This window comes from Acipenser ruthenus, chromosome 17, assembly GCF_902713425.1.
Source record: "Acipenser ruthenus chromosome 17, fAciRut3.2 maternal haplotype, whole genome shotgun sequence".
NCBI lineage: Eukaryota > Metazoa > Chordata > Actinopteri > Acipenseriformes > Acipenseridae > Acipenser > Acipenser ruthenus.
In genome coordinates, this window is record NC_081205.1 from 12317352 (window position 1) to 12378299 (window position 60948).

The 60948-nt window shown below is 41.1% G+C and overlaps 4 protein-coding genes, 1 long non-coding RNA gene and 1 other non-coding gene across 8 annotated transcripts in view; 3 read left to right on the forward strand and 3 right to left on the reverse strand.

Annotated features, from left to right (window-relative positions):
* The window catches only part of LOC117423779 (large ribosomal subunit protein mL62-like), a 4485-nt gene extending 1084 nt beyond the window's left edge, over positions 1-3401 (reverse strand). The window contains exons 1-4 of the mRNA XM_034039972.3: positions 3135-3401; positions 1672-1708; positions 1176-1235; positions 915-997 (exon numbers count right to left, since the gene is read on the reverse strand). Of these exons, the coding sequence (XP_033895863.3) occupies positions 915-997; positions 1176-1235; positions 1672-1708; positions 3135-3308 (354 nt within the window). The 5' untranslated portion in view covers positions 3309-3401. The remainder of the gene's footprint in view (positions 1-914; positions 998-1175; positions 1236-1671; positions 1709-3134) is intronic.
* A 713-nt stretch (positions 3402-4114) lies between these two features.
* On the reverse strand, positions 4115-4187 carry trnar-ccu (transfer RNA arginine (anticodon CCU)). The gene has a single exon. It is a non-coding gene; the product is annotated as a tRNA-Arg (tRNA).
* A 459-nt stretch (positions 4188-4646) lies between these two features.
* On the forward strand, positions 4647-18758 carry LOC117423791 (uncharacterized). Of its 2 annotated transcripts, none has more exons than XM_058989982.1 (5): positions 4647-4796; positions 14075-14244; positions 14729-14824; positions 15629-15765; positions 17698-18758. In XM_058989982.1, the coding sequence occupies exons 1-5, from the start codon at positions 4657-4659 to the stop codon at positions 17827-17829; spliced, it is 675 nt and encodes a 224-aa protein (XP_058845965.1). In that variant the 5' UTR covers positions 4647-4656; the 3' UTR covers positions 17830-18758. The 2 variants fall into 2 exon arrangements, with proteins under 2 accessions (XP_058845965.1, XP_058845964.1); XM_058989981.1 differs by lacking the exon at positions 4647-4796 and adding an exon at positions 11569-12027.
* Positions 18759-32912: 14154 nt separating this feature from the next.
* On the forward strand, positions 32913-51866 carry LOC117423279 (endonuclease domain-containing 1 protein-like). Of its 2 annotated transcripts, XM_034038812.3 has the most exons (4): positions 32913-34985; positions 41803-41974; positions 50020-50176; positions 51201-51866. In XM_034038812.3, exons 2-4 carry the CDS (start codon positions 41933-41935, stop codon positions 51575-51577), a joined length of 576 nt encoding a protein of 191 aa, XP_033894703.1. In that variant the 5' UTR covers positions 32913-34985; positions 41803-41932; the 3' UTR covers positions 51578-51866. The 2 variants fall into 2 exon arrangements, with proteins under 2 accessions (XP_033894703.1, XP_058845966.1); XM_058989983.1 differs by lacking the exons at positions 32913-34985; positions 41803-41974 and adding an exon at positions 46895-47323.
* Positions 40746-43697, reverse strand: LOC117423280 (uncharacterized). Its single transcript, XR_004547762.3, has 3 exons — positions 43498-43697; positions 42434-42464; positions 40746-42300 (listed from the first exon to the last, which is right to left on the reverse strand). It is a non-coding gene; the product is annotated as an uncharacterized LOC117423280 (long non-coding RNA).
* A 3726-nt stretch (positions 51867-55592) lies between the features above and the next one.
* Positions 55593-60566, forward strand: LOC117423630 (endonuclease domain-containing 1 protein). Its single transcript, XM_034039690.2, has 3 exons — positions 55593-56021; positions 58715-58871; positions 59896-60566. The coding sequence occupies exons 1-3, from the start codon at positions 55722-55724 to the stop codon at positions 60270-60272; spliced, it is 834 nt and encodes a 277-aa protein (XP_033895581.1). The 5' UTR covers positions 55593-55721; the 3' UTR covers positions 60273-60566.
* Positions 60567-60948: the final 382 nt, after the last annotated feature.

The window sequence follows — 60948 nt, forward strand, 5'->3', positions numbered from 1 at the left end:
GAGCAAGTATGTAAATGGGTGACAGCTAAAAGAAAAACAATTGTGAGAGCTGTTTTCTGTAAAGAAAGAACAACAATGCATCGGAGAACAGAAGTTTTCCAACTTAGAGGCTCTTTTTACAACATTCTATTTCCGAATCGCGGAAAACGCGAAATCCTGGTTCACTTTTCTATCGCAGATGAATCAATTACAAGCTGTGCAGCTTCACTATTTGCTGTACGGGACGCGTCGTGTCGCAGCACTTTTGACTGCGCAAAGTGGTCACAGCTGTTGTTCACACTTTAAATACAGATTGCATTCGCAAAATTGGATACATTTACATTTAAAGTAAATGTGCTGAGTTTGTACCTCTTATCAAGAGGTTTTAAAAGCGACATCGTTGGTACATCCGTCCTCTCAACCAACAGGGAAACCCGAAAGGGAGAATTTCAAACATTTGTCACACTGAGACCCTCGACTCTGACCAGAAATAATGTCGGAGTCTGAAGTCTGTACGGTAAAGTTTTGTACTCTAAAGTAACATTTAAACTTGCCAGCAGTCAAAAGCAAGTCTTTATAATATTGGTTCTGGTGTACTATTTAAAAGCTCTTGTGTATGTTGATGTAGCTAAACCTACATTTGGACAACTTTCCGTGAATTCTTGTTTTTTTGCCACACCTTGCCAGTAAAATGAACTAAAAAGTACTGCATCAAAATCATAGCCTTATAACAAACTAATTAGACCAATGTCTGATTTTATTAGTGTTTTCCTCGTATAGCACAGATTCATAGAGGTGTTTCTTGTTAAGCTTTCATTTCAGTTACAAGTTACAATATTTACCCTTTACACACCAGCTGTTAGTTAAGTTTCACATTTCTTCAATGTTATTAGCAGTCAGCTCCAGTGAATATGTAATCTTAGTATTGATGTTACCTGAGAAATAATCTTTTGTCGCACATCTTCAGGAATCCAATCAGCTGTTTGTATGTGGAACCGGACTTCAGCTTTTGTGTTTACTAGAACAGAATGTGAAAAATGTACTATAACACAACAGTAGCTGACTCTCTATAACCTGTGATGTTGTTGCCTGTCTAGTTAACTCTGTGGAGAATGCTTCCCCACAACAGTGCTCCTGATCACCCTGTACATTAAACATGCTTGTGAATATTTTAACAAAGACTTCCATTTCCATACCTTTATTAACATTCTGGCCTCCAGGGCCACTGCTTCGACAGTAGGTAATGGTGAGGCGATCTACACAAAAACAAAAGGTGCACGTCAGTAAACATGCTTCACAATAACATGCTTTATAAAAAGTAGTAATTCAATGCAACACTATTATGTCATAGCAGTGAAGGATGGGGGATTGTGATACAGTCTGAACGAAGACAAGCTTTTCCAAGCCCGATTAAAACCAATCTTGGACTGTGTAATGTTACCCTGGGTAAGGTAGTCCAAGATTACTGCTAATCTGGGAGTGTGATACCAGATAATTAAGGGTTTCTGTTGGTTTGACTGAAAGTTTATATAGAAAAAACAACAGGAGCAATAAAGACAAACACCTGGTTTTGAGTATTTCCAGAACTGTCAAATTGCATTTTTCCAATTATAAAGATTTTTAAAAATAAGAAATAGGACAGAAATATCTTTTCAAGGGTCATGTGGGTGTTTGAGTTAACAGAACACCTACCTACAGGTATATCACTGTTAGTCTGCTGTCCTCCACCCTGAAAACAAAAGCAAAAAAGTTGACAATTAAAAACATGGAATGTCAATAACATACATATCTACACACTACTGTAGAGGTCAGCATGCATCCTGTTCTTACCATCTGAAAGTAAAACAGCATCTTTATAAATGTTACAGTGGGACTAATAGACAAGTGGCCCATCATACCAGTTATTTATATGTATGTACAGTCAAAAATAAGTCTTTTCGATGTCCGTACGCTTCTGAGTGTGATCAAAGTTGTGTACGTACCACTATATGTAAGAACATAAGAAAGTTTACAAACGAGAGGAGGCCATTCAGCCCATCTTGCTCGTTTGGTTGTTAGTAGCTTATTGATCCCAGAATCTGATCAAGCAGCTTCTTGAAGGATCCCAGGGTGTCAGCTTCAACAACATTTCAGGGGAGTTTGTTCCACACCCTCACAATTCTGTGTGTAAAAAAAGCGTGTCCTATTTTCTGTTCTGAATGCCCCTTTATCTAATCTCCATCTGTAACCCCTGGTCCCTTTGGTCAACATTGTCAATACCTTTTAGAATTCTGAATGCTTGAATCAAATCACTGTGTCGTCTCTTTATTCAAGACTGAATAAATTCAATTATTTTTAGCCTGTCTGCATACGACATGCCTTTTAAACCCAGGATAATTCTGGTCGCTCTTCTTTGCACTCTTTCTAGAGCTGCAATAGCCTTTTTGTAGCGAGGTGACCAGAAGTGAACACAATATTCTACATGGTCTTCCTAATGTCTTGTACAGTTTTAACATTACTTCCCTTGATTTAAATTCAACACTTCTCACAATATATCCGTGCATTTTGTTGGCCTTTTTTATAGCTTCCCCACATTGTATAGATGAAGACATTTCTGAGTCAAAATAAACTCCTAGATATTTTTCATAGGTTCCTCCTTCAATTTAAGTATCTCCCATACGGTATTTAAAATGCACATTTTTATTGCCTGCATGCGGTACCTTACACATTTCTCTACTAAATGTCATTTGCCATGTGTCTGCCCAGTTCCGAATGCTATAGATCATTTTGAATGACCTTTGCTGCTGCAACAGTGTCTGCCACTCCTCCTATTTTTGTGTCGTCTGCAAAATTTAACGAGTTTGCTTACTATACCAGAATCTAAATCATTAATGTAGATTAGGAATAGCAGAGGACCTAATACTGATCCCTGTGGTACACCACTGGTTACCTGGCTCCATTTTGAAGCTTCTCCTCTAATCAGTACTTTCTGTTTTCTAAATGTGTTTCACAAATTATATTATATGCAGATACAATATTATTTTACAATAGTAACGCAGTGTCTGAGACGTCAGTTTGGGCAGTTATTGTAATTGATTATGTACGAGAGCAATACATTAACAGGAAAACATGGCTTCAGGCATACACAGTTTGTCCTTAATTACACGACTACTAACCACAGCTCTGCTCCCGTAGTTGAAACTCGAATTTGGATAGATTTTCTCTAAACTATAAGCGCTTCTGAATTCGTTTCCTGTATTCCCGTGAAGAAATCCAGCCTGGATCTGAAGAGTTCCTAAACGAAACCGTGAGGCACACACAGACACCCTTCGGAGCATGGAGGCTGCCATCTTGAATGGATATGTTGTTTTTTGTTTTCACCACAGTTTATTTCTGTTTGCGGCAATGTGCTGCTCAGAGACACGGCTCGGTTGGTATGGAGATAAACCCCGCTCTAATCATAATACCGAAGTCTGCTTCGTCGTGTGATGAACCGTATGGAGGATATTTTATATGGAGGATACTGCATGCCAAAATTTTAATTAAATAAATCAATGAATAAATAAATAAATATCGAAATAAATGAATAAATACATATCGAAATAAATAAATGAATCCATCGACATTTATTTATTAATTTATTTATTTTTAATTTTGGCATAAAATATATCCTCCATATTTATCTACATCACATTTTATTGTTATAATTGAACAAATAATAAATACTGCTAACTAAATGAAAATAGCAGAGGATGGTTTCGATCCATCGACCTCTGGGTTATGGGCCCAGCACGCTTCCGCTGCGCCACTCTGCTGCACATTCAAACACAGCTTGTATTAGTTATATAGGTATTTCAGGAATGTAAACGACAATACTGGTCTAGCTTCATTGTGGTAGTTTAACAAGAAAACGAACTGAGAATTTTGTATTATCTAATGCAGTCGTTAATACCAAAAATAAGCGACGGCCGATAAAAATATTTAAAAAAATATCTGCACGTATAGCCATGTAAAATGGGTCTCAATGCGAATATGCCGTTTTAGTTTATAAATTATTTCACTCATAATTACGATGAAAAAGCACTGGAATAAACAATGAAATATAATACAGCTGTGAAAAAATAATAGGGTTAATTAAAAAAAAAAAAAAACTTTTCACCCCAGATGGGACTCGAACCCACAATCCCTGGCTTAGGAGGCCAGTGCCTTATCCATTAGGCCACTGGGGCTGATACAACCACAGTACCGCAATACGCATTCATATACTAGAAAACACATACTAAAACAATAACCAATTAACGTTCATTAAAAATGTTATCAGACGCGAGAACAAGCACATATGTAACACAGACTCCATTCTGCCCTGCTAATATAGCCGAGTGTATTGTTTTTCATGCCCATAGTAAAATGTGCGTCGATCACTTTCTATCGTTCAGTTTAGCAGTAGCCTGTGTAAATTACACAAGCCAGAGGCCCATCGGTTACTATAGACTATCGTATCTTACAGGATCTGATATAATACTGTAGACATAGTTCTACAGTATTTAAATTGTATTCAGCTGTAAATATGTATTCATTTATGGCACAAAACATCGTGCAAAGTAAGTAGCCCTTTCAGAAATGTACAGAACTATTTCGCCATCTACTGGTCAAACGTTTTATTGTTTGTTTTTTCCCCGCTCTGGCCTCCCCCAATACATGAAGGACTTGCATACTAAAAGTATGAACTTTGGAATTGAAAAACAGATGAAGTCGCTTCTACAACGCCTGGCCAGTAATTTGCCGGAGAACCCGTTGGCGTTTGGCACTACTCACACGTATTTAAGGGCTGTGTTAAGGTATGTTTTGTTCAGGATTGTTGTTTAAAAATCATTTTTCGCAATTAAATTAAGTTTGCAGTTGAGGAAACCTTTTCCTCACTGTTTGAGAGAGGATTAGAAGACCATTTTCACTTTTCAAAGCACTGTTTAATCTAAAAACAGCCCTTGAAAAAACACATTCCTTAAAACTTCTGGTTGTGCTCTCAATTGTACAGTTTTGAAAGAAACACAGGTCACAGTAAACATGTATTTTCAGTTGGTCTTGTTTACCTGGAGGGTGAAGTAGTCCCCACCCCTTCACTGGCTTTTTTCCTGTCATAAACCAATCAGCTGCTTCCCGTGTTGATTGACGTTCTTTTCCCTGTCGTTGGTTTGGTTTAGCCACTCTCAACCAGAAAGCTGTTGGGATGCGTGAAGTTGTGGTTAGGGCTCTGGACTCTTGACCGGAGGGTCGTGGGTTCAATCCCAGGTGGGGGATACTGCTGCTGTACCCTTGAGTAAGGTACTTTACCTAGATTGCGCCAGTGAAAACCCAACTGTATAAATGGGTAATTGTATATAAAAATAAATAATGTAATTGTATGTACAGATAATGTGATATTATTATTTATTTCTTAGCAGACGCCCTTATCCAGGGCGACTTACAATTGTTACAAGATATTACATTATTTATTTTTTTACATACAAATACCCATTTATGCTGTTGGATTTTTACTGGAGCAATCTAGGTAAAGTACCTTGCTCAAGGGTACAGCAGCAGTGTCCCCAACTGGGGATTGAACCCACAACCCCTCCAGTCAAGAGTCCAGAGCCCGAACCACTACTCCACACTGCTGCCCTGTCTTGTAACAAATGTAAGTTGCCCTGGATAATAGTGTCTGCTAAGAAATAAAATAATAATTGTTTCTTTCAAGCACAGAGTTTCTAATTACCTGCAACACTGCAGCCAGCAAAGAGTTTTCCAATGAAAGCTGAACATCTTGTCTAGTTTGGTTTTAACCACAGTTTTCTAGTTTACCTTTCTAAATCTCACAAGAGCTCAGCCTGTTCTGTGAGGGCACTGTGCGGTCAGACAGACTCTCCTCTGAGTGCCATACAGGAAGCTTGCTTTAAGTCTGGTGCAATTCAATGCAGGACAGTGTTTTAATAAGACAGCTGTGGGAGAGTGATTTAATCCACCATTATTGATGGTTTGTCTGACTTTAAAAAGGGGTTCAACATTCCTACACAAGTATTTTGCAGCCCTGTCCGATATGGAAATGAATATCTTTGTATATAAAAGTGAAAAGCGAATTTGTGTTTGTGTTATCCATGGTTGCCTTTGTGTCCTTTATTTCTTGATTCAACACATAAACCAATGGCAGTTATCCGTAACTGACTAGAATAGATGTATTTGTGTCTGTAAAGGATCATTCTACTATATCTCTTCTATAGACACGGCCAGCCCTACTCTTCATATAGATGTGTGCTGCTCTCACAGTGATGCACCGTGCAGCACCGATACTCTTAGTAATAAATACCAGGATCTTTTTCTGGGATATCACAGGGTGTAATCAAGAGTTGTGTGAATGCCGAAGGTCTCGTGCAGCATTTTTGGAGGAAAACAAATTGTTTGCTTGTTTTGAGAGCAAAGAAGTCACATAAAACAGACAGAAATGTTTTTTTCTTTACGAAGGACTCCCAAGGGAAAAGAATGACTAATACCGATTTGTTCAGTGTTAGCAGCAAATATTTTCCAAGGCAAATCAGAAAACATTATTTTTGCCAATGTTCATTTTTTGACAGAACAACTGCAAGTGTGGTCAACTAGACTGGGGGGCTAAATGTGTGTAACAGGCACTGTTGTGTGGTGCACTGCCATTACGAGTAACGTCCCGTCAGTGAGATGAGATGAGAGGAGGTTAAAAGCTCTAAAAACACGAATGCAGACAAGCCTGCCTCCTTTGCATTGTGGTTAAGGCGCTCACTTTCAGTGTGCGTGGGTGCAGCACCCAGTCTCTGCCGTGAACATGGGCAAAATGAAGAAGTAACAAAAAATTAAAAATCAGTCACGTGAATGTTATCAGTTATTGAAAATTGATAACTAGTGTTTTCAGGAGGGGAGAAACAGGTTGCAATGTTTTGCCACTGAATGCAAATGTTTGTGAGGGATGCTGGGGTAGGTATTATAGATGTTCTGTTGTCAGTGTTTTCCTCTAGTATTTGGGAGCTGTTTAGTGACATGGTTTGCAGAGAGAGGGGGAGTTAACTTTTAAGGAACTGTCAACCAGTCGTGTCGACACAGCCAGCTCTGGTGCTCTGGTAAACTGAAATGCAACTTGCTGTATATGAAATGTACCTAAGCACTCGGTATATTTTATAATTAGTTAAAAATATATATTTTGATGAAACTACTGATTTTACACATTTTATGCAGAATCAGATATTCGTGTACTTACAGACCGCTTAACTGGCACCTTGTTTTAACCAGCGCTTCAATATCAAGCAATACTTTGTTTATATATTTTGACTTAAAGTCATCAACTGATGTAACACTTCATTCCACAGTCTGGGAGCACAGTGACTGAAAGCTCTCTCCCTTCATTTTGTGTACACTTGTGGGAGGCACAGCAGGCCTGCATCAGCTGATCTTAAATCACGAGAAGGTATAGATGTGACTAGAAGCTCTTTATATAATCTGGTGCCAGACCTTTAAGTGCTTTATCAGTCAGAAATCAAATTTTAAAATAATCTCTAAACTTCACTGGGAGCCAGTGCAGTGAAGCCAGCACAGGTGTATATGGTCTCTTTTTTTCCATTCTGCCGAGAAGCCTTGCAGCGGCATTCTGTATCAGCTGCAGGTGATTTATGGCGTGACCCGGAAGTCCAGCGAATAGAGCAGAAATGACCTCATTTTAGCAATGTTTTGCAAATGGAAAAAGGACACTTTGGTTACATTGCAGATATCAGACTCCAAAGATAAATCAGAGTCAAATAAGACCCCTAGGTTTTTCACTTCCGTTTTTATGTTTGGGGTCAAATTGTCCATATATATTTTTTAGAGATTTTGTGACTTCTAGTTGCTGCTAAGAGCTTATCAGAGATTAACTGTAAAACATGTTGGAACATCCACCTCTTCACACCAGTAAAGCATTCAGCCAAGGCTGACACAGCCAGGGTATCTTCAGGTTTTACAATGTAGCCCAGTTCTGCAGGAAAAATGCACGATTAGAGGAATTCACAGAACAATTAACTATAAACAAATTGTGTATTGAGTTGAGGAGTTCTATCGTAATTTTAAAAGCTTAATAAATGTATAATGAAGTGTAATACATATAGGGTTGCCAGAATCTCAGGACACTAAGGGAAGTCAGGTTTTGTAACTCGCCTCTCTAAACTGTAATGTATTCAGTAAAGTGAGTGTGAATTGTGCGAACTGTCGCTAAGTTAATTGAATTGTTTTACTTAGTTGTTAACAAAAGCACACACATTCCTGCGAGGATCGTTTCCATCAATCAGACCTATGCAGCAGCTGATTGGCTTTCTGAGACTCTGACTGGGCGGGACTGTGTGAAGCAAGAAATATTAAACAAATAGAAACTTTACCTGCTGTCACAAGGTTAAATGAAAGAGTGCCGGTGAATGCAAAGTTATAATAATGGTGTTGCACTATTTGTATAGATATTGTTTACTGTATAAAAAATTCAAGCAATATGATTAATCATTGTTACGAGGCTCTCCGGATAGAATCGCCACCACAATTAAACAATTAAATACATTTACTAAACTGCTCAAGCGATTCACACTCGTTTTATATGTTTTGAAATATTTGATAAAGATTTGAAATATGTTTATAATTGTTCAAAGCAGTAGGGTTATTTATTAGGTCACTCAAATAATCACTCAAATAATTGAAAACTGCTTTTAGAATTTTGGTTGGAATTGGATCCAACAAGCAAGTGGAAGAATAATTTGCATTACCAATTTATTGAGATCTTGTACTGTAATCTCAGAGAAAGATTCCATAGCAAAACAAATCCTGATTACACAGCATATTCAAAGGAAGAGCTGTCCGTGGGAATTTGATTCCTAATGTTAATAATCTTATTTTGAAATTAATTAAGAAATTCCTCACATTTCAAAGTTGAGGATTCAAAATGCGGAGGAGCATCAGAGGACCGTTTCACCAGCTTATCAATAATAGAAAAAAAGTACCCGAGAGGATTTTTTTGTTTGTTTCAATAAGGGAGGAAAATAAGAACATCTGGCTGCCCTCAGAGACATGCTGGCCTTTAACTGATGTTGCTTCCAGATTTCATAGTGGACATGCAATTGGCTATTTCATAGTGGACATGCAGTTGGCTATTTCATAGTGGACATGCAGTTGGCTATTTTATAGTAGACATGCAATTGGTTATTTCATAGTGGACATGCAGTTGGCTATTTCATAGTGGACATGCAGTTGGTTATTTCATAGTGGACATGCAGTTGGTTATTTCATAGTGGACATGCAATTGGTTATTTCATAGTGGACATGCAGTTGGCTATTTCATAGTGGACATGCAGTTGGTTATTTCATAGTGGACATGCAGTTGGTTATTTCATAGTGGACATGCAATTGGTTATTTCATAGTGGACATGCAATTGGTTATTTCATAGTGGACATGCAGTTGGTTATTTCATAGTGGACATGCAGTTAGCTATTTCATAGTGGACATGCAATTGACTATTTCATAGTGGACATGCAGTTGGTTATTTCATAGTGGACATGCAATTGGCTATTTTTCCACCAGCGTTCCAGTTTACAACCTTCTCTTTTCATTTGGCATAATTCTGAATTGACCCAAGGCGAGGTACGCTTTAGGGAGTTTTCTGACAGAAGGTTATTATAAGTGTCTACTACCTCATCAGTTGACTGCGAGTTCGTAGCTGTAGGTGGTATTAATCTTAGCACATGAGACAGCTCTAGTGCAGCTGAAGAATTTATTACCCGTTTTTTAACAGTACGCAGCAGAACAGTTTGGGTGGGTAGAGGTAGATTGGTCTCACAAAGGATAGCAAGATGATCGGAGATGGTTAGCTCTAACACTGACAGGTTGTGAACGGCTAAGCCATGAGTGATGAGTAGGTCCAAAGTATGGCCACGATTGTGAGAAGGTCCTTTAATGAACATAATCTAGGGAATATAGGAGCCTTAAAAAATTCCATTGACTTTGGATCAGAGTCACTATCAATATATAATAACTCTGTCATATTTGGCGAGGAATCAGCAAATTCTGTGAGAAAAGATAGGTTGGATTTGGATGGACAGTAAATAATTACAATAATTCCTGGTGAATGACCTTTTAAAGCTATGGTTAATACTAATGATTCGAAAGAGGAATAGATTTCAGTAATATTTTGTGTAATATAATTAGAGCGATGAATGGATGCCAGCCCCCCCACCCTGCCCCATACGGCATGCTTCTGAAACAATGTATAGTTTGGGGAGATGCTTCTATCAGTGACTCACTTTCGTCAGCATGTAGCCAGGTTGCTGTTAAGATTTATGATCTTTAATTAACTCATTAATAAGTGGAGCTTTATTGGATAAAGATCTAGTATTAAATAATGCTAGACATAAGTTGATTCATTCAGCAGGGGTTTGAACTGATGAAACAGGGATACGTATAAGATTATTTAAGTAAACCCCTTGAGTTTTATTAACAACCACAGAGCAACGGGAGTGATTTGATTCTATAACTTCTATTAGATTTTGTAAACCTTTTAAAATCCACCCTTCCCCCATTTCTAGCTTAAAGAACAGGTTAAGTGGTTTTCAATATTTGCTGCAAGCCTGCTTGTGTTTAGTATATTGAATTCCACTGAATCACAGGTAACTCAATGATTAGTGACCTATTTCTGTATTAAAAAGTCACCAGTAAGAAACACTGAACAATGAACATAAAGTGATTGCAATTAATTGCATGAACCTTACCTGGCGTGCACTTGCATTATAGAAGCCTCTGTTTGATATCAGTGCTTTCAGACAGTGTTGCACTCTACTGGTCGCCTGGAGGGTGAAATTGTCCCCACCTCTTCTGTGGCTTCTTTCTTGTGAATAGCTGCACATTTCCTGTGAAAAAGGCAGAGTAAACTGAAACTGCCTTTAAACTTACCTTGTAACCGATATCATATTTTAAAATGAAAATATGTTTGCTGTAACATCATTTCTTTCAAAGACCTATGCATCTAATGGAAGTACAAAAGAAGTAAGATTTATGTTATTCATTTAAAATAAAATAAACTGATAAAACAGAGAATTCAACTAGAAAAATAGAAATATCTAAATACACATTTGACAAGACATGTGCTTGCTGTTTTGAGTGTGTGGGTTTATTTTTAAAAAAGATGGGCTTGGACTACTCACATCTCTTTACTCATGAAGTTTCTTTACTACCCAGTCTGAAACCATTTGTAGAATATGTTAATAGAAATGAATACAGCAGCTGAATTCCTCCCCTTCCTCCCTCAGGGATGTATAGGCGTTACTGATAAAGAACAATGCTTTCCTGTCACTCTCTATGTGTGTCTGGAACGTGCTTAACATGCAGGTTTGTTTTGGGAATCACTGTTTAAAATGGCGCCTTGTTTCTTAATCTGGCACTTTTACAATGTCTGTAATTTGGCTCAATATCAAAGGTTGAAGGGGAGAAAAGGTATTGTCGGTATATTTATAAGGCTGTAGTATCTGCCTTGTTTCTCTCAGAGCACCTGCAGAGCATGTGATCATCCTCCCTGAGCTTTAGTAACAAGTAACAGAGTGCTCTCTCTCTTTCTCTCCCTCTCTCTCTCTCTCCATTTCTCTCTCTTTCTGTAAAATTTGTCAAGGTCGACCTAGTTTGTTCCCAGGCTACTAAGACTAATGCTTATTTTCCCTCTGTTGGAGTACCAACTCAATACATTGGGCCTCACGCCCGCCCCCTTACTCCCTAAACAAAACTCATCAGTAATCATTTTAGACATAAAAAGCCATTGCCTCCTCATTCAGACATCACCAAAGGGGCTGCGGATCCTTCTGAAACAAGGAGATATCTGTGTGCAGGAGCCCCTGAATCAGAGATACTTGCTCCCTGACCACAAGTATAATGAGGACCCTGCTTCTGCTGTCGGCTGTCTTGTGCTCCTGCACTCCGCTGGGAATGGCTTTTGTTCTGCTGTCTTCCCAAGAGCTTCCGTCGGGAACGTCCGTCCCTCCCATCTCCAGTGCGCCCACGGTCACTATGTCCAGGTGAGGGGAAAGCTCATGATTGAAGCAGGCTGTAATTAGTCCAAAGAACAGGACTAATTAGAAAAGTTATGGGTCACGCGTGGGTCAATATCTGATTGCAAATGAGTCATGTAGTTATTAAAATCTTTGCAAGAGAGACCCTCTCACAGCCTGGGAATCCTGGCAGACCCACGCTATTCAGTATCTGTTACAGAAGATTTACTCACTGACAGTTGCTGACACTCAGCTGTGGTGATTAATATCCTGCTAGTTTGAGAATCAATGCTGGTTGATGTGCTGATTCAAGAAAAATAAACATTTATACAGAATCCCTTGTACATTTCTATTGAATGAGTCTTGTGTAGAAACACTCCTTAATAAATCTAATTGTAAAATGTGCACCGTTTTTTGGGGGTTGGTTTCTTGCCTAAAATCGACTTATCGACGGTCTGTTTGCAAGTTCACTGAAGTATGTTTAGTTGGATCACTTACATTTTTTCCCCCAGTGTGAAATTGGTTTCGCATTACAGATTTGTAGATGCATTTTGCTTTGTATGATGCAGGGGATGTGCCAATGTTGACCTGCTGGTTGTATTGGGTATAGCAAAAATACTTCGTCTGAATTGTTTTTGCAATTACAAACTGATAGTGTAGGAGCATGCAATATGTCGGACACATTGGTTAATAGTACAAAAACAGAAAGATAGTTGTTTGAAAGTTTTTGAATTTCCAATAAAGTGAAGAACTAAACTGGGGTTCGGGGGTAATATAACTTAAATAATAAACTGAAAAGTATGGCCTGTGTTTTGTTGAAGTTCACTACACTACATTAATACAAAACGTATTTATATACTAACTGCATTAGGTGCACAATTGCTGCAGTCTCAATTATGGCTGGCTGCACAGCAGGGTTAATGCATTGGTAAGATGTGGTTAATTTGCACCCAAAGTGCATTTTGTCTTGCATTGCAATGACTAAAAAGGCAAATGTACCAACAGAGACTTCCTGATCCCAGTGGTCTAGCTCTGATTGGTTTGGTGCAAATTCTGAAGAGTATCAACTTGTTTTAGACATTTCACATATACCTTTTCAAACCAACTGAACCAACTGTACGTCAGTCCTTACCAAACGCAGAAACCAACTGTATGCACAGTAAAAGGGCCCTTCAAAAATCTCTTCCAATTCTTGGCAGTCCGGTGTGTTTTTAATGCATGCAAATAAAGAGGTTGTTGGCAGAATGTAGTGAGATGAATGACTGTTGCCTTTTAGACCCTGCTGTATTAAATTATCGTTACATAGTTTTGCTCAACTCACCATGGCCTTGCAATGTAGTTCAGAGGTTTCAATTACAATCTCTCAGAATAGCTGTAATATAACTTGTTTACTTGGGTACTTTAGTTGTCACTTGTTTTCTACTTTGCCACCTGAGGAAGTGGTCTTGAAGATAGACCTTTTTGCTCTGTTTTTATTGGCACTAATGTGGTAGCAAGCAGTACCATCATGAATATAAGAACATAATAGTATAGCTATCATTCTATCTCTAAGCCTTAATAATCAGCATTTCTTATAACTCTTAAATAACTTTAAATAACTTGCGTGCATTGTAAATATGGTCCGTGGGCTAAAGATAAAAGACAAATGAAGAATAAATAAAAAAAGGCTTCAAAACATTAAAAAAACAGACCTGGAATCTAAATCGTGCAACATCAGAATCTGTTCCAGTCCCACAGGAGATAGTGGTACTAACGTTGCTACAGTTTGTCGTTTTGAACCGTAAAACATGCTGGACTAAGTGTAGTTTGGAAACAATTAAATAAATGTTGCATGGAAGTGTTTACGCTGGGGATAGCTGTACAGTCAAGCTTACCTCTGCACCTCTGCCTATGGAAAAATACACCTCACAAGCCACACACACACATAAAGCTGTTTTTGGAAAATATACATTAAAGCTGCACAAGCTGTCGTGTGTGCTTGTGAAGCCTCTTCGAGTTACCCGGGTCCACTCTGTTTCTCTTCAGACTGCAGGGGCAGATGTTAACTTGTTGCATGTGTGTCTCCTTTCTCTAGCTGCAAGGACCAGCTGCTGCAGGATGTCAAAGAGATGCTGCTGGATGCTTTAAACCTGGAGCAGGCCCCCCGCATCAATATAAAAGGCATGAGCCAGATCACGGCTGCTTTGCGGACAGAACTGAGTGCCATTTCACAAAATTCAGATCACTCTGCTGTGGAAAAGACAGGCAAGTGACTGCTCCCCACCCCACTCCAGAAACAGCCCTGTGATCGATGGTTTGAGTGTATGGAAAACCCCACAGCACCACGAGTGCTGAACATTATGCCTCAGCTACCGCTTCAGTGCTGCAAAAACATTCTCATGATGTTATTGCTCTGTATTATCCAAAGGACACTGAAAAGATTAATGCTTATATACTGTAGTAAGGTAGTTAGGTAGTTAATTGTCTTACACTTGTATTATAATCTATCATTTTAAAACATCTACCTGGTAAATTAGACAAACGCACCAAAACCCAATTGTTTTTTTAGGGAAGCTGTATGTTGGAAGCACATTACTGTAGCCTTGATGTGAAGCCCAAACACATGCTTCAACAGCCCACGGATCAGTCTTGAGCTGCGACCACATTCGATCAGAGAAGGTGCTGTATCATCACTGTCATTTCCATTGAGACAACTGTGTTTATAAAACCTTTCTTTCGGATTCTTCAGGCCCAGGGTTTTTGAACTCGACAGCAGAGAACGACACACAGAGAGCAAAGACCGAGCCTCACTGCTGCCAGATCACATCACAAATCTTTATCACAGGTACAGTATTTTTGGTGCTTTGGGGGTTGGGCATCTGCTGTTGCTGCCAAAACACAGGGATCACAATGAATGTGAGTTTTGGCAGTCACCATTGCATGAGCCCTGCTTTCATGGAACACAAGGAAACAGCTGGGATGTCTGTATAAACACAAAATAATTCCTGCTTTGTAATACCATTCACTACTCGATTCTGAAATGTGCAGTTCTGAAAGAAACACATGTTCTAGCAGACTTGTATTTTCATTTCAAAACAGATCTGGTTCTCAGTTTCTATGCCTTATTCAAGATATTATACCTTTTCATTTCACCTCAGCAGTGTCTTCTGGGCCAAAGCATCTTACTGACCGACGGCAAGTCGGTCAAAGGGGGATGGAGCTGGTTGGTTAATGACAGGAAAGAAGCCATTGAAGTGGTGGAGACACCTCTAGGTGGAATGAACAAGCAAGTGCAATGCTAACTGAAACCATGGTTTGCAAACAGAGATTTCTTTAACCAAGTGTAGTACCATAGCTTGTGTTTTAAAATACAAATAAATGTTTCTTTCAAAACTGTGACCTACAGTGCATAACTAATAGGCGTGCTCAGCAGGTAAGATTTATGGAATTATCTTGATAGCTACAACCACTTTAAGATCATTTCACTTGGTTCTAATGGAATAGAGGGATTACAGTGCATTATTATACTTGCTTCAATGTGTATACAATCTGTTTCTGAAAGAGGTGTGATTAGCTGAGGCCCATGCTGGCATGTGGCTCCTGCTCAGTTGCTGGTTCTCCTCACAATCCTGCCCGTTGTGTCTCATAGATCTGGGTTGGGAGTCGTGGATTGTTTATCCAGAGAGCTTCAACTACACTCAGTGTGAGGCCTGCAACCACGGCAGAAGCAGGACCTGGCAACACTGCAGGCAGGGAGGCCCCTCAGCCAAACATCACGTCCCAAAGGTAACAAGACCCTTCACCAGAACATACAGCAGGACACAGACACACAGGCACTGCCTCCACATCTGAGCTCAACAAGTACTAACGGGGGGGGGGGGTGGTGTAAGGCTACGCGCAAAGTGATTTGCGGGTGCAAAACCCCCATAATGCTGCTGTGAATCCTGTTTAGCAGCCATCTGATTTTATGTAAAGAATGGTGTTCACCTGGCGTTTTGCACCCATTATCAAATTTGCACTTTGCCATCATGAATCCATTAAAATGATGTTGAAATGCATTCAAATGAAGAACCATAGATCTAGTTACAAGCTCAGCGACTCTCCTGCACAATCTCCTCTCAGCTCAGTGACTCTCCTGCACAATGTCCCGTCAGCCCAGTGACTCTCCTGCACAATCTCCCGTCAGCCCAGTGACTCTCCTGCACAATGTCCCGTCAGCCCAGTGACTCTCCTGCACAATGTCCCATCAGCCCAGTGACTCTCCTGCACAATGTCCCGTCAGCCCAGTGACTCTCCTGCACAATCTCCCGTCAGCCCAGTAACTCTCCTGCACAATCTCCTCTCAGCTCAGTGACTCTCCTGCACAATGTCCCGTCAGCCCAGTGACTCTCCTGCACAATCTCCCGTCAGCCCAGTGACTCTCCTGCACAATGTCCCGTCAGCCCAGTGACTCTCCTGCACAATCTCCCGTCAGCCCAGTGACTCTCCTGCACAATGTCCTGTCAGCCCAGTGACTCTCCTGCACAATGTCCCGTCAGCCCAGTGACTCTCCTGCACAATCTCCTGTCAGCCCAGTGACTCTCCCGCACAATGTCCAGTTAGCCCAGTGACTCTCCTGCACAATCTCCTCTCAGCTCAGTGACTCTCCTGCACAATCTCCCATCAGCACTGACTCTCCTGCACAATCTCCTATCAGCTCAGTGACTCTCCTGCACAATCTCCCATCAGCACTGACTCTCCTGCACAATCTCCTATCAGCTCACTGACTCTCCTGCACAATCTCCCATCAGCACTGACTCTCCTGCACAATCTCCTATCAGCTCAGTGACTCTCCTGCACAATCTCCCATCAGCTCCGTGACTCTCCTGCACAATCTCCCATCAGCACTGACTCTCCTGCACAATCTCCCGTCAGCCCAGTGACTCTCCTGCACAATCTCCTATCAGCTCAGTGACTCTCCTGCACAATTTCCCATCAGCACTGACTCTCCTGCACAATCTCCTATCAGCTCAGTGACTCTCCTGCACAATCTCCCATCAGCACTGACTCTCCTGCACAATCTCCTATCAGCTCAGTGACTCTCCTGCACAATCTCTCGTCAGCCCAGTGACTCTCCTGCACAATCTCCCGTCAGCCCAGTGACTCTCCTACACAATCTCCCGTCAGCCCAGTGACTCTCCTGCACAATCTCCCATCAGCACTCTCTCCTGCACAATCTCCCATCAGCACTGACTCTCCTGCACAATCTCCCATCAGCCCAGTGACTCTCCTGCACAATCTCCCGTCAGCCCAGTGACTCTCCTGCACAATCTCCCATCAGTCCAGTGACTCTCCTGCACAATGTCCCATCAGCCCAGTGACTCTCCTGCACAATCTCCCATCAGCACTGACTCTCCTGCACAATCTCCCATCAGCACTGACTCTCCTGCACAATCTCCCATCAGTCCAGTGACTCTCCTGCACAATCTCCCGTCAGCACTGACTCTCCTGCACAATCTCCCGTCAGCACTGACTCTCCTGCACAATCTTCTATCAGCACTGACTCTCCTGCACAATCTTCTATCAGCACTGACTCTCCTGCACAATCTCCCATCAGCACTGACTCTCCTGCTCAATCTCTTATCAGCCCAGTGACTCTCCTGCACAATCTCCCATCAGCACTGACTCTCCTGCTCAATCTCCTATCAGCTCAGTGACTCTCCTGCCCTTGTTTCCCAGGTTAAGTGCTGCTCTGCTGTGGAAGAGCTCTGGCTTCGCTTTGTCTACATTGATGAAGACTCTCCTCTGGTGATCAGCAATGTACCCCTAACACAGAAGTGTGGCTGCCCGCTAGACCGAGACGCAGAGTAGAAGAATCAAAGCAGCCCCTGTTAGCCCCACTGAATCTTCATTGCATTGTTCCCACGAGTTCCCATCTTTTTAAAGTCAGTACAGTGTCTGGGTATTTGATTGTCTGTGTGTATTTTATTTTATTTTTTAATTATTATTTTCAAAGAATTTTGAGCTGGATGTTGTCCTCGCTCTAATGGCAATGAAGAAAGGGTTTCTGATCTTTTTCGCTAATATCTGGTAACAATGGGTTGTAATAAAAATCACCAAAAATGAAACAATTAAAACACTGAAACGCATAGGTCTTCACGAAATCTCGGAACCAAAATATGTTTTATGACATTTTGATACGCAGTATATCACAAAATGATGCTTTCAGACATTATGGTCAAGCTGCATACTTTATACTAGTTTACAGATGTAGGGCTGTATATATAAACTTGTTTGTATCATGGTGTTTTTTGGGGGATGAAATTGTCATGCTTTTATTTAGTTTTTATCTTACCTGTGATGTATAAACCTGTCTTGTTTCGTTAGTGGCCAACGTAAGAAATTGTGAAGGAATACTGAACAGCAATATGGAGCTTCATCATACACAGCTTGCTTTGTTAGCATATATTAGGTGAGGTGAGATTGAGCTACTTGATCGACACAGGACCATTTTCATAGTCACATACAACTTCGCTTCCAAGTTTGTATAACGCTGTGTGTTCTCAAATGCCATGGTGTATGTTTTTTGGTGCTTGGGCTTTGAATGCATTTCAATGGGATCATCGTTCCTGTACAGCCTAAAAAACCCTACCATGTTTGATCATAAATGAAAAACCCAACACCTATTTAATATTGACACAGGGACTGCAGAGGCTATTATAATGAGTGAGATGGCCATATGTATTATGGTGTGTGTAGCACATTTATATCAAACTGCTCCTTAAAATAATTTACAATGAGTTGGCTCTTTGTCATTTTTGAAAGTTGGATTTCTTTTTACAGGCTAAATAATCACATAAGAGCCATTCTAGATCCCCCCCTACCCCTCTCACTACAGCCAGAGCCGGTGTCGGGCTAAGAATGTAGCAGCAGCAGCAACACATAAGCTACACTTACTATATGCAAATACACACCACCGCCAGTATACGCTACAGTTCATAAACTTCACACACAAAGTAGCAGTTTCTCAAAACCCCTCCCGCCGCTCCTACTTCCTAGCCCGGCAACCATGCTACCTCAAACTGCTCAATATCCTGAACGCACTCCCAGCTCGGCCCTTGTTTTTTTGTTTTGTTTTGTTCTGTTTTTTTGTTTTTTAGGAGTGCATTCCATCTATACAGTTAGATGATTAGCGCCCTCTGTCTGTAGTCATTAGTCTCTTTTTTTATATCACCTTTTTTATTTATTATCTATAAAATTATATATCCCTAATATAATCAATTATTATATTTTCTCTGTCTCGCCTCCCTTCCTCTTTCCTTTTTCCCAACAAGCTATTCATTCTTAGGTTATATATCCCCATGTTCATCAACTTCCTCTTCAAGGTCTTTCTTTCTTCAAATGTCTCACACTTTATTACATAATGCTCCACCTGGAATTGTACACTGCTCACATAAACCACTGATATGTCTATCTAATCTAAATGAATGCTCATTCAGAGTAGTATGTCCAATTCTTGACCTATCCAAAGAGTTGTCTCCCAGATCTCCTTTAAGTGATTTATCCATCTATTTTCTATGCTTTTCCTAGGAGGAAATGCTATATGAAGAGAATTACCCTGAATCCAATATTTAATGCTTAATAATTTCCTCCTTAATTCCAGTGGCATCTCATGTCCGAAAACCTGCAGTGCATTAATTGGAGTGGATTTCATAGCTCCTACGCACACCCTTATTGCTTTAGCTTGAATATTGTCCACTTTTTAAATCTTGCTTTTACATGTTCCCACTAGAAGCTGATTTCCATAGTCTACTACACTCCTAATTAATCCTCTGTATATCATCATCATACTTCCTTTACATTTGTCTGTATGGTACTTATCTGTTTTTCCCAACTCAACTCAGGTATCTGAATTCTTCCACTTCTTTAAGTATCTTGGTGTAATATACTTAAACTCACCTGCTCTCTCCTCCTAAGTGATAACAGGAGCACCTCTCGACTTTTAAAATCCTGTTTATTAGACCACTTTTCCAGAATATTCATTGCCATCTGCAATTCTCTCCATATGTTTGTCTTTTATAAATAACCCCATCATCAGCAAACAAGCCCACAGCTACATTAGACCCCAGTAAAATAGCATCTACTAAATCATTAATCATTACATAGCAAAGGGCTTATAACACTTCCTTGAGGAGTTCCATTTTGCATCTCAAACTTTCAGATAATTTCCTCTGCATTTTCACTTTAAATCCTCTTCAGAAAATCTCTGATCCACCAGAGTCCTCCCCTTTATTCCCAATGTTGCTATTTTATATATTAAACCTTCTATCCAAACCATTTAATAAATCTTCTCTATGTCAATGACCTAACCACTTCATTCACACTTAATACCTCCGTGACTTCTAGATAATCTCACCAATTGGTGTATCGCTCTGCCCTTGTTCTTCTAATGGAGCTTTATAAAGTATTCAGCTACAGACAGTAGGACTAATTAATGAATTACAACGCGATTGTCTTACACACGTTCACATGTGCTTTAGAAAAAACATTAATGTAAAATAAACAAAGTGCAACAGAAAAACGACATGTCTTAAATTATAAATACAAATTAAAGTGCAAAGAAAGTGTAACCGTGTTACAGCAGTACACACTCCAGATTTGTCCAAACACCTGAGAGAAAGGGTAGAATGAAGTTAAGAGTGTATTGAACGGGTTTGACTTTCTGAAACCCAAACTGATCAGATAGTATAAGGGGTCAGGCAGTTCTTTCAGCGTGCGGGGAAATATTCCAGTATTTGGAACAGAAATTCCGATCTGGGTGGTGTGTTATATTTTCACTGTGCCAGCGTGCAACCTTGAGAGGAACACTACATGCTTTCAAAGCAACCTTATCAAACTGCACAATATTGTAACGTTTATTTTACAACTGCCAATATTTTTGTTTTTCTTCATCTTTTTTTAGAATGTTAGCCAATTCATAGACTGCTGCTCCACCTTGTGAAGATGTACACGCTGTTCTAGAGTCACTGCCTTATCATTGTGTTCAGTGATAACAGTGCAATAAGAAACACAAGTTCAGTGCTGCATTAGGGAGCTGTCCTTGTTCAGCACAGCTGGGTTTGATTTCATCGGTTTGTTGTGTCATTAAGTTACTGAATATGAAAAGGGGGCAACATGCTGCAATCTTCTGCATTCCTCATAAAAAATTTAAAAAATGTGTTCCTAATGTGAGTCGTTGCCAGTACCGTATTCCCTTCAGCTGCAATGAAACTGAAGGTTTCTCCTGAAAACAATCCGTAATACAAAACAGATCAATGAACAAACCAAGCTATCAATGACAAACAGCGAAGTGGGGGGATGATTTGATCACACTGCAGGGATTTTACAGCAGCAGGGAATCCACCCGAATTACATCAAGTACAGTCAAACCCACTTAATGTCACACCCACTTATTATCAGCACATTGAAATGTCCCGACTGCAATGTAATGGGAGTCGATGGAAATAAGCTCCTGATAAGATCACTTTGGATAATGTCACACTCTGCTTAATATCAATTTAATTTGCACCCCACTTAATATCACTTCAAAATGCCTATTTCTTAAGTTATTGTTGAACCCTGATCATGTGATTCCACTCATTGTCACAATGCATGGACTTGTTTTTAAGGGGGATTCCTGGATTTCCGCAGATAGGTGAATGATGTAATCCAGGGGGATTCCCCAGTGCTGTGCAATGCTCAAATAAAACCCAGCTGTGGCTCATCCTGGCAAGATATATATACATTGATCAAATCAACTGTTTTGCGATAAAGGATTTATGCCAATACCCCAGATACTAACTCAACCACATGATACAATAAAAAGCATGGCCAAGGAATGCCCTTACTGGAGTCAATCATTTTCAATGATCTTACATGGCAATGTAGGGGCACCACAACGCAACGGATACAGCCGATACAACAGTAAGAGCCGTTACTACAATGGGACCACGGTGTTTTTTAACATACCAATGGTATGCGTTCATGAGATTGCCATTAATGTTGTGTATGTGTGTGTGTGTGTGTGTGTGTGTGTGTGTGTTTGTGTTAATGCGCTGGTATAATGGTATCCTAAGGGGTATTATTCAAACTTTTCTGTACGGGATAACAGATGCGTAGCAGGGCTAGGATCTCATTGTGGTGGTTTCATTTACAATCATAATGATTTGGTAGAGGCTGTTTTTATCTGCTATAGAAATCCATCAGATACTGTTTCTTTGTTTTATCACAATCCAAGTAGAACAATTTAAATATAGATCCCAGATACCAGTGTTGTTTTTAAATCACCTTGAATACTAATCGGTCATGTCTAGCAGTAAGTATTTGCTGGTGGATGGTCTGGGCAGGTGGGTGACGTTTTGAATGTATGGAGGCAAGGGGCTTTTCAAGTAAATTATGAATTTCTTAAGCTGGATATCTCAAACTGCAGTTTGGTGCTTGCTCTGACCAGACTCCTGCAGGCAGACTGGGTGACACAGCGATCCAGGTGTAGAATTTCAGCCCTGTCACTGCTGCACTGTCTTGTTCCAAGAGAGGAACGCAGTTCTGGAGGGCAATCTGGAGAAACGGTAGCGCGTCAACAGACTGCTGGGTTAGATTTCTGGAAGACCTGGGTATGTTGTGCTAAGACCATGGGAACGATCTATACAATTTTAAGGAATGTTTTAAGGAATGTTTTGCTCAGGGCTGTTTTTTTACATTTTCTGAACACTTTGAGAGAGGGTTACAAGTACATATTCAGCTATTTCATCTAATCGAAAATGTTTAGAAACTCTTTAACTAACATCCTTAAAAAACATGTAGGTCTTATAGAAAACACTTGTAAGATTCCCAGCTAGAACCATGTGAACGTCAGGAAGGAGAGAGGGCTCTGGTGTATTTAAGTTTGTCTCAAGCCGTTAGAATCCCACCTGGTAAACTAGTCCACACATTTATTATTCTCTGTATGAAACCTTCAGCCCTGAACTTTTCTCTTCTCAACTTCTATTTGGGCATATTTGTCCTACTATCTGTGATAATGTTAACATACCGGTAAGTAACTCATTTATACCATTCTCCCTTTTCTGTCTCATATTATTTGTATATTTCCTCTTAACTCGTACCATCTAGTACTGGAATCGTGTGAATCAGCATCATTTACGATCTAACATTAATAATGAGGCTATTTTTAAAAGTGAAAATCACTAAGGGAGGAATAAACAAACGTCCAACCTATGTTAAGCTATGTTTGATTTACTTACAGCATTATTTACACATAATCTGCCTTTAAAATGTTGTTATAGTAATGTTTGCAATTCTACAGGAATGCATATTACCCAGTATTCACAGATTAATAATTTAAAAGCTTTCATAACACATGTTGCTTTATTTCATAGTTCATTTTCAAATTACAAAAAAAGGGATCAGTTTACTGTAAGAGCCCTGGAGCAGCATCACCCCCAGAGCCCGGAATGCAAACGGAATGGCTGTGTCCCGGGTGTTCTGCTCTTCACAGCACACCCCCAGAGCCCGGAATGCAAACAGAATGGCTGCGTCCTGGGTGTTCTCTTCTGAGCACACCCCCAGGGCCCGGAATGCAAACGGAATGGCTGTGTCCCAGGTGTTCTACTCTTCTGAGCACACCCCCAGAGCCTGGAATGCAAACAGAATGGCTGCGCCCTGGGTGTTCTCTTCTGAGCACACCCCCAGGGCCCGGAATGCAAACGGAATGGCTGTGTCCCAGGTGTTCTACTCTTCTGAGCACACCCCCAGGGCCCGGAATGCAAACAGAATGGCTGTGTCCCGGGTGTTCTACTCTTTAGCGCACAAGCATGCTGAAGGTATTAAACTGCAGGCTGAATTAGGAACGCCAGTGAGATACCCCACATCTAAGGCTATCACTCAGGACATGGGACCTGGGTTCAGTAGGTTATAATTAGTTGAAATAAGAATGGTCAGCTTCCCGATCAAGTCTGAGTACCTGTGTACAATTCAGTCCATTTAACTAGTTAAACTGGTGTACAAATTAAAACCACATTAATAACTAAAAGCATTAGATTATATAGCAATGCCTCCACTCTACTAGTATAATTTAGCTAATGCTATGGGTGTAATACAGTAGAGAAATGTAACTTCTTATAACAAGAGTTGAATATACAAATGAACACAGGTTCAATACAAATAACAGATTTTATTCCACAGGAACGGTGAAGGGAAAAAAATTGGTTAAAGGCAATAAGTATCAGAAATAATACATGCTTTCCACTCACACCACGCAATGAAATAATAATAATAATAATAATAATAATAATAATAATAATAATAATAATAATAAACCATGAGCAATATATACATTTAAACAAAACCGTCAGAGTGTAATTCTTTCTCTCAGAGTGTAACTCTTTCTCTCTTTCAGTTAGTGAATAAAACTAAACATCACTGGCTGCAGGTAGCTCTAACTCTGAGTCAATGTTAACTTTGCTTTCTCCTGGTAATCAAAAGTGGAACAAAACTGTTTTCAATATTTACATTTATCAGCCCGATCAAAAATATATACAATGCAGTCCCGATCAAAAATATATACAGTAAACCCTCAATTTGTCCTTTTGCTAATGAGGCAAGTGTTATTGCCTGTTTGGAGGCTCGCCATACCGTTCCAATGAGTTCATTTAATGGCTGTCGTCACTCCTTCTCTCTCTTCTGATAGGCAGCGAGACACAGATAGGAGTTTGAGGCCCCCTCTGAGTGGTACCTAGCTGTTGACAGAGCTGTCCCAAAACTGCAAACATGTTGGTGTTTGTCCCAATCACAATAGATGTCTCACTCTGTACTGGGGGTTCGGGGGACACTAGTGCCAAAGCTTCAATGAGCTTGTGAGTGCCTACTATATCTGGGGGGAATTCAACAGTAACCTGTATGTAGCCATCATAGAGGTAGCTATGATCACTCATTCCCAACAAAACAAGTCCTTCAAGGGGTTGTATGACACATTTGACAGGTACTTGTTGTAGAAAGGACAATGAATAATTGTCACCTGTGACCCGCTGTCCAACATGGCTTGTACAGCATTTTCATCATCTGAGCTTGCACATCCTGTAACTGCTCCACTCTCAATAAAGAGAGTCATTTCTTTTCCACTCCTCCACAGCTAGCCACCTTCTGGAGTAGCTTCTCCAAGTGTAGGAGGAAGTCAGGCACTTTTTCACTTTTTCGTTTTGTTTCAAGCCCTTGAACTTGAAGTAAAGGTCTTCTCCAGTGTCAGCAGTGCGATACTTTTTCTCAAGGATCTCTAAATAAGCAGTCACTGGGGCATCAGGGCAACTGGCTCTCAGAGCACTGGCCAGTTCAGGAGCAGGATGCTTCAGGCTGTCAACCAGTTGCTTTCGTTTTTCTTGGTCTGAGCACTGCCAGAGTCTGGTAACATCGGGTAACATCATGGTCTAACCAGGAGTCGAAATCATCTTCACCTGCAGGGGTGAGAACAACCTGGACAAACTTGTACTTGGCAGTATGTACACCACATGACATCACTTTTATTTATTTATTTATTTGTTTGTTTGTTTGTTTGTTTGCTTACAGTGATGGCCACAATTATTGCATCACCCCATTATTGTTACGATTACTGCTTTACGATCACCATAGTTGGTTTTTCTATAGATTTTTTGTTGTTATTGTTAACATTTTTCATGGTTAATGGCCAGAATTATTGCGGGCAGGGGAAGCCACACTGCGCGCAAAAACGAAGCAACAGTCGCTCTATTCACTAAGCTAATGATATGCACAAATAAAGCGAGCTAAATGATTCATTTGCAAGTTGTCACATCGCACAGAATTCTGCATGAGGTTTACACTCACTTTATTATAGTATATTATAATACATTAACTTCAAAACATTAAGGACAAAATAAATACGCTCTGTAGGAGAAGGAGACTCACAGCGTCCAGCGAGACAGTCAAAGCGGAGAAAGTAATTCTTAATGGAACATTTATGTTTAACTCTGCAAATCAGATAAATATTTATTTGTTCAACTTGATCTCCATCTGATTTATTTTGTAATATTAATCAAATGTTAGCGAACCACTCACTCAGTCAATTAAAAGTTCATTCTTTACATTTCAAAAAGTTTTTGGCGAAACGTCACTTTTTTAATGTTAAAAAAGCGATGTTGTTTGATTGCTTGTATTTATGACTGCATCTCAACTCTCACTCTGTACATTCATTTATTGGACCTTTACTGGTTCCATACTTTTCTTTTGTATATTTTAAAGCTATTTTAAGCATAACCCACTCGAGTAGCTGAAATTGTTGGATAGGACAAGAAGTCAACCAGCTCCATATACACCTGCCTGGTAATCTTCATATATCCCAGACTGTCTGAGGATGTACAAGCCATGTGCTGCACCAGGATAGCTGACGACCACATCAAGAATCCACAGTTTCACACAACATGTGTACATTATGGAGTGGTGATGCTTCCTATTACGAAACATATGTTCTATACCCTGGGGTGGTGACAGTGCTATGTGCCAGACACTTTGAAAAGGCCACATTTATATCATGGAGAGCATCTGTCTCTGGGATAATAGATATAATTCCTGGTGTGTTTCAACAGGGCATTCAGTACCTGTTGTAAACACCAGGCTAACGTGGGTGGGATATCCCACCAATTGCTGACACAGTGTCTGAAACGACCCAGATGCTAATAATGCAGCGTGCACAGCAATGTCACTAGACCTGGCACGGCATGACTCCTATCTGGAAGTGGCTCTTCATCAGATTTGATCTCATATAAGGCTAGTATGATCTGTGATCAGATCTGTATCTAGTTATTACCTCCTCCTAACACAGTCCTAGTAACGTCTGCCTGGTCTGAAATACTCTCTCCCTGAATCCTCATAAAATTTTGCAACTGTAACGTCCTAATATTTTAGAAACAGGTCGAAATTGGCAGTTTTAAAAAAAATAATTATTTATTATAAATGTTGTTATTAATTTTTGGGGGGCGCGGCTTATATAAAAAAAAATATATACATTCCACAACAAAACACATTATATTGGAAACAGCTAAATAAGGCCTTTCTGTGGGTATATTGGGTTTTAATTTCTGATTTGAGGTTGCCAAACTACAAGCGCTAAAACACAAAGTGGTCCTATTCATGCCCATATATGGTCATTCTGCTTAGGCGTCAAAGGGTTAAACCTGGCGACCCTATCAGCCTGCTAATTCCAACGCCCACTTGAAAACAAGACCAGGTTTCTCAATGTAATTCTTCTCATTCGTGAACTTGTCAGATTTGAAGCTAAACTTAGAATGTTTTTTGGCAGTGAGCCTAATATCACAGTTCAAGAAAGTCTGCTGCACGGCTATGCAGTCTTTTAATCATTGAGGAGAAGGCTTAAAAACAAGGAGCGCTGCTGGTTTTTAAGAATAAAAAAGATTTAAGACATCGCCGTGGCTAACTGGGAGCCCCCCAAACTCACGTTTTCAGTCTCCGTTCTTTATTTTCAAGCAGGATGCTGGTTTCCATGTCGTTTGAGGTATCCTGTTGCCTCCTGTTGTCTCTTTCCTTGAATCTGGGGGGGCTTCTGTTGGCATCAGGCAATGACAGGCTCTGCCAAGAGGGGGAACAATTGTTGACCAGGGGGGCAAAGAAAGTGGACACGCCAAGTGAGTGCATGCTGAAGTGTACACTACAGACCTACCTGTGGATGACCGCTAGAAGGGACAGAGTGACAGTCCGTCTGCACAAAGCAATCCCTGGTAAGGATGGAAATAATATGCAAGTAAATCAGGTGGCAAACTTATTGTGAAAAGAGGAATGCAATGGTGAAACAAAACGGCACCTTAAGCACCATGACATGTATTGCAATCTTGAACCAGGAATAACAATGTTATACTAGAACACAATGTCTACCTGTGGCAAAGTGCCCCGCCCCTGTGTGCATTTGTGTGATCTGTGTTGTATGTTGGATGTTGCGTGTGTTAATGTCGGTGTATAGATTGGTACACGGGATATAAACGGGTCTGTGTTTCACGTGTATTTAGAAAGTGTATAATTATATTTAGGCACGAGGATGGCACATCACTTCACGTGCAGATAAAATGTGTATAATGTGTGGCACGGGGTTGCACGTAATGAATTCACGTGCTGGGATTCAAGTGAGTAATTAATTAGTAATTGAATCCCAGCACAACAGTATATATAGATGCACGTTTTAGTCACTTGTGGTTGGGTGTTCGGAAGAGGAGAACGGGTGAGAGAGAGAGAGAGAGGAGTAATTAAAAGCGAAAGATCGTAAATATAAGTGTTTGTTCTCACCGTGTTTGTTTGTCTCCGTGCACCGTTTGTTAAGTGTCAGTCGTTTTGTCTGTGTGTTTATTTTGGCGTCAAGTGCCGTGTCCTGTTTTGTATTCCGTTGTTTAAACCTTTTATTTGTTAATAAACGCTGAGTGCAGCCATTGCACTCAGCTCATCATCACCACCGTCTCTGTCTGTGTATTCCTCTCTGGTCTGACGCCACCCACTCTGGCCGTCTTTGTGACACGTGGTGTCATCGTGGGATAGCCGCGCCTCCAAGCGTCAGACCAGGAGGGGTCTGGATTTAAAAAAAAAAAAAAAAGGTCAATGGCAGAAGACGCCATCAAACTGCGGGGCTGGTTCCTGGAGAATGCTGGGCTGGAGGCCCAGTCTCTGCCCATAGTCGTCCGGGTCCTGTGGATGATGGACAGTGAGAGATGGGAGGCATATCAGCAGGAACACACCCCAAACACCTTGGAGGAGGGTGTGGAGTTTGTCCTCAACTACCTGGAGGCAACCATAAATGGAACAGCAGCCCAGGTAGCAGGACCACCAGCAGAGGAGTACCTGCTGTCCCCATCTCCACCAGCAGAGGGTGAGTACCTGCTGTCCCCATCTCCACCAGCAGAGGGTGAATGCCTGCTGGTTTTGCCTCCACAGCCCAAATGGGAGGAGCCTGAGCATCCACAGCCCAAATGGGAGGAGCCCAAGCGGAAGGAGCCCGAACGTCCTACGCCTGAGTGGGAGGAGCCCGAACGTCCTACGCCTGAGTGGGAGGAGCCCGAACGTCCTACGCCTGAGTGGGAGGAGCCCGAACGTCCTACGCCTGAGTGGGAGGAGCCCGAACGTCCTACGCCTGAGTGGGGGGAGCCCGAACGACCACAGCCTGAGTGGGGGGAGCCCGAACGTCCACAGCCCAACAGGGAGGAGTCGGGGCGTCCACAGCCCAACAGGGAGGAGTCGGGGCGTCCACAGCCCAACAGGGAGGAGTCGGGGCGTCCACAGCCCAACAGGGAGGAGTCGGGGCGTCCACAGCCCAAAGGGAGGCAAGTCGGGGCTTCCACAGCCCTGGGACCCAAGCCACCAGCAGAGGGAAAATGCCTGCTGGTTCAGCCCCAAGAGCCAGAAGGGGAGGAGTTACAGGCTCAACCCCCTGAAAATTTTTGGGGGGGAGAAGGGCAGGATGCTGGTGTCCCCCAGCAGCCTCTCGCTATGCTGCTGAAGGCAGCACGGCGTGCACATGCCCAGCCGCCACAGCAGAGGGAGCCAGCACCACCAGGAGCAGAGGAGCTGGAGCTGCCTCTACCTCCACCACCTCCAGGAGCAGAGGAGCAGGAGCTGCCTCTGCCTCCACCACCTCCAGGAGCAGAGGAGCAGGAGCTGCCTCTGCCTCCGCCACCACCACCGCAAGGAGCAGAGGAGCAGGAGCTGCCTCTGCCTCCGCCACCACCACCGCCAGGAGCAGAGGAGCTGGAGCTGCCTCTGCCTCCACCACCGCCAGGAGCAGAGGAGCTGGAGCTGCCTCTGCCTCCACCACCGCCAGGAGCAGAGGAGCTGGAGCTGCCTCTGCCTCCACCACCGCCCGGAGCAGAGGAGCAGGAGCTGCCTCTGCTGCCCGTACCTCCGCAGGGAGTATGGTGGCCGGAGCCCCAGAAAGGGGAGCTGCCGGCCACGAAGAAGGGGGAGGAGGTCTGGAGACCACTTTCCCCAGCAGCAGTTTCGCTGCAGGAGTTCTTGTGGCCGGAGCCCCACAGGAGGGAGCTGCCGGCTACGAAGAAGGGGGAGGTCGGGGGACCACCTGCCCCCGCAGCTTTTTCGCTGCAGGACGGGACCAACAGGCTGTCAGCCGTGCCACTACCGGCAGGGGTGCTGACAGCATTGCCAGCCAAGGGCCCACTGAAGCCTCCCTTCCCAGCCCAAGACTTTGTTCTGGACTGCTGGGTTTTTAAGGGGGGAGGTGGCCGTTGAGGCCATGTGTGCTGCGCACAAGGGGGGGTATATGTGGCAAAGTGCCCCGCCCCTGTGTGCATTTGTGTGATCTGTGTTGTATGTTGGATGTTGCGTGTGTTAATGTCGGTGTATAGATTGGTACACGGGATATAAACGGGTCTGTGTTTCACGTGTATTTAGAAAGTGTATAATTATATTTAGGCACGAGGATGGCACATCACTTCACGTGCAGATAAAATGTGTATAATGTGTGGCACGGGGTTGCACGTAATGAATTCACGTGCTGGGATTCAAGTGAGTAATTAATTAGTAATTGAATCCCAGCACAACAGTATATATAGATGCACGTTTTAGTCACTTGTGGTTGGGTGTTCGGAAGAGGAGAACGGGTGAGAGAGAGAGGAGTAATTAAAAGCGAAAGATCGTAAATATAAGTGTTTGTTCTCACCGTGTTTGTTTGTCTCCGTGCACCGTTTGTTAAGTGTCAGTCGTTTTGTCTGTGTGTTTATTTTGGCGTCAAGTGCCGTGTCCTGTTTTGTATTCCGTTGTTTAAACCTTTTATTTGTTAATAAACGCTGAGTGCAGCCATTGCACTCAGCTCATCATCACCACCGTCTCTGTCTGTGTATTCCTCTCTGGTCTGACGCCACCCACTCTGGCCGTCTTTGTGACACTACCCAAGCAACATTTGTCTAGATACAAGTTTAAAAACAGATACAAGTTTAAAAACAGGCACCTGCCGAACCAACGTGATAACAATTCAGAATGGGTTAATAAAAGAACGAGGAATGAAAATATTAATATGTCTTATTTGGGTATCCAGATCACTGTACAGCATGTGTTTAAACTGCTCAACAAGCGATTCCTGATACTGAGGTGATAGGTGATACAGCTCTGTATCAGATGGAAATGACGTTAATTTAAAATTAACTTTACTGCTGAGTCATTCTTATTTACCCATATACATGTATTATAAGACATATAGTACCAGGTACTGTGTGAGCCTTCATAGATTTGTAGAGGTTTACATTTTCCACCACATATTTTTTAACCTGTTAGTATTATGGCATGGAACTTAGTCATTGTTGTTATAAGGATCTGAAAAAGTATAACATTATTCAGAAGCACCAGAAAAGGTATAAAAGGTTTAAACAGACAGGAAACAAAACACTTTTACAAAACAAAAAGCATGATGGCCAAAACAAACAGACTAACAAACAGACACAGAACACAACAAGTATCGTACTGGGGTCGAAGCAGCACGCGTAGCAATTGTTATTGTTAGCTTTCACTCTGCCTCCCGACTCTCGTTCCACCTCTGAACACACCAACACCGTTCAGCCAAAGCTGCTTCTTTTTATATTGTGGCCGAGGGATTGGCTATCAATTACTTAGTTTATCCCCCAACCACAATCGGCACAGGTTTTTTCATATGCATGGTTGTAACAGAGTGAATGAATCTGAGTCACCAACTCCCTCCCGACCTGTGAGGGCGCTGTGTAACAGGAACAGTGTGCCCCGGACTGGATGGTTTGACAGTTCATCCCAGGGTCAGTTGGAAGTCGGCTATCCAGGAAGGGGGCGGAGCCACAATACCAGAAGTCAACGCCCTAATTCGGTAGGCGATGTGTCAGTCATGGATTGGAGGAGACGTGATTGCACTCGCTACCTAAGGGGGCGGGACTGAAGGTATATCAGGGGATGTGGCCAAGCGATCTGTTCCACTGTTATGGTTATGGACTGACCTTGAGGGGTAAAAAGAAACCGTGAGTGTTTAGTGTTGTACTGTCTGTCTATTAACTGTTCATGTTTGTCATTTGTAGACGGCTAAATAGCCAAGAGCTGTCATGGATAAGCCAGCATTAAACCCGGACTGCACTGCACCACTGTTAATCACTTGTATCGTATTCACAACACCACTTGCACCCGGAGCACTCACTGTTGGACTGGTGATCGTGTAGGTGTTATAAAGTGTGTGTTTGTTATTATTATTTCGGGGCTGAACCCCGTGGTTTTGACTGGCTGTACACATTGTTGTGTATAGTCAGTCTTATTATTTAAAAGCGATTAATAAAGCTTTGTTTTCACCATTGAACTGTAGTTGGACTGTTGTTTCTAATCACTGCATCACCTCTACACCTGTGCACTACAAACCACTTTGCCACAGTGGTCAACAGCCAGTTTGTCAATAATCACTTGCTGTTTTTTAACCCCATCCAGGCTGTAAACAATAATAATAAAACAGTGTGTTTTTGAATAAACACAACACAGTACATTTAAATAATAACAATACAACAAAATACAAAATAACACAAAACATGAAATACGCACAGGGGTGGGGAGTACCCAGTCAATTGTACACATCTCAAAACTGTACACATCTCAAAACAGGACATATCTCAAAACTGTACACATTTCAAAACAGGACATTTCTCAAAACTGTACACAGCCCAAAACAGGTACATGACAATTCGTTCTGCGACAATGCGTCCCCCAGACAATTCGCCCCCACTACACGGATCCCGGAATGGGGTTATGCTCCGTCCCCTCCTAGTTTCCCCTAGCAACCACAGGACCTCAGACAAGCATCAACATGCCAGCATGACAACCACCACAGATGTCAATGTTTTACTCCTCTAACCCAAAATATCCCTAATGCAGTGCACACTGTCCTGTCTCATGGGACAGTCTCAACAAGAAATTGCAATTGTGAGAATGCTGTGTGGTTCTGATACTGCGTCTTCTTTACAGGGAAGGAGGGTGAGCTCTGCTGGTCCTTGCAGCTGGAACATGGGAAAGGGGAGCTCCTCCAGAAGGCCTTTGTGCTGCTGCCTCTCCGAGACGGGGCGCTGGATTCGACGGCCCCTTTGGAACTGCGCCCCACCTTCCCTGCCGAGCCAGATCTCCTGAGCCCTCACTCTGCCCAGGCGGCCCTGAGCCAGGAGTGTGGGCTACGCTTCGACATCACCAAGGCCTTCACTGCCTCAGAGAACACACTGCAGTTCTGTGTGGAGCCCCTCCGCAGCGGCCGGCCAGCACCCAGCTCCCTCACAGAAGCCCTCGAGTGCCCACCTTTCCTGGCCACAGTGTGGCGAAGGCATCGCCAGCCCCCAGGCTAGCTAGAAGAAACAAGATGCTTTTTTTTACATGTTTACATTTAGGGCCATTCATAAAAATGAAAATTAGAAGGACTGTCCAACAGGCAGACTCGCTGATGGGATATTACATTTTCAATAAGTGGGGGTGGGAGTCCTCAGTTGTGAACGCAAGGAAGTGGCAGAAAAAACACACCTTTACACAACACCGATTTTAAAGTGATCAAAAAAGAATAAGGGCCTCATTCACTAAACGACAGTAAATGAGCAGAATTACGCAAAAATAAACCAGCAGTAGCTCTATTCGCTAAGCTAATTATATGCACAAATAAAGCGCACTAAATGGTTCATTTGCAAGTTGTCACAACGTGTAGAATTCAGCACACAGAATTCAACACACAGAATTCTGCATGAGGTTTACACACACTTTATTACAGTATATAAGGGCGCTCGAAAGAAAAGGTAAGTACGTAAGTACGTTTTCATTGTATCGTTGTGATGAGTTTTTCACTATCAGCGACCAGGAGCTAAATGTATTAGCAGGAGAAGTGGTGGGGAATTATGAAAGGCTTTTTGGTGCTGAATCAGCGAGAACATTAACGTCAATGAAACATTAAGACAAAAATACGCTCTGTAGGAGGAGGTTGGGGGTCTTGTCCCAAATCACAGCGTCCTGCGAGACAGTCAAAGCAGAGAAAGTAATTGTATAATGGAACATTTATGTTTAACTCTGCACACCTGCCTCGTAATCTTCATAAATCTCGGACTGCATGAGCGTGTACGAGTGCATTGTAACATTGGAACTCGAGTCGCTATTGAAACCATCTTTAAAATGAAACAAACTGGAAACAATAATCGTTTAAAATGGTCTGTGTTGGCTGCAAAAAAAAAAAGTAACAAGTATACAAAATAGATTTTTTTAAAAACAACAGTGAATGACATATTCAGCAACATTTTCGAGTTTTGTTCGTATGTTGACACATTAATTAAAATGACCGTGTAATTCCCATAGACTATTTTGCTGTCTTTAATCCCAAAATATTAAACACGGGAGAAACGTTAACTGCAAACCTGAAATGACAAATCCGAAGATTTTGTGTTTTTCTTTATAAAAGACACTTTAGGGAGATACTCTCAAGTGTCACTGTTAGGCACAGCTCCACAATCAGGGGATTTTTTTCATTAAAAAAGGCTGCACAAAGGCTTCCACTAATTCGGACGTGTTGACGTTACGTGGTTCTCCATTTCTGCCCTCTTTTTAAACATTTATGTGACTGTGACATGCTTGTTCGGTAATTGTTTAGCCTGAACTTCAAGTTTGTTTTTCTTGCATACAACGTCCCCTTTTCTTAGCTCTGAACGCGATCTTCTGTTGAAATGAATTGGCTTTTTTATATTTATTTACCAGCTCTCTGCATTTTGCAAACTTATACATCAACACTATCTAAACAACTATTTTAAACTTCCCGCATGTTACGTTGTTGTACAGTATGAGAAATTCACCAGTCATGAAGCCGGTATTTGTTTGACTCAGTTGCCGTAGTAACCAAATGCACGGCATTGACGCCTGACCGTGTACAGCTACTGTAGCGCTGCTGAAATGAACAGGGGAGGTGAAGAGTAATGGAAAATACTATAAGGAAAATACAGTGCATATTTTTCACGGTAGGTAGACATATCTTTCTCTGAAATTCGTGATATCGTGATACGTGTGCTCAATCTGTATGTAGTTACCTCCTCCTCACACAGCCCTAGTAACGTCTCCCTGGAACAAAATACTCTCTCCTGACTGCTGGTTCTGTGACACCGCCAGGTTTCAATAAGCGGTGCTCTGTAACACACACTGAGGCACCTAGTAAAGTTAGCGCCCTTAAGTGAATATGGTTTGCATATCAAATACCACCCTCGCGGTATTTTGTGACGTGTTTGCATACATTTCCACATTAACATTGTTCATTATATTTAAATGACTCAAACGCGGTACTTTTTCCACGTGGTGTTTTCCGCGCATTAGGTTGCCTGCCATTGGTTAGAGAATACAGCAGGTGTGCAAAGCACGCAGTAAAAGAGCTTACTCAGTGCAAAACACGTTACCGCTGTTTAGTGAATGAGGCCCTAAGGTGGCAATAGTGCAAGCTACAGTGCAGTGTGTAAATTGCATGCAGTGTGTCCATGTCTCTATGCATGCCTTAATGATTCTCTGGACTAAATGGGAATGTAAGTGTGCAGTAGTTCCAAAACGTGCTCTTATTACTTGCAGAGAAGCACACATTATAACTGCTCACCTTAACATTGTTTAGTGGAACTTTTCCTATTTCCTAAAGGTATTGTTGCTAAGGTTTTAAAATGAATTGTCTTACCTCTGTGACTGCTCCCCTGAGCATTGAATGCTACCTGCCCATCACATCTAAGTATCTCTGCTAAAAGCCTAACAGGGATGCAGCTGAGCTATGGGTGGTATGCAATTTCCTGAATTTTATGGCTTCAAGCTGCACCATTGAAGTTAAGTTAATTGCAGTTTTTTTGTGAGGAATTTCCTGACTTTTGTGGCTTCAAACTTAAACCATAACTATTATCTAGCAATGAATAAAAGCAATGGTTTGTCTGTGAACTTGGACTTTGTGAAATGTGTGCAAGACTATAAAAAATTGACGTTTTATTTCTGTATTTGAACTGTTGTTTTTATTAGTGTGTTGTTAGTTTATGTTTTTGCTGGGGCCTGTGTATTGAGTTAATATTGTGTTGGTTCAAACCTTGAATGAGTTGCTGCTACAAATTCTGTGAATCATTTATAAATAATTGATAGAATTCTCAATTAGCACGTTGCCTCTTTGATTCTTATGAATAGATTATAAATAGGGCTTTTGATTTTTGGTTTTAACTGATAAAAACGATAGAACACCCCACGATACAAAAAAAAAAAACAAGAAAAACACTGGAAATGGTTACTCAATTCATGTTGCCTTGACCCCCCCAAAAAGAAACATTGCCAATGCAGTTGGGCAATGTCCCTCCTTCCTAACTTGTATCTTTCATTGATTCGTTCTAAATACTTTAAACCCACCAACTACTGAGTGGCAGCAAATTCCTATATTTCTATTGGAGGGTTGTACCACCTTGCTCGATTTAAAACAAGATTACAATTAAAAACACAGCTCGCGAGAGTTAAAGATTTATCAGCAGTTTGATAGTATTTACACTCTTGTGGAATTTAAAACAGAATTGCAAATTGTGGCTAAATGTAAAAAAAAATGCTTAAACACACAACAACCCCAGAAGAATATGCCTGTGACCATAAGGATTTTGTTGTGTAAGACAGCAAATGAAAGAAGGTAATTGAAGTACTGTCACGTAGTACTATACATATTGTGACAGAAAAAACTGAAAGTAACCGAAAACAATCATTTCATAGCGAAAGCCCTGAAAAAAAAAGCAATTTACATATAACTTGAATAGCTAAAAATAAGCACAGAAAAATGAAATTAATAAAACAAAAAAACAGACGCTCTAATTATAAATGACTGATATAATTTGATTTAAACTAACGTTGCTACTAAAACCCTGTGCATAGTTTCTAACATACTGGAGGTGCCTGAGTGGTGCATCCGGTAAAGACGCTCCGCGTGCCTGGAGGTCACCGGTTTGAGACCAGGTTATTCCACTGCCGACCATGGACAAGAGTTCCCAAGGGGCAGCGCACAATTGGCGAGCATCGCCCAGGTGGGGAGGGCACCGCGCAGTTACAGGAAAGTCTGTGGGCTTTCCTGTAACTGTCAATTTAATCCAATACGGTACTGACAAAATGCATTACTGCTATTTTACCCCAATAATGACTGATTGCTGCTGAATTATTATTATTATTTTTTTACTTGATGCATTTTATACCGCTCTGTATTAAACGTTACGGTTTTGACTTTAAGATTGGTGTGGCTTAATTACTGTGGTTTATCTGTGTGACTTTATTTATTTATATTAGTAGTTTATGTTCCCTTGTGTAGCTCGCTAACCTTTGTAAATTATGTATTTATCTACCTCTTTTATTGATTCTTCTGTTTACTTATTGAAGTCAGATTTACTGTAAGGGTAAAAGTAACTGAATTGAAATATTAGCTATTAGTGAATCCTGAATATTGCAACTATTACTGCACAGTTGTTGTATATCTTTACTGAATACCCGTCTTGTGTTTTGAGCTGTGTAACAGGGCGAGCAGCCCTGTACATTGTTTATTTATTTTTAGATCGGGGTCTCCCCCTCCGCCCCTGTGCAGAGTGTTTTGTATTTATTTAGTTTTATTGTATTATATTTATGACGGCGTAGCGCCGTGTTTTGTTTATTTTTAAAACATGTCCTGGCAGAGGCGAGATCGGTGCTCGTCCTCTGCCAGGTGTAATGAAAAAAACTCGTGCAGAAGGTGGCCATCTCCTGAATTAATTAAGTGATTAATTTAGTTGCTAATCGGGAGATGGTCACCTGAATATAAAAAACCTGCAGCTCTCCAGTTCAGGGTGGGTGTTCGACAGGAGGAACGGGAGAACGAGAGAACGAGAGGAGAGAAATTGAAATTTAACAGTAAACAGGAACAGTGACGGCGATCTGCCCAGCCTGACCTGTGTTTTTGTGTTAGTGATTTCTTTTTGTTTAATTATTTATTTTGCTCTGTGAGCGAGTGTTTTCTGTTTGAATATTTTATTTATTTTTTTGGATTCATTAAATAAAACGGCGCCCGCGCCACTGCACAATACCTTTTTGTTGTTGTGGTCCCTTCTTCTGCCGTGACGTCAGACCCTCAGCCATTCCTGCCACAAGCTGTTTTTTACATATAGTTATTTTCCTGGTGCTTTGCTGTGTTCCCTAGCTACCGTAATTTATTCTATTTTAGTTCCTGGGTTTATTTGCCTGGACCTTCCCGGATTATCAAAGGTGGTGGCAGCTGCATGCAACTCTGCTTCAAGCCTCTCAGAACACTATCTCTCTAGGGTAAGGTTTCGCTGCAGTATGTTAAGCTTGCTCAAACAATAGCAAGCTCCCTTTAATACCAATGGAAACCTTTATTTAACATTAGCTCTGCGCTCTGTGATAAGGCAAGGCAGCTCCATGGATCTCAAACCCACATACATGCTTGAATAACTCACTTCAGCAAAGGCCTGTCAATGAGAGAGAGCTGGACAAGAACGGATTCTGTCCTATAAATCGGTTCTGTGCGTATCTAACTGTCAAGACTTGATTTAAAATCAGTTATCAATAAAACATTTCCACTGGATTGGCTTTGTTTCTTCATGCCAAAATAGTTGTGTCCATAATTTACAAAGAGATGCAGTTCAAACACCTGGTTGCACACTTTTATTGACAAAAACAAAACAATAGTGTGATAGGGGTTGTGGGTAATCCCCTGACAGAGCAGGAGAGACACAAGAACTGACACGGAAACGCCTCATAGCAGGCCAGGATTTATTTACAAGAAGCAATGCTGTGGTGTGAGTACAGCAGCAGAGTATAATGTGGTGTCTCACAGGCAACCACACCTCAACACAGCTGACAACGCAACCCGTGAGGAGGGTCTGACTCCAAACAAAAACACACCTCCTTCATGTGCATGACCTCAGCCTAGCCACATACCCTCCCCCTCAGAATGGCACCCCAGGTGCACTTGAGATACAGCCCTCCTAAATAAACACACAGGTGGGTGGGTTGGAATGCTGGGGCTCAGCTTGTCAAATACCGTCCGGACAAGACTCCTCAGCCCGAGGATCCTGCCGTTTGGTGCCAGCTTTATTTCCACAAGCTTATATGGGCTTGTATACGGGGTGCCCGTTTAACCCCAGACCTACCCCTCAAGTCCTGGGTCCCCATCGTCCCCTCTCGGGGGCCCCTTTGCTGCTGTAGCAGTGGCTCTGGAGCCTCTCCTTCAGAACTACCTCCGGTGGGTGCTGAGGGTAGCTTGCCCTTGTCCTTCCCAAAACATTTCAGCTGGGTGGCCCAGCCCCTCCACTAGAATCTCACTCTGAATATGCCTGGCTATTTTTTAAACTATTGTTTTTGATCAGTAGGGTGGCCAACAGGTGCTTATTTTGAAGACTTGTCAGTAGGACGCAGAGCTCAGTGTTGGTGTGCTGCTTATAGGAGCTAGTGTTTGGTGGCACTGGTTGCTTAGGCGCTGGAAAGTTGACAACAGTAGGACTTGGATATAAGGAGGGTGGTAATGCCTTGATGGGTTTAAATATATGCCGAGCACACCAGCTTCTTTGGTGAGGTGGCTTGTTTCTCCCTCAGTCTTTTTCAGGGTTATCTTACATGCTGCACTTTTTCGTGGATTCTTTTTTTGTAGGTAAGGGACATTGAGTGTTATCTTGTCATCAGATGATCAAAAGCTAAATAAACCCTTTACACTTTAAAACTGTAAAATAACACAGTGTAAAATAAAAAGGCTCCTTTCAGCTGCACCAGCCACACCATGTTAAAGTGCCCCTCCAATCCGGTCAGACATAACTCAGTTGGCTAGTCCTCTGTTAAAGGGGACCTTGACAAAATGCAGGGATTCAAACTAAAACCCCTGCCCCTATACAAATATATACAATATTTACAAACCATACAAACCTGTCCTTGATTAAGTGAATAGACAATTACAAAGACACATCAGTGATCTGCTGAGTAAACTCAAAGCCCCACTGCAGCCATGTCATTGTAATAACACTGGATCTCTGGTGTGCCAGCATTCAAGGCTATTTCAATATTTAACTGAACACTTGCTGCTGTCACCCCAGAACTCCACTGAAAATCTATTACAACACCACAAACCAGGAACAGGCTTCATATGGTATATATTATGTCACAGAGCCACCAAGTGGAGATGGATGATAGTGCATCTCATTTAGCACCAGTTAATAACGTACTGATATACTCTTCCACAGAACAAGAATTAGAGAAAATAACTTTTTTTTATTTTTTTTTTCTGTTAAGTAATTGTGAGGGCTGTACAAGACTTTTCAACACATCAGAAGAGAACATCATTATTACTGTGAATATCTATTTATTTGCTTAAACTGGTTACATCTGATGCTTCCTGATTGAACCTCAAAATGATGATTATTTAATAATTCCATTACACCAGAAAAGGGCTGTAGAGATCAAGTCCCAGTAACATGGTATAAAGGGAAGGCAAATCCTATGTTTAAGGTAGAGAGTTCAGTGAAAGCTAATGCCCAGCCTGAACAGAAGTTTAGTGAAAATGGTACAGTGTGTTTCTGCTGTGTGTTTTGTTTTGTTTGTTCCGGTTTGTAAATAACAGCACTTTCCCTGCAGCTTCCTGACCGAGTCTAGTTCCTGATGCTATCCTTTCAGAGTCCACAGAAGACACAGGCAAATTAGAAACAGATCACAGATATCATATTTACTGGACATCATATATAGAAGATTGCTGTAGTTGAGATTTGATCTTGTTTTCAAAATATCTTTAATGTATATTCTGTTCTATACCTGCCGATTTAAAAAAATGTATGTTACCAAACTGAATCTTGAGTTTTAAAAACTTTAACCCTGAGAGCTAATCAAGTATACTGTGCCTTCCAAAATGTCTAATCCGGAGCAGTGATGGTTTTCATTTGAATGAAGTGGGTAAAACAGAGCAGCACTCGGATCACAACATCACATGAGAAACATTTTTCAGAAACAATAGTTTGGTACAAATACTGTAGACAAAACATAGTTTTAAATGCTTATATTTATGTTTCCCTGTTTGAAAACTTTCAATTGGAATTCACATAATAGCAGAGCAGAATTTGGAGTCTGTGTTTTTGTTCATTTCATTAGTCTAGAAACCAGGATCCATGTAGGAATATACTAAAATGTTAGTAACAACTTTGTATGGTACTAAAAAAAATGCATAAGTTAGTGGATCATCTGGAATGGGGAAACAGAAGCATATGGTCACGTTCTGAGTGAAAATCAGGGTCAGACACAGATTTTTTTAGTAGTTTCAGGGCTGGCCCCATGCACTTTCACCCGAGTAAATGATTGGTTTCTGAATATGATTACAAGAGTAATGGGGTCTCTGCACTTCCCTAGTAGCAAAACAAAAAATAGATCCATCTCTACAATTGAGACCAACACAGGCATTTAAAGAGAAACAATTTGGATAATTTTCATAATTTACTGTACAAGTAATAATACATTGTGCTCCAAGCCTCTGTTTCTAAAGCAGAGATCATAGTGCTCTTAAGAACATAAGAACATAAGAAAGTTTACAAACAAGAGGAGGCCATTCAGCCCATCTTGCTCGTTTGGTTGTTAGTAGCTTAATGATCCCAGAATCTCATCAAGCAGCTTCTTGAAGGATCCCAGGGTGTCAGCTTCAACAACATTACTGGGGAGTTGGTTCCAGACCCTCACATTTCTCTGTGTGAAAAAGTGCCTCCTATTTTCTGTTCTGAATGCCCCTTTATCTAATCTCCATTTCTGACCCCTGGTCCTTGTTTCTTTTTTCAGGTCAAAGAAGTCCCCTGGGTCGATATTGTCTATACCTTTTAGGATTTTGAATGTTTGAATCAGATTGCCGCGTAGTCTTCTTTGTTCAAGACTGAATAGATTCAATTCTTTTAGCCTGTCTGGATACGACATGCCTTTTAAACCCAGGATAAAGGGCAAGTCAATTACTCAGGTGAGTTACAGCTTTTAGTGTCAATGTGACTGCCATGACAAGATACTGCCCATAACCATGTGAAAGTAATGATGCATCAATAAACTTTATTTATCCTGGTATACAGACACAATTCATCAGAATACCAAGGCAGTCTCATTCAAACAATGCATTACATTAAGCAAAGCCAAGGCCTCTCCGCACCTCCAGTCGAGGTCATTTCCTGTAGTTTAGTGGGAGCAGGTCTGGCTCATCTTCTAGAATGGTGAATGGGTTGGTGGACCCTTCTGTATTTTGCTGAGAAAAGCTCTCTGAGGCTGATTGTACATCTTCAGAACACCCCTCTACTGTACAAAAATATATTTAAAAGACAGTTTTATTTTCCAGTGAGATATGGGAAATGTATACATTATATAAAAAAAATGAACCACTGTTAATTAAAACTCACAGGGAAAAAAAACAAACAAAAACAGGGGTTACCTTCAAGACAATCTTCTGACAAAGCAGGTGCCTAAAATCAAAAGAGGGTCAAAAATATGTTATAGCTACAGCACATCCCCGCTTTCCAGAATGATTTGCAGTATACTCTTGTTATCCTGTTCATTTCTGTCTGAATACAAATCCTGGACAGAGCTGTGGGTGTGCACTGGTAATGTCCCCCCCGAAACAGTACAATTTTATTTGGGAAAACAAACTCTGTTTCTGGGGGAAAGGTTATCTATGCACACCCTTATATTTTTATACTGGCCTCGTTACAGAATGCTCAGAGATGGCCACACAAAATTTGCTGGTGACTTTATAAAACATATGAGGCACAGAAACAGTAACACATGATAAATAAGTACACTTATCATAGGAAACAGTTCTACAGGATGATGATTAAGCGCGCATATGAAACGAAACGAATAGCAAATGTACTATTATGCACAGTCAGGGTATAAAATTAATTACAACCACAAACTTAAGTGCAAGCCATTTCCCACAGTTTGATAAATGCACTTCACAGAGCCTGATTAGAACGAATCTTGGACTACCTTACCCAAGGAAACAGATAGATCAAGATTAGTGCAAATCCAGGTCTGTGAATTTTTTAGAACCTAAACCGTGTGCATTAAATGAAATAACAATTAAATCTTATTGTATTACTTGTATTGTAACGCTTGAAATGTTTTTGCTTACGATTGTAAGTCGCCCTGGATAAGGGCGTCTGCTAAGAAATAAATAATAATAATAATAATAATAATAATAATAATAAATCAAAGACTTTTTCTAGGTCATCGAGGACCTTTAATACAAATACTGAACTGGAAAACAGGATCGACAAGAAGGGACACATTGTGTGCCTGTTCATGCTGGCTTCCTGTTAACAGATTCATATTATCATCAGTGGGTATTTAAATATCCAGTAGGGAAAAACATATCTAACTAAACAAACCCTAAGCAACATGCAATTGCTGCTTCTGCCATTTCCTATTCTGTAATCAAGATCTAATCCCTCAGCTACGCACGGGCAGCCTGGGAGGAGAACGAGCTGGAATACTTACACATGCTGCTCTTTGCAAAAGCAGGCTCCCAGCAACCAGAACCAGCATCACACGGACACTGAACACGCAGCTCAACTCCACAGCTGCCATGTTCTCTTGACGTTACCTTTGGAGACTAAATTGATATCTGCAGCAGGTAGATTGGCTTCTCCTGGGCCAGTGTTGTATAGCGAGGTGACAGACACACACACACACACATTTATACTCCAGAGTGCAAGAGCAGCACAGCTCCTTGTGTTTTGTAAATGCAAGGTTTGTTGTGCACACCCTGGATTTAGGACAAAAACATGATGACACAGCTTGTCCTGCTGCTGTGGTTCTTTGTTTTCCCATCAGTAGAATTTAAAAGGTATTACAATCTCTTTATGAACTTCAATACCCCTAACCTCTTACTGTGGTGTAGTGCAGCTTTTCATTCATAAATGCATTTCTGAAAAAGCGATAAGGGTGGTCAGTCAATATGCCTTGTCCTCTGTTCAGCACACCCTTTCCAGTTACAATTTAGCATATACTGGGCTGAATGGCCCTTATAAAAGTTTACCACAGTACATTCTGCAGTTATTCCCATGGATCTATTATGCATCTACCATAGTGTAGCATTCCCCAGCCTTGGTAGTCAAGGAGACACACAGGACGCAAGAAGATTGCCCCTTGTTACCAATATAGATTTAATTGATTAATTAGTTGACCAATTAAGTAGGTTTAAATGATCTGAAGCTAATATAACTACATAAAATAACACAGGTTATTTTACCAATCAAGGGGCAAGTGTATGAAGTAAGGGTGACAAAGTAACAAGGACTTTATTTTATCATAGTATAACAAGTTAAAACATTAAAGAAAAACGCCAACACTCATGAACAGTACTTAAATCAAAGTTAGTCAGACACCTCAAGGAAGTAACATTTAGCAACAAATTGATTCCATAAAAGCGATCTAAAAAACAATGATGTAAATTCAAATGGGTCTCATACCTGGAGGCTTGAAATGCTGATTAGTAATAGTTAGCAACGGCTGAGGTTGGAGCAATCCAACCAGAAATAAAGCAGGGACTAGTACCAATACAAAGACGCTGTTTCTGCAGCTGTAAACACACTACTTAACAAGAGAACTGATACGTACAGTCTTAAACAAGTGAGGTAGCCTATTTCACGTAAATCAAAATAAATTTAAAAAAACTACCGTGTGATATATGTGAATTTAAACCGAAAAGAGAGAACTAGACGGTACATTCAAAATTAAAGCAATGGAAGCCCCGTTCTCTTTTGTTTAGACTACACCAATACAAACCGATGACATTGTCTGAGAGCACGAGGGTTACTTGCAAACACCCATAGAGCGGAACAACCTATTCAATATGATTAACAACACTTATAACGAAAGCCTATAGAGCCCAAGCAAATTCACAGCGCCTTCAAAAACTAATAAACTTTAAACAAACAATCTTAGCAAACGGCAGTTCGCCAACTCGTGCTCTCAGCTCACAATTTACACAATCAGGCAGCCTTCCCTTTTTTTGATCTGCACGTCTTTTTATAGCACTGCAGTTACTATGGAGACCCACAGCCATGCGATTAGGGACAGTACCATACAATATTAAAACTTTAATATTAAAACTTTAAGTATCTTCTACGTTGGACTTTATATCTCCTACCCAGGACTTCATATCTCCTACCCAGGACTTTTTAACTCCTACATAGGACTTTTTAAAAAATAAACTCATCGTGACAGTAGAATAATGTGCCGTGTTGGAGACCAATATTCTGATTAACAAATTATCTGTCTAATTCATAAAGCTGTATGGTGCTGTTACTTGACCCTTACCCCTTACCGACATCATAATTACCACATGACTCAGACCAAGCGTAGAATAAGATGCGTTTTATCTGTCTAATTTCCTAGCATAATGTATGTGTTCAGGAACATGTATTTAAACAAATAGTAATAATAAAAACGTCTATGTTTAATTATTAATAATTAGGTGAATTAAGTACAGTACTTTGTAATTTGTAACGATTACATTAACACTGTTAACTCGTCTGAACTGGACAGACTACTTACTGGTTGGAGGGGTATTATGCTACCGGTGGGGGGTGTTTTAGTGCTAATATATTGCAGTAGTGCTCTCCTTCCCCACCTCTGACTCCGACATCTCCTCCTGTATCTCTACCTGTCTATCGGCCATCTCCTCCTGGATGCACTCGCGTCATCTCAAACTCAACCCCATCTCCTCCTGGATGCACTCGCATCATCTCAAACTCAACCCCATCTCCTCCTGGATGCACTCGCGTCATCTCAAACTCAACCCCATCTCCTCCTGGATGCACTCGCGTCATCTCAAACTCAACCCCATCTCCTCCTGGATGCACTCGCGTCATCTCAAACTCAACCCCATCTCCTCCTGGATGCACTCGCGTCATCTCAAACTCAACCCCATCTCCTCCTGGATGCACTCGCGTCATCTCAAACTCAACCCCATCTCCTGGATGCACTCGCATCATCTCAAACTCAGCCTCTCCAAATCAGATCTCTTTTTCTCCCCCTCACCCCACTGCTAATCTCTCTATCTCTATTCCTCTTGAATCCACAATCCTCTCTCCCTCCTCATCCACCAATAACCTTGGTGTCAACCTTGACCCCTCCCTCTCCAACTCTCAGCACATCTCAACTCTGGCACCCTCCTGTCATTTCTTCCTCAGCAACATACGCAGAATTATTAATTAACTCAAAACTTAATAGTTACTTTATTCTCCTTGGCTCCAGCTCCACATTACCTCAACCTATATAAGCACAATTCATTTCAAGATAAAGTCACCGGATTGTAATGACTGTAAGAAAAATATATACAAAGTGAATCTAAAGAACACACTATTTAAGGTAACTGATATTTTACAGCCATACCATGTCTTTAGTAAGGTAAAGTAGAAAATCCAGACCATGATAAAGTCAGTGTTGCTGAAAGAGCTACCAAGTTCTACGTCACATCTGGTAAGCACCTACTAACATCTTCCAGCTACACAGCAATATGGGAAATCAGTTCAAAGCCATGGACACTTACTCGTTGCCTCAGGCCCTCTAAGTCCTGTGTTAATAAATGCTTCAGCCCAAAACCTTTCACATTACTACGTTGACATGTTTACATAAAGAAATAATCTAGGTTTTCACTCAAGGTTATTGAATTTTGGTGGGAACCATGCACATGGACTCTCCATTGCTAGCAGTCTGTGTTTATTTATAATTTACAGGTAGATATTCTGGAAACTGCTGTTGACTTTAAGCCAAAGACAGGTCATTTTGAAATGATTGATGCTAAAAGTATCAGTGCCACGTTCTACCTGCTGTAAATTACCCATGGGACAGTACTCTAGGTCCTGTCTCTCTCTCAGAGTAGCTTACGTGTCAGTTCCATGCAACACTGACAAGTTCACAAAGGGAGTGGTTACATCAAGGACAACTATACATATCCAAGTGAGAGGACTGACAATACGCAATATTGTGTTTTCAGAACATAGTTGACTCCTCTAAAATGGCATTAGCATTAGTTACCATTCTGGTCGTAACGGCAGCGGTGCTTCGAGCAGGAGACACAGAGATTGTCAGAGATTTCAATGACATTCCTCAGTGCCTTGAATTCTTCTATGAGAGAACCCCACCAGCCCTGGGACCAGTTCCTCAACGCACTGCTAAAATATGCCAGAAATTCAACAACGGATATCATTTTGCAACACTATATGACAAAGCACAACGCATCCCTCTCTATTCTGCGTACGTTTTTCAGAAGAGCAACGGCGGCGGTCGTGAGAAGAGATGGTTCATTGAGCCACAGGTATGTCTGTACCAATGAAGAATAAACAATCATGGGATTCCATGCAAGTTTTTTAACTCGAGACATTCATGGGGTTTCCATACATGTTTAGTTACACGTAAAATGGCAATGCGCGTGCACGTTTGGGAGAATTACTTGTGTAAATCAGGTTTGTGGCCGAAAAATGACGAAACACGCGGGAAATCCACGCCGTTTCGCATGGAAACCTGCATTTTACATGTAAATGTTAATGAGCGTGTTTATCCTTAACTATAAATATTGCAATGGAGCAGGTCAGTTGTTACTGTGGATTCCAAAACAGCAGAAAGTAGTGGCTGGTGGGCGATTTTATGGTTAGCTTGGTGTAGTTCACCTTAATGCTACTGCGGGCGGCTTTGTTTATTATTGTTTTTTGCTGTGTCTGGACTGTCATCTTGTATATATCTTGTGGGTTTACAGTTCTGTATAAAACCACTTACCATGAACTGTGTTATGCATTTGTTATAGTATTAAAGCAGCTGTTTGAGAATACCCTTGCTGTAAAAACTATGCTAAAGTTAAACACAAAGAGCAAATGAGCTGCTTAACTGAATTAATTCCCGTCCTTTTTTGATCCCAGCTATATCCAAAGACACGCACCCCTGCCCTCCACGTTAATAAATATAGTTTGTGAACTGGATGTCATAAGCCAGCTCTATCGCCCAAAACAGCGCAACAACATCCAAGTTGTTGATGCCTTCTCAGAACTGACCAAATAAAATTTCAAATGAACGTATTGATTGTGTTTTATTTGTTTGCATCCAATTGAAACTGGCGGCTGAGGTAACCTTCCCAGTTGCAAAGTCCTCTTATAATAAGCGGGATTGGGCTTGTTTTTGAGAGGCGCTGGTTGGATTTTGCATAACCACCCATACTGTAACATGGTGTGGCGGAGTGTCCCGCCCCTATGTATTATTATTTGTATTTTTGTTTGCGGCGCGGGTAAAAGCGCCGCGTCTTTTATTATTATATTTAAAAACCCCGTGAGGATGCATGGCTGATCAGCTACTGATTATTTAACTAGCTGACAGTCATGCATCCTTACCAAACGCGTGCAGACTCTGGCCGAGGGGATAATAAGATAATTAACAACTAGTTAATCCCTCGGCCAGTGCCTGCAGCTCTCTGCACTCGGGGTGGAGTGTTGAGGAGAGTACGGGAGAGCGGAGAGAGAAAGAGCGCAAGGAGAATAAGACAATTAACACTTGCTAAAACGTGCTGGATTAGCCAGCACGACACTTAATTGTTTGTTTATTCATTTGGCCCTTGTGCTTTTTTGTTTTGTGTTTTGTTTAAATCTTTTGTTTGTTTATTAAATACGCTGAACGCAATTGCGTTGAGCTTCACCCACCCATCCACTGTTTTGGTTTGAGTTACTTCCTGGTCCGTGACGTCATCCACCTCACCACTGCGAGCCAGACTGTCACACATGGGTTGCGCTTGTTTTGGGCTTGTTTTGAGTTTGTGCAGGATACAGCAGACAGTGGCAATTTTGGGAACGAACTAATGCACTTCAGTCCGTTTCATCAGTATCTGCCACCTCCCTTTCAAGTGTCCACTACCCGTATTTGCCCAAGCGTGGTGTTGAATGCTACCTCAGCAGGTGTCAGCCGTCCGGACGGGTAGGGTTTCTAAGCCAGGGTAGCATACGAAGCATCACCTGATCCCCTTTATGCTGTATTGCCTGAATGAAAGGGATTTCAGCCATGGTGATCTGCAATACCTGTTGGTCAGTTTCATTTTATACTCATTTTCATTTTTAATTAAGGAGTCGTAAGATAAATTAGTTGAAACAATATTCACAACTGATGACATGACACCCCACTAATGACATTTGAAAAACAATTTGGGCAAGAGCAGTAAAACACATTATTAACCAACCAGGCACAAGGTATTTTGCTTTATTACAGCAGGTTAGATTCACTCATGTACCAGTTATCTGCGCATGGTAACCACATTTTCACAAAATTTCAAAAACAGCATGAGTACTTTACGCATAGCTAATTTACATGTCAACTCCCTCCTTCCCCATTCATTTGCATGACGTCGGGTAAAATAAACTGAGCGAACGATAACCCAAAAAAGCATTTTACACGTGTAAATGTCTCGTTAAAAAAAAAAAAAAAAAAAAAAAATCGCATGGAAACCCCATGATTGTTGTAGTTTCATTAACATTATGTTTCATTAACTCTTTTCTTAGGGTCATCTTTATGCTAAGCTAAATGTAAATATGAATATTTATACTGTTTCCTTTTTACAGGCTCCCAAGTATTTTTTCTAACAGTTCCAACGATTCTAACCAAAACTTCCTATCTAAATGCATACAGCCATGAATCAGAAACCAGGACCAGAGGACAGTTGGATAAAAGGTCGATACAGACTTAGGACAGAGGGCACAAGACACTTCTTTACATAGAGTAGTGAGGGTATGGAATGGGTATTTAGCCATGTTGATGATGCTGAATCATTGGGATCCATTAAGACAAAATTTGAGATCAGTCGCTGCTAGGAATCGGACGAGCATTGATGGGGGGGAATGGCCTCCTCCAAGCTGAACTGAGCATATAACGACTACCGCGTGATTTCCAGATATGTCTCAGTGTTGGTGTCTACTGCATTATGTGTATCCCTTTCCAAGAATTGTAAATCATGGGATTAATATCAGGATTATATTGCAGCTTGTTAACAACAACTGGCAGGGTGGGATGCAAGATGCATATCGCCTCAGTAAGGAGCACCCCAATGTGTACCTGGGTGTGGATCAAGCTCTGGATGAGGATTATAAATCTACAGGCTTTGACCGTGGACACCTTAACCCCAATGGTCACCACGCAGGTGAGAAACACCTTGGAAAGATATTATAATGCAGTGTTATTTAAGGGAAATGAAAGTGTCACAGGTTGTATTATACTGTGTAACTATCACTGGTAATTGTTTCATATGATGTCATGTTTTTAAAGTCTTACACAGCAGAAGCACACAGTCCAGAGTGGGCTGTGTCCCTTTAGACCAGGTCGGAAGTTGCAGGGGAGTTTGGCCGCCATCCATGGTGGGGTTGAGCTCAAGGCAGTAACAGCATGAAGTATTTATTGAAAACGTTGTCTTGAAACTCACTCCAGTATACCCTGCCTCACTCTTATAAAACCCACTGCAGTATACCCTGTTTCCCACAGTAAACGCAAAGCATAGTGAAAGCATGGTACAGCAAAGGTAAGGATTGTAAAGCTCAGAGAGGTATGGTAAAGCAAATAATAAAAAAAACAAACATGAGAAACCATGGTAGACTATGGTATCACCATGGGAAAAAAGAGATTATCATGCAAATTTACTGTGCTTAACTTTAGTGAGGGTACACCCGATAACAACTGAGTTAATAATAAAGGCTTTATAGTAGCATGGTGTCTCCCCTCACTGCTACAGGAGCCAAACACAATATACATGTCATAGGCAATGCTCTCGGTGTGGCTGTAACGCATGGGTCCTATTCACTTTCAGGCAATCCCAGTCTGCGATAGCTGGGGTTATTTACCATGGAGATGAATTGAACACTAACATTCGTGCTCCTTTTGCACGTGTTTAGTATTATCCTAATTCAGTGGCTGCCTTAAATATGTGGGTGTTCTTTACCTGTCAGCACTGAGGATGGTTTTGAATTGACCAAAATATTTGCACTTTTTCACTCCTGCACTGTTTGTCTAGCACCTTTGGGCCTGCACTTTTGTATAAATTAAATGACTCTGTATTTTTGTATAAATTTGGCAATTTAGTGTTCAGTATGCAGATCTAGTACATTACTGAAATGTATGACCCATTAAGTTCAGTAAAATGAACTGACATGCACATTATTTTGCTGTGTCAGGTGACAGCCGGAATGCCACTTTCAGCCTCACTAACATTGTGCCTCAGAATCGAATATCGAACCAGGGAGCATGGAGACTGTATGAAGAAGAACTGGCCAGGATGTTCAGCACAGACTGTGCTACAACTTTCGTTGTGGTTGGGACTGTCCCGTCGCAGAACAGCAAGCTGAAGGATCGTGTGAACATACCGGACTGGGTGTGGAGTGCGTACTGCTGTGTTAATAACAACGGGATGCCACTGAAGAGTGTGGCAGCAACATCTTTAAACACAGACCAGAACAAGGTTAACAGGCTCACTTTGAGAGGGCTTCATATGTTTTTACAGGACCAAATGTACACCGAATCTGTTCAGATTTTTACTGATGAATGCATGTGACCCTATTGTGTTTATACTGTACTGTAAGATGTTGGTGGAGAATAAACTCAGACGAACTTAACACTAACATTTTGTCTTTGCTTTTAGAACAGAATTATTGCTGGAGTAGTACCAGTTTAAGGTTAGATAAAAGCAAGGTTTGGATGTCTGTAATTTTCAATCTGGTTAATTGAGTTTGTAAAATAAATTATAATTTTGTAAAAAGTTGTTGGGAACTTGATATGAGGACTTTAAGAGTTGGTAGGTTTAAAGCCAAGTAGTGCTTTGTAATTTTTATTAGTAATGTTGTTAAGGGTATGGGTATGATATAAACTCCTGGTGGAAATATTAAATACTATTACCTTATAAAAATCCTGGATTGTTTTAATATGCTTTGTTTTTTTTTAATAGCATTCTGTCTACTTACTTGTGAATTTCCTAATTTTCCTAATGTTCCTGTCTGTAAGCACAGTATGCTGTTTGTAGCGTATGCACAGACAGGCAAACATCCAGGAACTCTTCATGCAGTGTTACACATGAAACGTCCCCTATCTTCTCACAGACGGTTTCTATCTCCCTACAACATATGCTTTCTTCCACGAGAGGCATGGGGCAGCAAAATGTGCATTAACAGCACCACACTGACAAATCAGCAAACAGCTAATTTTTGATCGCATGCCAAGGTTTAGAGCTGCAGATAGTAAGTGTTTTCCCACTGACACTGTCAGTCACAGTCAAACTTGCATCTGCACACGAATTTTAATAATTTGAACGAAATCAGTCTAATTTCCTTTTATAAAAATGTTCCTGAAAATGACCTACCATTCCTTATTTTGCAACCTCTCAATGTCTCTGGGGACATTTCTGTCTTGATTGTCATCTGAATCAGAGTCCGATCTTTCCTCACTAGATGTTTGGTAAGGCCCAAATCTGTAGGGCTGCAAAACACCAGCCTCAGATTCCTGGTTATCAGATACTGCTGTCTGATCAAATTCAGTGCTAGATTCTGAGCACGATAGTTAAAATAAACTAAAAATTCACCGTCGCTCTCCATTGATTTTCATACAGTAAAATAGAGATACTGTATTTGTATTTACATGTCTCTCTTGACCAGAGTGGCTTACAATAACACAAAGATCACTTTCCATGAATAAAAAGGGGGGGTCAAATGATCTACCATAGTGTAGCATTCCCCAGCCTTGGTAGTCAAGGAGACACACAGGACGCAAGAAGATTGCCCCTTGTTACCAATATAGATTTAATTGATTAATTAGTTGACCAATTAAGTAGGTTTAAATGATCTGAAGCTAATATAACTACATAAAATAACACAGGTTATTTTACCAATCAAGGGGCAAGTGTATGAAGTAAGGGTGACAAAGTAACAAGGACTTTATTTTATCATAGTATAACAAGTTAAAACATTAAAGAAAAACGCCAACACTCATGAACAGTACTTAAATCAAAGTTAGTCAGACACCTCAAGGAAGTAACATTTAGCAACAAATTGATTCCATAAAAGCGATCTAAAAAACAATGATGTAAATTCAAATGGGTCTCATACCTGGAGGCTTGAAATGCTGATTAGTAATAGTTAGCAACGGCTGAGGTTGGAGCAATCCAACCAGAAATAAAGCAGGGACTAGTACCAATACAAAGACGCTGTTTCTGCAGCTGTAAACACACTACTTAACAAGAGAACTGATACGTACAGTCTTAAACAAGTGAGGTAGCCTATTTCACGTAAATCAAAATAAATTTAAAAAAACTACCGTGTGATATATGTGAATTTAAACCGAAAAGAGAGAACTAGACGGTACATTCAAAATTAAAGCAATGGAAGCCCCGTTCTCTTTTGTTTAGACTACACCAATACAAACCGATGACATTGTCTGAGAGCACGAGGGTTACTTGCAAACACCCATAGAGCGGAACAACCTATTCAATATGATTAACAACACTTATAACGAAAGCCTATAGAGCCCAAGCAAATTCACAGCGCCTTCAAAAACTAATAAACTTTAAACAAACAATCTTAGCAAACGGCAGTTCGCCAACTCGTGCTCTCAGCTCTCAGCTCACAATCTACACAATCAGGCAGCCTTCCCTTTTTTTGATCTGCACGTCTTTTTATAGCACTGCAGTTACTATGGAGACCCACAGCCATGCGATTAGGGACAGTACCATACAATATTAAAACTTTAATATTAAAACTTTAAGTATCTTCTACGTTGGACTTTATATCTCCTACCCAGGACTTCATATCGCCTACCCAGGACTTTTTAACTCCTACATAGGACTTTTTAAAAAATAAACTCATCGTGACAGTAGAATAATGTGCCGTGTTGGAGACCAATATTCTGATTAACAAATTATCTGTCTAATTCATAAAGCTGTATGGTGCTGTTACTTGACCCTTACCCCTTACCGACATCATAATTACCACATGACTCAGACCAAGCGTAGAATAAGATGCGTTTTATCTGTCTAATTTCCTAGCATAATGTATGTGTTCAGGAACATGTATTTAAACAAATAGTAATAATAAAAACGTCTATGTTTAATTATTAATAATTAGGTGAATTAAGTACAGTACTTTGTAATTTGTAACGATTACATTAACACTGTTAACTCGTCTGAACTGGACAGACTACTTACTGGTTGGAGGGGTATTATGCTACCGGTGGGGGGTGTTTTAGTGCTAATATATTGCAGTAGTGCTCTCCTTCCCCACCTCTGACTCCGACATCTCCTCCTGTATCTCTACCTGTCTATCGGCCATCTCCTCCTGGATGCACTCGCGTCATCTCAAACTCAACCCCATCTCCTCCTGGATGCACTCGCATCATCTCAAACTCAACCCCATCTCCTCCTGGATGCACTCGCGTCATCTCAAACTCAACCCCATCTCCTCCTGGATGCACTCGCGTCATCTCAAACTCAACCCCATCTCCTCCTGGATGCACTCGCGTCATCTCAAACTCAACCCCATCTCCTCCTGGATGCACTCGCGTCATCTCAAACTCAACCCCATCTCCTCCTGGATGCACTCGCGTCATCTCAAACTCAACCCCATCTCCTCCTGGATGCACTCGCGTCATCTCAAACTCAACCCCATCTCCTGGATGCACTCGCATCATCTCAAACTCAGCCTCTCCAAATCAGATCTCTTTTTCTCCCCCTCACCCCACTGCTAATCTCTCTATCTCTATTCCTCTTGAATCCACAATCCTCTCTCCCTCCTCATCCACCAATAACCTTGGTGTCAACCTCGACCCCTCCCTCTCCAACTCTCAGCACATCTCAACTCTGGCACCCTCCTGTCATTTCTTCCTCAGCAACATACGCAGAATTATTAATTAACTCAAAACTTAATAGTTACTTTATTCTCCTTGGCTCCAGCTCCACATTACCTCAACCTATATAAGCACAATTCATTTCAAGATAAAGTCACCGGATTGTAATGACTGTAAGAAAAATATATACAAAGTGAATCTAAAGAACACACTATTTAAGGTAACTGATATTTTACAGCCATACCATGTCTTTAGTAAGGTAAAGTAGAAAATCCAGACCATGATAAAGTCAGTGTTGCTGAAAGAGCTACCAAGTTCTACGTCACATCTGGTAAGCACCTACTAACATCTTCCAGCTACACAGCAATATGGGAAATCAGTTCAAAGCCATGGACACTTACTCGTTGCCTCAGGCCCTCTAAGTCCTGTGTTAATAAATGCTTCAGCCCAAAACCTTTCACATTACTACGTTGACATGTTTACATAAAGAAATAATCTAGGTTTTCACTCAAGGTTATTGAATTTTGGTGGGAACCATGCACATGGACTCTCCATTGCTAGCAGTCTGTGTTTATTTATAATTTACAGGTAGATATTCTGGAAACTGCTGTTGACTTTAAGCCAAAGACAGGTCATTTTGAAATGATTGATGCTAAAAGTATCAGTGCCACGTTCTACCTGCTGTAAATTACCCATGGGACAGTACTCTAGGTCCTGTCTCTCTCTCAGAGTAGCTTACGTGTCAGTTCCATGCAACACTGACAAGTTCACAAAGGGAGTGGTTACATCAAGGACAACTATACATATCCAAGTGAGAGGACTGACAATACGCAATATTGTGTTTTCAGAACATAGTTGACTCCTCTAAAATGGCATTAGCATTAGTTACCATTCTGGTCGTAACGGCAGCGGTGCTTCGAGCAGGAGACACAGAGATTGTCAGAGATTTCAATGACATTCCTCAGTGCCTTGAATTCTTCTATGAGAGAACCCCACCAGCCCTGGGACCAGTTCCTCAACGCACTGCTAAAATATGCCAGAAATTCAACAACGGATATCATTTTGCAACACTATATGACAAAGCACAACGCATCCCTCTCTATTCTGCGTACGTTTTTCAGAAGAGCAACGGCGGCGGTCGTGAGAAGAGATGGTTCATTGAGCCACAGGTATGTCTGTACCAATGAAGAATAAACAATAATGGGATTCCATGCAAGTTTTTTAACTCGAGACATTCATGGGGTTTCCATACATGTTTAGTTACACGTAAAATGGCAATGCGCGTGCACGTTTGGGAGAATTACTTGTGTAAATCAGGTTTGTGGCCGAAAAATGACGAAACACGCGGGAAATCCACGCCGTTTCGCATGGAAACCTGCATTTTACATGTAAATGTTAATGAGCGTGTTTATCCTTAACTATAAATATTGCAATGGAGCAGGTCAGTTGTTACTGTGGATTCCAAAACAGCAGAAAGTAGTGGCTGGTGGGCGATTTTATGGTTAGCTTGGTGTAGTTCACCTTAATGCTACTGCGGGCGGCTTTGTTTATTATTGTTTTTTGCTGTGTCTGGACTGTCATCTTGTATATATCTTGTGGGTTTACAGTTCTGTATAAAACCACTTACCATGAACTGTGTTATGCATTTGTTATAGTATTAAAGCAGCTGTTTGAGAATACCCTTGCTGTAAAAACTATGCTAAAGTTAAACACAAAGAGCAAATGAGCTGCTTAACTGAATTAATTCCCGTCCTTTTTTGATCCCAGCTATATCCAAAGACACGCACCCCTGCCCTCCACGTTAATAAATATAGTTTGTGAACTGGATGTCATAAGCCAGCTCTATCGCCCAAAACAGCGCAACAACATCCAAGTTGTTGATGCCTTCTCAGAACTGACCAAATAAAATTTCAAATGAACGTATTGATTGTGTTTTATTTGTTTGCATCCAATTGAAACTGGCGGCTGAGGTAACCTTCCCAGTTGCAAAGTCCTCTTATAATAAGCGGGATTGGGCTTGTTTTTGAGAGGCGCTGGTTGGATTTTGCATAACCACCCATACTCTAACATGGTGTGGCGGAGTGTCCCGCCCCTATGTATTATTATTTGTATTTTTGTTTGCGGCGCGGGTAAAAGCGCCGCGTCTTTTATTATTATATTTAAAAACCCCGTGAGGATGCATGGCTGATCAGCTACTGATTATTTAACTAGCTGACAGTCATGCATCCTTACCAAACGCGTGCAGACTCTGGCCGAGGGGATAATAAGATAATTAACAACTAGTTAATCCCTCGGCCAGTGCCTGCAGCTCTCTGCACTCGGGGTGGAGTGTTGAGGAGAGTACGGGAGAGCGGAGAGAGAAAGAGCGCAAGGAGAATAAGACAATTAACACTTGCTAAAACGTGCTGGATTAGCCAGCACGACACTTAATTGTTTGTTTATTCATTTGGCCCTTGTGCTTTTTTGTTTTGTGTTTTGTTTAAATCTTTTGTTTGTTTATTAAATACGCTGAACGCAATTGCGTTGAGCTTCACCCACCCATCCACTGTTTTGGTTTGAGTTACTTCCTGGTCCGTGACGTCATCCACCTCACCACTGCGAGCCAGACTGTCACACATGGGTTGCGCTTGTTTTGGGCTTGTTTTGAGTTTGTGCAGGATACAGCAGACAGTGGCAATTTTGGGAACGAACTAATGCACTTCAGTCCGTTTCATCAGTATCTGCCACCTCCCTTTCAAGTGTCCACTACCCGTATTTGCCCAAGCGTGGTGTTGAATGCTACCTCAGCAGGTGTCAGCCGTCCGGACGGGTAGGGTTTCTAAGCCAGGGTAGCATACGAAGCATCACCTGATCCCCTTTATGCTGTATTGCCTGAATGAAAGGGATTTCAGCCATGGTGATCTGCAATACCTGTTGGTCAGTTTCATTTTATACTCATTTTCATTTTTAATTAAGGAGTCGTAAGATAAATTAGTTGAAACAATATTCACAACTGATGACATGACACCCCACTAATGACATTTGAAAAACAATTTGGGCAAGAGCAGTAAAACACATTATTAACCAACCAGGCACAAGGTATTTTGCTTTATTACAGCAGGTTAGATTCACTCATGTACCAGTTATCTGCGCATGGTAACCACATTTTCACAAAATTTCAAAAACAGCATGAGTACTTTACGCATAGCTAATTTACATGTCAACTCCCTCCTTCCCCATTCATTTGCATGACGTCGGGTAAAATAAACTGAGCGAACGATAACCCAAAAAAGCATTTTACACGTGTAAATGTCTCGTTAAAAAAAAAAAAAAAAAAAAAAAATCGCATGGAAACCCCATGATTGTTGTAGTTTCATTAACATTATGTTTCATTAACTCTTTTCTTAGGGTCATCTTTATGCTAAGCTAAATGTAAATATGAATATTTATACTGTTTCCTTTTTACAGGCTCCCAAGTATTTTTTCTAACAGTTCCAACGATTCTAACCAAAACTTCCTATCTAAATGCATACAGCCATGAATCAGAAACCAGGACCAGAGGACAGTTGGATAAAAGGTCGATACAGACTTAGGACAGAGGGCACAAGACACTTCTTTACATAGAGTAGTGAGGGTATGGAATGGGTATTTAGCCATGTTGATGATGCTGAATCATTGGGATCCATTAAGACAAAATTTGAGATCAGTCGCTGCTAGGAATCGGACGAGCATTGATGGGGGGAATGGCCTCCTCCAAGCTGAACTGAGCATATAACGACTACCGCGTGATTTCCAGATATGTCTCAGTTGGTGTCTACTGCATTATGTGTATCCCTTTCCAAGAATTGTAAATCATGGGATTAATATCAGGATTATATTGCAGCTTGTTAACAACAACTGGCAGGGTGGGATGCAAGATGCATATCGCCTCAGTAAGGAGCACCCCAATGTGTACCTGGGTGTGGATCAAGCTCTGGATGAGGATTATAAATCTACAGGCTTTGACCGTGGACACCTTAACCCCAATGGTCACCACGCAGGTGAGAAACACCTTGGAAAGATATTATAATGCAGTGTTATTTAAGGGAAATGAAAGTGTCACAGGTTGTATTATACTGTGTAACTATCACTGGTAATTGTTTCATATGATGTCATGTTTTTAAAGTCTTACACAGCAGAAGCACACAGTCCAGAGTGGGCTGTGTCCCTTTAGACCAGGTCGGAAGTTGCAGGGGAGTTTGGCCGCCATCCATGGTGGGGTTGAGCTCAAGGCAGTAACAGCATGAAGTATTTATTGAAAACGTTGTCTTGAAACTCACTCCAGTATACCCTGCCTCACTCTTATAAAACCCACTGCAGTATACCCTGTTTCCCACAGTAAACGCAAAGCATAGTGAAAGCATGGTACAGCAAAGGTAAGGATTGTAAAGCTCAGAGAGGTATGGTAAAGCAAATAATAAAAAAAACAAACATGAGAAACCATGGTAGACTATGGTATCACCATGGGAAAAAAGAGATTATCATGCAAATTTACTGTGCTTAACTTTAGTGAGGGTACACCCGATAACAACTGAGTTAATAATAAAGGCTTTATAGTAGCATGGTGTCTCCCCTCACTGCTACAGGAGCCAAACACAATATACATGTCATAGGCAATGCTCTCGGTGTGGCTGTAACGCATGGATCCTATTCACTTTCAGGCAATCCCAGTCTGCGATAGCTGGGGTTATTTACCATGGAGATGAATTGAACACTAACATTCGTGCTCCTTTTGCACGTGTTTAGTATTATCCTAATTCAGTGGCTGCCTTAAATATGTGGGTGTTCTTTACCTGTCAGCACTGAGGATGGTTTTGAATTGACCAAAATATTTGCACTTTTTCACTCCTGCACTGTTTGTCTAGCACCTTTGGGCCTGCACTTTTGTATAAATTAAATGACTCTGTATTTTTGTATAAAATTGGCAATTTAGTGTTCAGTATGCAGATCTAGTACATTACTGAAATGTATGACCCATTAAGTTCAGTAAAATGAACTGACATGCACATTATTTTGCTGTGTCAGGTGACAGCCGGAATGCCACTTTCAGCCTCACTAACATTGTGCCTCAGAATCGAATATCGAACCAGGGAGCGTGGAGACTGTATGAAGAAGAACTGGCCAGGATGTTCAGCACAGACTGTGCTACAACTTTCGTTGTGGTTGGGACTGTCCCGTCGCAGAACAGCAAGCTGAAGGATCGTGTGAACATACCGGACTGGGTGTGGAGTGCGTACTGCTGTGTTAATAACAACGGGATGCCACTGAAGAGTGGGGCAGCAACATCTTTAAACACAGACCAGAACAAGGTTAACAGGCTCACTTTGAGAGGGCTTCATATGTTTTTACAGGACCAAATGTACACCGAATCTGTTCAGATTTTTACTGATCAATGCATGTGACCCTATTGTGTTTATACTGTACTGTAAGATGTTGGTGGAGAATAAACTCAGACGAACTTAACACTAACATTTTGTCTTTGCTTTTAGAACAGAATTATTGCTAGAGTAGTACCAGTTTAAGGTTAGATAAAAGCGTGTTTGGATGTCTGTAATTTTTAATCTGGTTAATTGAGTTTGTAAAATAAATTATAATTTTGTAAAAAGTTGTTGGGAACTTGATATGAGGACTTTAAGAGTCGGTAGGTTTAAAGCCAAGTAGTGCTTTGTAATTTTTATTAGTAATGTTGTTAAGGGTATGGGTATGATATAAACTCCTGGTGGAAATATTAAATACTATTACCTTATAAAAATCCCGGATTGTTTTAATATGCTTTGTTTTTTTAATAGCATTCTGTCTACTTACTTGTGAATTTCCTAATTTTCCTAATGTTCCTGTCTGTAAGCACAGTATGCTGTTTGTAGCGTATGCACAGACAGGCAAACATCCAGGAACTCTTCATGCAGTGTTACACATGAAACGTCCCCTATCTTCTCACAGACAGTTTCTATCTCCCTACAACATATGCTTTCTTCCACAAGAGGCATGGGGCAGCAAAATGTGCATTAACAGCACCACACTGACAAATCAGCAAACAGCTAATTTCTGATCGCATGCCAAGGTTTAGAGCTGCAGATA

Excerpts from the sequence above, each read along its gene's own strand:
- LOC117423630 (XM_034039690.2), top strand. The coding sequence starts at position 55,722 with ATGGCATTAGCATTAGTTACCATTCTGGTCGTAACGGCAGCGGTGCTT. Across the intron at positions 56,022-58,714 it reads GATGGTTCATTGAGCCACAG|CTTGTTAACAACAACTGGCA; the intron begins GTATGTCTGTAC and ends ATTATATTGCAG. Across the intron at positions 58,872-59,895 it reads CCCCAATGGTCACCACGCAG|GTGACAGCCGGAATGCCACT; the intron begins GTGAGAAACACC and ends TTGCTGTGTCAG.
- LOC117423279 (XM_058989983.1), top strand. The coding sequence starts at position 47,024 with ATGGCATTAGCATTAGTTACCATTCTGGTCGTAACGGCAGCGGTGCTT. Across the intron at positions 47,324-50,019 it reads GATGGTTCATTGAGCCACAG|CTTGTTAACAACAACTGGCA; the intron begins GTATGTCTGTAC and ends ATTATATTGCAG. Across the intron at positions 50,177-51,200 it reads CCCCAATGGTCACCACGCAG|GTGACAGCCGGAATGCCACT; the intron begins GTGAGAAACACC and ends TTGCTGTGTCAG.
- LOC117423791 (XM_058989981.1), top strand. The coding sequence starts at position 11,885 with ATGAGGACCCTGCTTCTGCTGTCGGCTGTCTTGTGCTCCTGCACTCCG. Across the intron at positions 14,825-15,628 it reads ATCACAAATCTTTATCACAG|ATCTGGGTTGGGAGTCGTGG; the intron begins GTACAGTATTTT and ends TGTGTCTCATAG. Across the intron at positions 15,766-17,697 it reads CCAAACATCACGTCCCAAAG|GTTAAGTGCTGCTCTGCTGT; the intron begins GTAACAAGACCC and ends CTTGTTTCCCAG.